The sequence below is a fragment of the Monodelphis domestica genome, chromosome 2 (assembly GCF_027887165.1).
Source record: "Monodelphis domestica isolate mMonDom1 chromosome 2, mMonDom1.pri, whole genome shotgun sequence".
Classification (NCBI taxonomy): domain Eukaryota; kingdom Metazoa; phylum Chordata; class Mammalia; order Didelphimorphia; family Didelphidae; genus Monodelphis; species Monodelphis domestica.
Window position 1 is genome coordinate 412,684,758 of NC_077228.1, and position 58,971 is coordinate 412,743,728.

The following is a 58,971-nucleotide window of genomic DNA, read 5'->3' on the forward strand; positions in this document are numbered from 1 at the left end:
TCTAAAATTGTTGCAGGGATAGTGCCTCATGAACTTCAAAGTTTTATAAAAATAAATTACTATTATTTGTAACCTTCCAATTTCATTTTTTAGTGTTCTAATTGAAGTTTTCAGCGTTAATTCATAAGACATTTACTTTGTTGGAATTTTCTTTATTGTTTTCAATCATAATTTATTAGATTCAATTATAATTTCTCCAATCCAGAACATATTTCCTTCTTTAGAGATTTTTTTTAAAAGATGTAAGGGACTGGGGAAAAAAACCCTAGAATGATGTTTTGTTGGCTATGTGACTCTAAAGTCCCTACATACCGGGGCTGTCTTAGAGCCAGTTCTGAAACATGGATTATAAAATTGTTAGTGAGAGCATTTATACCTCAGAATTGGTAACCACTGCCAATTAGGGCTTTTAAATTGATTTATTTTATTAATTGCCTAGACTTAAAAAAATGATGGAAAAATGATTAATAATGTAGATCAGACTAAAAAGTGTGTGTGCATACACATTTCAGCCCATTTGGAGAGCCTGGTTGCTAAACATTTAGTAGCACACCTCTGTTCTGCCCTATAAAACTGATCTACTTCAATAGGAGTATAGTAGAAGACTATGAAGAGTATGAAGTCATCACTACATTGAATATCTGGTAACTACAAGATTATAATTAATAATAAAATTATATGTAAAATATTTATTATTATATAATATATATATTATATGCAAACATATATGGAAATATATACATAAATAATGTAATCATAGAAATTTATGTTTAAGGTTTGCAAAGTGTTTTAAATTTTTCTCATTTGCATTTCACAAAGTTGCTACTTTTGTTGTTATTCAGTCATTTCAATCATATCTGATTCTTCATGACCCCATTTGGGGTTTTCTTGGAGTAGGAAACAGCTAGGTAACTCAGTGGTTTGAAAGCCAGGCCTGGAGATGAGAAGCCCTGGGTTCAAATGCAACCTCAGATACTTCCTAGCTATGTGACTCTGAGCATTGTTATAATGGGAGGTAAGGAATGAACAAGAGGGAAACATAAAAATTCAGATATTGGTTGGGAAGGGGAGGAAGGAACAGGGGTTAGGAGAATTACTACAAGTTATCTTAAACACCATTTTTTATAAATCTATCTAAAACTATCTTATTCTAAGCTAAGCAGGAAGTTTCCCAAATAACTAAGTCTCACAAATGGAGTCCAATCAAATGGGCCAGGATCATTTTGCTGATAACTATCCAAACAGGTCCAGTGGTGAAGTGTGTCCTCAGTCTTCTTTACTCAAGCTGCCAGCAGCCAGATCAAAAGATTCCTTTCTTCAGTTGTTATCAGGAGAAGCAGAAACCTGTTTTTCCAAACCTCCAACCTCAGGTCCTTTCAGGAGAGAAGCGCCCAGACAGTTGGGACTTTAGAACCTTCCCCAGATCTTGACCTTTATGCTCCCATGTGATTCTCAGTCACATGCCCCTGTCAATCACTCTGGCATATGCATTACACAGTTTGTTTGCAAAACACCCTTTCCCTATCAGAACATGTCATTTAATTCCCATCAACTAGCCCTTACCAGTCTTTTGCCTTAGAACCAATACATAGTGTTGATTCTAAGATATAAGGTAAGGGTTAAAAAAAAAAAGATACAGGAGTGGTTTGCCATTTCCTTTTCCAGCTAATTTTATAGATGAGGAAACTGAGGCAAACAGGGTTAAGTAACTTTCCCAGGATCACATAGTTAAAAGTGTCTGTGACCAGACTTGAACTCAGGAAGATGAACCTTCCTTACTCCAGGCCCAGCATTCTATCCACTGGGACCCCTCCTAGGTTTAACCCTCTGTACCTCTGAGGCATGTATTTATATGTAAGCTAGTAAGTTTCACCCAATAGAATACAAAGTCCTTGAAAATAGAAATTCTTTTTTTTTTGTCATATAATCAGTGCTTAACACAGCTCACATACCTGGCAGGAGTAAATGCTCAATAAATGCTTAATAAATGCTCATTTATTAATTAATAATTATTTTAATTTTAAATATAAACATAATTAACTAATTAATGCTCAATAAATGGAACCAAAATCCATTTCAATGAAGAATAAACTGAGGATCTGAGAGGTTTACTGAATTGTCCAACATCACACAGTTTGGAAGTACTTGAGCAGTGACATTAAAAAAAAAAAGTGCCAAATCTAATCCCATTTCCATTCTATTGTATTACCCTTTGACTATCCAGAAAAAAATGGGGGTCAGCATCACCTGTGAACCTAGAATTATCACTGTGTATTCCCTCCTTCTAGTTATTCATAGTTAAAGCCCATTTCACATAAATGTTTAGGAAACTCCGACATCTCCAGCCTCTTGGGGAGAGCACCCTTGTAGCTTGGTCTTTTGTTCCTTTCAGCTAACAGATTCTCATTCACAAGGAAGTAGTCCCACCCTTCCTGCTTGGGAACCACATCCAAGACTATGTGAAAGCCTGGTGGAAGCATTGCCACTGGCTCTGCATCACCCACAGCCCACAGATTCTGAGTCAGTCAGAATTCCCCAAAAGGAGACTCTTGCCTTTAGTTCACAGGGAATGTGCTCCCTTTTCACCATCCTGAAAATGAACTTGGAATTCAATATCAGTGTGGCACTTCTGCTGCTGCTGACCAAGACTTGAAAGGAAGCCAGTACAGCTGGCTAAACTACTGATTTCCTGAACCATTTCATTTCTTTTTATGTTCTTGTTGATAAGTCATTTCCCATTGTGTATGACTTCATTTGGGGTTTTCTTGGCAAAGATACTGGAGTGGTTTTCAATTTCCTTTTCCGGCTCATATTATAGGTGAAGAAACTAAGGCAAACAGAGCAAAGTGACTTGCTCAGAATCACACAGCTAAGTTCTTAGAGTGGTTTGTCATTTCCTTCTCCAGCTCATTTTACAGATGAGGAAACAGAGGTAAACAGGGTAAAGTGACTTGCCCAGGGTCACACAGCTAGTAAGTGCCTAAGGCTACATTTGAACTCAGGAAGAGAAGTTTTCCTGACTTCAAGCTCAGTACTTTGTCCATTGTCCTACCTTGATATTTATCTCGAGGAAATCCATCTCCTCTAATTGAAAAAAGTGACCATGAAAAAAATATTTCATCTTCAAGTTAAAAATAATTTTCATTCTCCTCAGTTAGGAAATAAAGTCATTAAATGGCACAGGGGGGTCCTAGAGCATTCTTTTGTTCCATATCTTATGAATTTAAATTCAAAGGACAGCATGCATAAATCTCCCCAGTGGCATGTTGTCTGAAATGCTCTCATGGCATTTTAGATCACAGGACCCTCAATCCAGAGCCATAAGAGAATTTAAGAGGTCATCTAGTTCAACTCTTCATTTTCTAGACAACTGCGAAATTTAAATGATTAATCTAAGGTCCAAAAGCTAAGGGCAGTGAAAAGATTTGAATCTATTTCATCTGACTTTTTTTCACCTTTTTGTCTACCTTCTATAAAAATTATTTATGTTATGTTTTCAAATAGGTATCTTGTGAGTAGAAGTTGTCATCTTTCCTTTTGTATTGACTAGGGTACTTTCTTCTTGGTAGCTCATGTTGTTTCTTTTTTATTGCTGTTGAGTTGGTTTTAGCCTCTTCCTTCCTTCCTTCCTTCCTTCCTTCCTTCCTTCCTTCCTTCCTTCCTTCCTTCCTTCCTTCCTTCCTTCCTTCCTTCCTTCCTTCCTTCCTTCCTTCCTTCCTTCCTTCCTTCCTTCCTTCCTTCCTTCCTTCCTTCCTTCCTCCCTCCCTTCCTTCCTTCCTTCCTTCCTCCCTTCCTCCCTTCCTCCCTTCCTTCCTCCCTTTCTTCCTCTCTCTCTCTCTCTCTCTCTCTCTCTCTCTCTCTCCTCTCTCTCTCTCTCTCTCTCTCTCTCTCTCTCTCTCTCTCTCTCTCTCTTTCTTTCTTTCTTTCTTCATTCTCAGCCCTATATTTTTGTGACCCTGTTTTGGGTTTTCTCGATAGACACACTGGAATGGTTTGCTATTTCCTTCTCTTGCTCATTTTACAGATAAGGACAATGAGACTTGCCCAGAATCACATAGCTAATAACTATCTGAAGGCAGATCCCGACTCTAGGCTGCTGCTTGCTTCCTTTCAGAGAGTTCTTTAAGGTTTACAAAGATATTTCCTCCCAATATTCTTATGAAGTAGGTAGTACAATTATTATTCTCCCTATTCTACAGATAAAGAGACTGAGGCTCATGGAGTTTAAATTATTTGAATAGGGTTATATATAATATATAATGAGTAAAAATTGGAATTTGGATTCACACACATGTTTATGGATTCCAAATCCAGATAGATGAATGGCTTTTAGAAAGAGAAAAAAATTATCTAGAATGCACAACCAAAATGCCCTTATTACAGCTGCCAAAACACTTCCAACTAAAGAGTAAGATAGTGGGCAAATAATTAGATTAGATATAAGGAGGCCCGAGTTTTATTCTTCTTTCCATCATGGGCAAATCCCTTAATCTTCTCTGAGTTTTGGTTTCCCCATCTGTAAAATTAAAAAGAGTAATACTTGTACTGCCTAAATTTATTCACAGGGATAATGATGTGCAATTCAACTCAAATAGACCAGTAATTCACAAGCTTACTACATACCAGGCTCTGGGGATATTATTATTATTTTTTACAATTACCCTGGTATTAAGAGAAATATCTCCTCTTTGAGCAGATTACTGCTACTTCAAGAAATCTCACTTAAAAAAAAAACCTATTGAACTAACAAAACAAGGAGCTAAGTTTTTGGAAAAAAAAAACAATAGTAAATTAGATAAATTACTGATTAATTTGATTAAAGAAAGAAAGGAAAATCAAATTACTAGTATAAAAAATAAAAAAGGGTATTTGTCCCACCAATGAAACTGAAGTTAAAGCAATTCGTAGAAGGCATTTTGCCTAATTATGGTCCAATAAATCACATTTAGTGAAATGGACAAATATTTACAAAAAACATAAATTGCCCAGCTTAAAGGAAATACTGTTATAAGTAAAAAAAATAATTTGGAGGGTTATCAGATTTATATGCATTTATTAGAAGGGAGAGAGAGAGAGAGAGAGAGAGAGAGAGAGAGAGAGAGAGAGAGAGAGAGAGAGAGAGAGAGAGAGAGAGAGAGAGAGAGAGAGAGAGAGAGACGGAGAGACAGAGAGAAGAGAGAGAGAGAGAGAGAGAGAGAGAGAGAGAGAGAGAGAGAGAGAGAGAGAGAGAGAGAGAGAGAGAGAGAGAGAGAGAGAGAGAAGCTTTTCTAATTTAAGGTAAAATCAAATCCCAGATTCCAATCCAGCTCCGTCCCCTCTGTGGGACAGCTTGCCAGAGATCAAGAGATAGGAGAGGAAAGCAAAACACCAGCCCAGTGAGCCAGTTAGTTCAAGAGCAGAAGTAAAAAAAAAAAAAACCCTTTCTCCTTCCCTCCACCACCTTTTAAACTCCACCAGCTCTGGCCCTGCCACATTGACACTCCGAATGCTCTCGAGACTGTGACTCCCGTATCCTACTACTAGGATGTTTGGGATCAAAGCTGGAATGGGGGTCCCCTAGATAATTTACTTCACACAATAACACCACCTAAGAAAAAAGAAATTGAACAGCCATCAATGAGCTCCCTAAGAAGAAAAAAAAAATCCCCAAGACCAAATGGATTTACAGGTGAATTCTACCAAACATTTAAAAAGTAATTCTAATACTACATAAACTATTTTGAAAAACAGGCAAAGCAAATTTCTTCTATGACACAAATATGGTACTGTTATCTAAGCCAGAAAAGGGGAAAAAGTAACAAAAAAGAGAAAAAACTATAGACCAATTTCTGTAATGAATATTGATACAAAAACTTTTAATTTAAGTTTCTTTAATTAATTACAAAGATTTTTCCAAGTTTACATGATTCATGTTCTTTCCCTCCCCTCCTCCCACCCCCCTCCTGAAGTCAATGAACAATTCCACTGGGTTTTACAAGTATCATTGATCAAGACCTATTTCCATATTATTAATATTTGCAATAGAGTGATCATTTAGATTCTCCAATCATATCCCCATTGAACTATGTAATCAAGAAAATGTTTTTCTTCTGTGTTTCTACTCCCACAGTTCTTCCTCTGAATATGGATAGCATTCTTTCTCATAAGTCCCTCAGAATTGTCCTGGATCATTGCATTGCTGCTAGTAGACAAGTTCATTATGTTCAAATGTGCCACAATGTATCAATCTCTGTATACAACGTTATCTTGATTCTGCTCCTTTCATTCTGCATCAATTCCTAGAGGTCATTCCAGTTTATGTGGAATTCCTCCAGTTCATTATTCCTTTGAGCACAATAGTATTCCATCACCAACAGATACCACAACTTGTTCATCCATTCACCAATCGAAGGGCATCCTCTCATTTTCTAAATTTTTGCTACCACAAAGAGCATGGCTACAAATATTTTTGTACACATATTTTCCCCTATTATCTCTTTGGGGTATAAACCCAGCAGTGCTATGGCTGAATCAAAGGGCAAACAGTCTTTTAAAGCCCTGTGGGAATAGTTTCAAATTGCCATCTAGCATTTCTCTAATTATAAGAGATTTACATGACTTTTTAATGTGCTTATTGATAATTTTGATTTATCTGGAAAATGCCTATTCATGTCTCTTGCCCATTTATCAATTGGAGGATGGCTTGATTTTTTGTACAATTGATTTAGCTCCTTGTAAATTGGAGTAATTAGATTTTTGTCAGAGGTTTTTGTTATAAGGATTTTTCCCCAATTTGTTGCTTCCCTTCTAATTTTGGTTGCATTGGTTTTGTTTGTACAAAACCTTTTTAATTTAATGTAATTAAAATTATTCATTTTACATTTTGTAATATTCTATATCTCTGGTTTGATCTTAAAATATTCCCTTTCCCATAGATCTGACAAGCATACTGTTCTATTTATCTAATTAACTTATAGTTCCTTCTTTATATTTAAGTCATTCACCTATTCTGGATTTATCTTGGTGAAGGGTGTGAGATGTTGATCTAAATCTAATTTCTCTTATACTATTTTCCAATTTTCTCAGCAGTTTTTGTCAAATAGTGGATTTTTGTCCCAAAAGCTGGGATCTTTGGGTTTATTGTACACTATCTTTCTGAAGTCATTTATCCCAAGTCTATTCCATTGATTCTCTCTTCTGTCTCTTAGCCAGTACCATACTGTTTTGATGACCACTCCTTTATAGTACATTTTAAGATCCAGTACTGCTAGGCCTCCATCCTTCATATTTTTTTCATTAGTTTCCTTCATATTCTTGATCTTTTATTCTTCCAAATGAACTTTGTTATGATTTTTTTCCAATCTAATAAAAAAACTTTTTGGTAGTTTTATAGGCATGGCACTGAATAAGTAAATTAATTTGGGTAGGATTGTCATTTTTATTATATTAGCTCATCCTACCCATGAGCAATTAATGTTTTTCCTATTATTTAGATCTAGTTTTAATTATGTGAAAAGTGTTTTGTAGTTGTGTTCATATAGTTCCTGTGTTTGTCTTGGCAAATAGATTGCTAAATATTTTATATTGACTAGGGTGGTTTTAAATTAAATTTCTCTTTCTACCTCTTGCTGCTGAATTGTGTTGGAAATATATAGAGATGCTGATGATTTATGAGAGTTTATTTTGTATCCTGCAACTTTGTAAAGTTGTTGATTATTTCTACTAGTTTTTTAGTTGATTCTCTAGGATTATTTACATTGACCATTATATCATCTGCAAAGAGTGATAGCTCTTTGCATGATAGCTCTTCATGGCCTAGTTTAATCCCTTCAATTTCTTTTTCTTGTCTAATTGCTACTGCTAGCATTTCTAGTACAATGGTAAATAATAGAGGTAATAATGAGCATCCTTGCTTCACTCCTGATTTTATTGGGAAGGCTTCTAACATATCCCCATTGCAGATGATGTTTGCTGATGGTTTTAGATATATACTGTTTATTATTTTTAGGAAAGGCCCATCTATTCCTATACTTTATAGTGTTTTCAATAGGAATGGTTGTTGTATTATGTCAAAGACTTTTTCTGTGTCTATTGAGATAATCATGTAATTTTTGTTGGTTTGCTTGTTGATGTGGTCATTTATGTGTATGGTTTTCCTAATATTGAACTATCCTTGCATTCCTGGTATAAATCCCACCTGATCATAATGAATAATCCTCGTGATCACTTGCTGGAGTCTTTTTGCTAGTATTCTATTTAAAATTTTTGCATCTGTGTTCATTAAGGAGATTGGTCTATAGTTTACTTTCTCTGTTTTTGATCTGCCTGGCTTTGGAATCAGTACCATATTTGTGTCATAAAAGGAATTTGGTACAACTCCTTCTTTGCTTATTTTGTCAAATAGTTTGTATTGTATTAGGATAAGTTGTTCTTTAAATGTTTGAGAGAATTCACTTGTGAATCCATCTGGCCCTGGGATTTTTTTTTTCTTAGGGAGTTCCTTGATGGCTTGTTCAATTTCTTTTTCTGAGATGGGATTGTTTAAGTATTCTATTTCCTCTTCAGTTAATCTAGGCAATTCACATTTTTGTAAATATTCATCCATTTTACCAAAATTGTCATATTTATTGCCATATAATTGGGCAGAATAATTCTTAATAATCATCTTAATTTTCTCTTCATTAAAGGTGAGCTTGCCCTTTTCATCTTCGATAATGTACTTTATCTATTTTATGTTTTTTTCAAGGTACCATTTCCTAGTCTTATTTATTAGTTCAATAGTTCTTTTGCTTTCAATTATATTAAATTCTCCTTTGATTTTTATGATTTCCAAATTAGTGTTTAGTTGGGGATTTAAAGTTTGTTCTCTTTCTACTTTTTTAAGTTGCATGCCCCATTCATTGACTTTTTCCTTCTCTAATTTGTTGATATATGCACTCAAGTACCCTGAGTACTATTTTGGCTGCATCCCATAGATTTTGATAAGTTGTTTCCTCATTGTCATTCTCTTTAATGAAATCAGTAATTGTTTCCTTGATATATTCTTTGACTAAGCAGTTTTGAAGAATTAGATTATTTAGTTTCCAATTAGTTTTAAATCTGCCTTTCCACAAGGCCTTATTGATTATGCTTTTTATTGCATTGTGGTCTAAAAATGGTCTAAACATTGCATTTATTATTTCTGCTTTCCTACACTTGCTTGCAATATTTTTATTACCTAGTAAATGGTCAATCTTTGTATATGTGCCATGTTTTGCTGAAAAGAAGGCATATTCATTTTTATCCCTATTTACTTTTCTCCAAATATCTATTAGCTCTAATTTTTCTAATATTTCATTCACTTGCTTTACTTCTTATTTATTTTTTGGTTTGATTTATCTAGTTGTGATAGTGGAAGGTTAAGGTCCCCCACTAGTGTAGTTTTACTATCTATTTCCTCCTTAAGTTCCTTTAGTTTCTGCTTTAGAAATCTAACTGCTGTACCAGTTGGTCCATATATGTTGAGCACTGATATTTCTTTGTTATTTATCCTGCCTTTCATCAAGATGTGATTACTTTCCTTATCTCTTTTAATGAGATCTATTTTTGCTTTAGCTTTTTCTGAGATCCTAATTGCTATTCCTGCATTCTTTGTCTCACTTACAGCCCAGTAAATTCTGCTCCATCCTCTTACATTTACCCTATGTATATCTACCTGCCTCAAGTGTTTCTTATAGACAACATATGGTAGAATTCTGGTTTTTTTTTTTTACCCATTCTGCTGTTCACTTCCTCTTTATTGGTGATTTCATCCCATTCACATTCACAGTTATGATTACTATCTCTGTATTTCCCTCCATTTTGTCTTCTTCCTTAGGTTCTGCCTTTTCTCTTATCCCTCTTACCCTCCCCTCCAACTTTTTGCTTTTAGTCAGTTTTCCCCTTTTCCCCTCCCTAATGTTACTCTCCTTCCCAGCACCTTCCCTCTTACTGATTCCCCTCTTACTATAGTGCCTTTTAATCTACTCTCTACCCTTTTCCTCCCTTGTATTGCTTCCCTCCCCACCATTCTGTTTATTACCCTTTTACTTCTCTATAGGGCATGATACAATTCTCTGTCCCCAACGGATCTGATTATTCTTCCCTCTTTGAGTCAATGTCAATGAGCGTAACAACTAAGTATTACCTGTCTCCAACCTCTTTCACCCTTCCATTGTATTGGTCTTCTCCCCCATTCCCCTCATGAACTTCTTTTTGAAATATAAATTTACCCCATTTTATCTCTTTTCCTATTTCTCTTAGCATTATCCTCTTTTTTACATATGTATATATATATGTATATATACATATATATGTATTTGACATTTCACCCTATACAGTTTGTCACTGTTCCCTCTAAGTACACTTCTTCTAGCTACCCTGATGATAATAGCAATTTTTTTTAAACCCTCACCTTCTGTCTTGGAATCCAATACTGTGTATTGGTTCCAAGGCAGAAGAGTGGTAAGGGCTAGGCAATGGGGGTTAAATGACTTGTCCAGGATCACACAGCTGGGAAGTGTCTGAGGCTCAATTTGAACCTAGGACCTCCTGTCACTAGGCCTGGCTCTCAATTGACTGAGCTACTCAGTTGCCCCCAATAATAACAATTTTTAAGAGCTACCAATATCATCTTTTCTTATAGGAATACAAATCATTTGAACTTTGAACATTGAACAAAAAGTTTTTTGTTTGTTTTCATCCCCCCTTTTTTAATTACCTTTTGGTGATTCTCTTGAGTTCTGTGTTTGGTCATCAAATTTTCTGTTTAAGTCTGGTCTTTTCTTTAGGAATGCTTGGAAGTCTTCTATTTTATTAAAAGACCATACTTTCCCCTGCAAAAATATAGTCAGTTTTACTGGATAATTGATTCTGGGTTGTAGACCTAGTTCCCTTGCTTTCCAGAATATCATATTCCATGCCTTCTGGTCCTTCAGTGTAAATGCAGCCAGATCCTATATTATCCTCACTGTGGTTCCATGGTATCTGAATGACTTCTTCTTAGCAGCTTATAATATTTTTTCCTTGATCTGATAGTTCCTGAATTTGACTACAACATTCCTAAGCATTGTCATTTGGGTTTTAAATGCAAGAGGTGATCTGTGGATTCTTTCAATCTCCACTTTTCCCCCTTACTCTAGAATGTTGGGGCAGTTTTCTTGGATAATTTCCTGTAGAATGATGTCCAAGCTTTTTCTTTTGTCATTGTCTTCTGGTAGTACAATAGATACAAAATTTTTAAGTGAAATACTATCAAGGAAACTGCAGCAAGATAACACAAAAATCATTCATTACCAGGTAAGATTCATACCAAGAATGCAGCACTGGTTCAATATTAGGAAAACCATCAGTATAATCAACTGTATCAATAACAAAAAACAATAAAAATCCTATGATTATCCCAATAGATGCAGAAAAAAAGATTTTGACAATTCCTATTAAAAACACTAGAAACTAAATGAACACTCTAATGCAAATACTATCAACAAAGCAATGGGTTCAAATCAAGAAAACATCTAATGCCCAGTGGACTTACGCATTGGCTATGGGGGTTGGGGGGGGAAAGAAAAGAAAATGATCTATGTCTTTAACGAATAATGCTTGGAAATGATCAAATAAAATATATTAAAAAAACACTAGAAAGCATAGGAAAAAATGGAACTTTCTTTAAAATAGTAATACCTATCTAAAATCTCTAGCAACCGTTATCTGTAATGGGGATAAACTAGAAGCCTTTTTAACAAGACCAGGGTGAAGCAAGGATGCCCTTTATCACCACTATTATTCAATACTGCCTTAGAAATGCTAGCTTGAGCAGTAAGTCAAGAAAAAGAAATTGATGGAGTGCAATAAGTAGTGAAGGAATGAAACCATCACTCTTCGCATACAATTTGCTGGTATATGTAAAGAATCCCAGAGAATCAGCTAAAATCTAGTTGAAACAATGAACAATTTTGACAAAGTTTAGGATATAAAATAAACCCACATAAATCTTTAGTATTTCTCAATATTACCAACAAAGTCCTGCAGGAAGATGTAAAAGCAAGAGAAATTTAATTTTAAATAACTGTAGACAATATAAAATACTTGGGACTTTACCTGCCAAGACAAACCCAGGAACTAAAGCATGCAATTATAAAACACTTTCCTTGCAAAAACCTAACTAATTAGATAAATATTAATTGCTCAAGGATATTCAAGGCCAATATAATAAAGCAACATGGAAATATGTTTTGCATGATAACATATATATAGCCAAGACCAAATTGTTTACCATCTCCAGGAATGGGGAGGGAAAGGAAGTAGTGAGACAATTTGGATTATATAACTTCAGAAAACTTATATAGAAAATCATTACTGTAATTGGTAAAATGAAATAGCTTTACAAAAAAAAAAGTTACAGAAGGAATGGAATAGCCCTGAGTCACAAATAGAAAATTCCCATCACATCCTCAAATAGTTTACATTCTACTCAGATCAGATAAGAGGATGTACCCAAAGTATTTTGTAAACATTCGTGTTTTATAAATTATTATTGTTATATAAATGTATGAGTGGGTCTGGGCATTGTCCTAGGCTTTATCTGCCACTCAGCTTCCACTTGCCCTGGCATTGATGAAGGTAGATACCTCCAGAAAACCAAATACATGTTTTTCATTGGCTTCTCTTTGCTTGACCTGATCAAAGGTTCATAGGTCTATAGATGTAATAATGAAAAGGACCTCAGAGACAATTTAGTCCAATCCCGTCATTTTATCATGTAAAAACTTGAGACTCAAGGAAGTTAATGGGTTTGCTCAAAGTCACATACACAGAGGTGAACCCAAGTCACCTCTCTACAGGGTCAGTGCTCTATCTATTGCACTACCTTTTATTTATTGCTTTTTCTCCTGAATCTCTACCATTTAGATTTCCTGCCTCCCTGTGTCTCTATTCTCCTATTAAAAGATTAGGTCCAAGTATGTAACATGAGTGTATAAACTGGCTATGAGTCAATCAATCATTCTCAATGTAGTTCCAATAGGATAAATCAAATTTAGGCAAGAATTCACTCCTTATGATTTAGGGAGACATCATCAATGCCAGAGTGAAATCCTGATCAGCAAATAAGGATTTCCATATTGTTTACATAAAGAAGTTATCAGTGCCAGAGCCAAGTTTCATGATTGGAGGGGCAATGAGGTTCCAGAACAATGCCAGTATGAATCAGATACATAAGTATGGTTAGAATCTTATAGGGGGAGAATATAAAGAGATCTGCATATAAAGACATTGAGGCACACACTTGATAAATTACTTTTTCAATGCTAAAAAGTAAAACCATGGAAGAACTGAGCCTAGAACCCATGTGCCATGGCTTCTAATCCACTTTTCCCTGTATTGCACTTTAGACAGAACTTTTTGTTTTTTTAAAAAATGTTATTTTAGGCTAGCTTTAAAAGTTTTGAAAGTGGTTTTGGACACGGATTGACCTGATGCTTGTATTTTAATTCTTTTGGTTTTGCCAAATACATAGATCCCTTCAAGCCCCAAATTATTAATTTTTAATCTTTTTATTAAACACATGTACATTACTTGACTTCACCTTCATTTGCAATGCAGACTGTTTATGTTAATAGGTCTAAATATTTAAAAATATTTCTAACAAGAAAGGAAGTTTGTTTTTACACAAATTAATTATGCGTGCATGTGTGTGTAGGTACATATGTATGCAATTGTGGTGTCAGTATCTAGGGGTTGCTTTATTTTGAAAAAAGTAAACTGCAAAGGGATGTGAGACTTGTGGTTTCTTTGCATATGCTAAGAAACCACTATATCATATGAAACATTTTAAGGAAAGGGCTAAATGTTTAGGAAAGGCTGGTGTGTTTTTTTGATTCCAGACTTATGTATATACCATATCACAATTCTGTATGGAAATTAAAAGTTCATTCTAAAGTTACAATAAGTGGTCTAATTCTTGGTAGATAGTTCTTTTGGAGTAACTAGAAACTGAAAGCAGTAGCATCATATATTGGACATAGGATGAGGCTTTGAATCAGAGACTTGGGTTTTAATTATCTGACCATAAGCTAGTAACTCATCACTGGTTGTTAAAATCATAGGCTGTAACAGATACGCACATACCCAAGTGAACCAAAATCATCAAACTCACAAGGATGTTTTAAAGACCAATAAAATCAATGCATTGTTAACTGAAATTCCAGGTCACTTGAACAAGATGAAGGATCATAATTCTTTTATGTTCCTGACCTCCCAAATCTCTCCAAAATAGAAATAATATAATAAAGATAAGCCATCAGTTGTCTGTTGACTTAGAAAAACACAGAACTATTAAATAGTCAGAAAAATCACTCTTTCATCAAGGAAAACTTAGATTTTCCCTCTGGGAGGAACTCTCCTGTGACAAGGTCAAACCTTTAAGCTAAGTAAACTGGGGGATCATTAAATCTTTCTAGAGTACAAGTTCGGGGATTCTAGCTTCCATGTTGACATCTCCATAGTCTAGAATAGCCAGAATCCAAAATATCATTAAAAAACAAAAAGCTCATGAACTAGCTCCCATTGACCTTGGGCTCACTCAGAACCCTTCTCCCACATTACTGACAGCCAGCAAGGCTGCCCTAGCAGTTTCCAAGTCCTGACACACAAGTTGGGGACTGCAACAAAACCCAACCCCATAATCTAGCACCCCCACCTCTTTCCTGTGTCATAGAGAGTTTAGCTACTTGCTGTAGAAACTTGCTTAGGCAGTGACAGACAGCCAGTGCAGCAGGCAGTAGCCCTTCAGGAGCAAAAAAAATGCCTGATGGGGGCCATAGCCACAAAGCATTAGCCTAAAGTTCTGCTGGTACCATGTTGGTACAGATTACCCCATAGCCCCAGGGCTGCAGCTATAAACTTCAAGTTGAAGAGTAGAAATCCCCATGGCATGAGCTGAGAGGGAGCAGGACAAGACACCAGGATATTGTGTGCATGTGTGTGTGTGTGTGTGTAAAGTGATTGATTCGGTATCACATTCCACAAAGCCCAAGGAAAGAACGCAACAACCAGATGGGTCTAACTAACCAAAAGTCAGTTGGAGCAGAGATCTAGGCTGGTGAACCACTGGATTAGCTGATATAATCCAAGTTTTTCTTGTCTTTTGTTTTCTTTGGTACCATTTCTATCTCCCTTATAAGAACATATGGGTCTGTGATATTAGAATCCAAGTGTGATGGTTCCCTTGTCCTTGGTTGTGAAAATAGTAATTTATAAAAATCATTGAAAATATTTTCCATTTTTCCTCTAAGAAAATATTCATGATCTTTGAGCATTAAGCTTCTGTGAAATCCCTAAGTGAGCGGGAAGTGTACAATAACCAGCAGGGAAAGAAATGTCTTCCACTGAATCAATGGCATTCAAATGGTATAAGTGTATCACTACTTGAGCATAATCCTGGTGAAAATAGGTTTCTAAAAGAGGCTTCATTAGCAAGTATCTTACTGACTATACCTACATATTTTTGGTATTTTTCTCCTTTCTCTCCTTGCATAAACTACCCACTCTAATTCAAGCCTTCATCTCTTCTTACGTGGTCTATCATAATCCTCTATTATTTGATCTTCTTACATTCAATCCTTTCCAATCCATTCACCCATATAGATGTTCATAAAACACATATGTGATCATGTCAACTCCAGGAATTTCCATGGCTCTCTAATGTCTCCTGGATTGCTTGGGGTAATAAGCTTCTCTGGTACCTAAAAGACCTTCACAATCTTGTTTTAGCACATGAATTCTCTCCAATTCTCTAGATTTCAATCAAAATGGCCAAATTGTTTTTCCTTGTACACAATGTTCTTTCTCTCTCATATTTTTGTTTATTTTCATAGACTGTCTTCTAAGACCACAATGTACTTCTTACTTCTGCTTAACTTAACTATAGGGTCAGCTCAAATGGTACCTTCCATTCTGCTATCCTTCTTCTCTCCCCCAGAAATGACTGCATTCATTTCACATATATTTTATGTTTTCTTCCCTATTTACATGTTCTTTTACTTCTACACAATGTAAGGTCATCAATGGCAAGGACTATTTTATTCTTAATTTTATGATGCCTCCACCACCAACTACTTATCAGAATGTATGATACATAGAAGATGCTTAATAAAAGCTTATTGAATCAATGAGACATTGTGACCTAGTGGATGGAGGATTGTCTTTGGAGTCTGTTTCTGGTTTCAAATCATGCTTCTAACTTTTTATGCAAGCTCAGGAAAATCTCTTTTAATTTCCTCATCTGTAAAAGGAATGGGTTGGGCTAAATATCTTTTAAGGTTGTCTCTCACTCTACATCATGATCCCCATGAATGACTTAAGTAAGCATTGTAGGGACAGATTTCCTCACTCTAGATAGAGTCCCAATTTTGAATACCTTCTCAGAACAGTTGAGAAGAATTCAGATTCTCCCTCAACTCCAACCCTGCCTCACCTCAGTTTTACTTTACATAGCATGAGCTCTGATCTTTCTAAGTGATGACAGCAACTGATAACAGATATGATAAATGAGAATTTGCTAATAATGAAAATTTTTGAACTGGTAACTTCTTCCCTCCATGGGCAAAAATAATCATTCATTAAGGATGTTCTATTTTTATCAGCAATGATAGACTCCTTTATTTTTCTCCAGTTTCTCTGGATAGTTGGATTCACTGTCAATTGTAGGTAGTGAAATGAATATTTTCACTGCCCTTATAAATCACTTCTGATTCAATTCTTCTCAGATCTTCTGATTTTTCTTTTTGTAACTGCTGCTGGTGCTCTTTTATATTAATTAAAAGAAATGGTACTGGAGTCATTTGTTTATTTCCTAAATGCCCAGGAAGAAGTGTCAGGCACTAAATTCTGGGAAAACAAAGAAGAGCAAAAAAACAGTCTTTGTCTCTAAGAGTTCACAATCTAATGGGGGAGACAATATGCTGACAAATAGGTGCAAATCAGCTATATAAAAGATAAGTAGGAAATAATCCCTAGAGATTTATTCTCACTAGAATAAAGAGAGATAAGGAAAGGCTTGTATTGAGATGAGTATAAAAGTATTATGTTTTAGATACTAGTAGTTAAGGTACATCATTAGGTAATATTACTTCCCTTTCCAAGGATCCTTCCACCCCAAAACATTCAGGAGAATCATTAATTGTTAGACATTTCACACCACAACTGCTAATTATCATCAAAGGTAAATGCAATGGCCATGAAAATTGGTGAACATGTGTCTTTCTGGGGTGACGCAAAGAACTACTGATTAAAGTGACTTTTAGTCACTCCTCAGTAACTTCTTATTGTTCAGTCATATCTTAACCTTTGTGACCCCATTTGGGGATTTTTTGGGCAAAGATACTGGTTTGCCATTTCCTTCTTCAGCTCACTTTACAGATGAGGAAATGGAAGCAAAGAGGATTAGATGACTTGCCCAGCTTTATATAGCGAGTAAATATCTGAGGCTAGATTTGAATGTGACTATATTGTCTTATTCTGGGAGAAGGGAAAAGAGTAATCTAAAGGTAGGGCCTCTAGAGAAATCTTCCTGATTCTAGGACTAGTACTCTATCAACTATGCCACCTTGCTGCCCAGGACTATGTCAAAGATAATTAGCTACTAAAAGTCAATAGAATGGATTCTTGATTCAAGCAGTTGTGCCTTCAGTGCTATATAAGAGGAGTGTGGCTAAATGTTTTCATCCTCTTGAGGAGATTACATATTTTCTAAATCTTTCTTTCTTCTAGGCTCCCAAGAGCAATTATGGCATTAGAACCATAGAGTTGACTAGAAAGGACTGAAACTGGTACCTTGCTTCCAATTGTTTCCTTCACTGAGGAAAAGTCAGGGCTTAGTAATCCTGAAAAATAGATATTTAGAACCTTGGTATTTACCTTGTGAGTTGAATTATTGAGTTTGGGATTTGGTTTTCAACCAGCTTGAAGGGGGAGTTTTTTGGGTAACAACACATTTGTTGAAGGAAAAGATGGCTACTAACAGGACCATTATTCACCTAGAGGACAGAGTGACTAGAATATCTGGTCCTTGTTTGTTGCTTGTTTGAATATTGCAAGTCTGAGGTAAATGTAAAATAACTATTCAATAGTCCCCCAAAGGATTGTTGCCTCCTATGGGGAGTATATTGAGGTATTTGGGATGTCTGGGTTAGTGTTATTTGTGGGTGTCTAAGAGTCCTTTGCATCTTATATGGTTTCTATGGTGGAGGAAATAAAGAACTGTTTTATATCTGACACTTGTATTATATATTAAGCATTTTTTTTCCTACAGGAGACTCTATTATGCATATTTTGGGCATATCCAAGACATAATTGATACTAAAGCTATGTTTCCCTGTAGTAAAACTGGGACAGAGGTAGATAGATATAATAACATATTTGGGGTCAGCTACTCTACCTGCTCCAGGATTGAGCATAGGCCAATTTTATGTGATTCTAATACCCTTTGGGATCTTCTGCCATATGAATTTATCATCAGAGTTCCTTGGAAGTGCCAGGGATTGTTTTCCAATCAAACTCACTCTTTTGGATCCTCATACAACTTTGGGGATCATTTGAGTTTGATATAGTTTTTGAGCTAGTCTACTTATCTTAGGAGAGGCTGAGTCCAGACCTACATTTGGACAATTCTATGTACTTAGAGGTATCCTTGGGGAAATTTGTGGTTTGCTCCAGTTTATTTTTAATTTTTTCTTTCTTTTTCTTTCTTTTCTGTTTTTCTTTGGGTTTAGGCAGGCTTTTGCTAAGCATCAAAGATGATGAGAGAGGAACTTGTAGCATTTTGGTTGCATGTTGAATTTATATAGTTATGAATTTGGGGATAAGTGGAAGCATTTGGGTACTAAGAAAGACTGTTAAATTTGGAAGTATACAAGAACCTCAAGGACATTCTTGAGATTCAGTACATGTGTCTGGGGAAGAAGTCAGAATGATAACTAAAAGACAATTGCTAGACTGAGTCACCAGAGAGTTATCCAAGATTGATGATGGGGACCAATGTTCCTCAAAGCACCCCAGTTGGATATACTGGGCAATCTCTTTCTTTTTCATCATCATCATCACTATCATCACTAGCATTTGTACTTTGAGGCTTATAAAACAGTTTTAAAATGTTTTTATTAGTATTATTTTTATACCATCATAATTTCCCCTGGCATACTTTCCTTCCCCTTCCCAGAGAATCTCATATAGTAAATAACATTTTAAAGACAAAAAAGGGGGAATTTAGCACAATCAAAAAAAATTAGTATGACCAGACATACGATGTTCAAGGGCTATGGAACTCCTCCCTTCCACATTGGGTGATTTGGGAATTCGCAAAACATTTTACAAAAACATTATCAATTTGATCCTCACAACAACTCTGAGAAGTAGGTGCAATTATTCTAATTTTATACTTGAGGAAATGGAGTCAGGTAAGGTGCAGAGACTTCCCTGAAGTCATATGACTGGTAAGCATCTGAGGCAGGATCTGAGCTTAGTTCTTGAGTCCAAATCTATCATTTGAAATTAGGGTTAGAGATGCCTAGGTCCAGTCACAAAACAAAAATGAAACTATAAGGTTCTTTTAAAAAAGTTTTTATTTATTTAAAAATATTTTTCATGTTTACATGATTGACTTTCTTTCCCTCCCCTGTTCCCTCCCCATTCCCAGAGCTGCCAAACAATTCCACTGGGTTATACAAACTATAAGGTTCTAAGTGGATTTTAGACCACATGACAACATTTTAAAGATAAGAGTTACAAAGAGATTTATTTTTAAAAAGAGATCTTATACTTTTAAAAAATGACTTCTTAGGGAAATGATGTGCTTAACTTTTTTTTTTCATATTTTCAGCATTTAGAGTAAATGTCTATAAGGACAGATACTATTCTTGAATTCTGCTTAATCGTTTCTATCAGGCTTCTGTAATCATCAGCTTCAAATCTGAGCGACCTTCAGGAATACCAAATCCCATCAATTTTCATGCTGTTGGTATTCCTGAGATGGCTGTCTTCTCTATCTATCTAAACTGGAAAGAAAAAAAAAGAAGTTTTTATGAATTCTGAATATCTGGATTCTTTGTACTATTCCCAAATGATACAAGAAAATTACTCCCATTTTCTTATCTTCTGCTCTTGGAGATGCTGGGTTAGAAGGCCAAATTTCTATTTATTTAAAAGAAACATCTTTTGTTAGGGAAGAGAATATTTTTAAATGTAGTGCCTAGTGTAGAAGTAGTTTTATTCCCCTATCTATCTTTTCCAATGCTACAGGCTTAATGAAAAGTCTAGGTGGATGGCTGTTTAATCTCTAGTGCTATGTACATTCATTCATTCGCTCATCCATTTATCCATCAGTTCTTTCATTCACTCATCTATTATTAAATCTCTACTCTTTCTTGGCACATCAAAACTAATGCTACCTTTTCAGAAGAATACTCTTAGTGGTGGCAAGGTTTGCAAATTTTATAAAGAATGGTTTGCAAGGAGCCCTGCTTCTCTGCTCCCTTTTCAATCCCAAAATTATTTTTCCCTGGCACGAAGACCTCAAATTAAGCTTTGCACATGAAAGATATGTAAAATAAAGGTGAAGGTTTGAATGCTGAATATTTTTTAAAAAATATGAGACACTGTACTTAGAACTCAAATCCTCCAATTCTTATCAGATATACATACCATTTCTCTGAATCTTGAAGGTACAGATTTCGGTGCTCTCACTGCTTCGGTTTAGTTCAAACAAATACATTTCTGCGGCTACACAGTAGTTGGCACCAGGTTTTATATCCATTTCAATTTTTTCATTGGTGCCTTCATATAACTTCCGCTTCTTCATGCAAAGGGGAGAGAAAGCAGACAGTAATGTAATCTTTACAAAGATGTTACTTTCTATAATTCCAATAAAATCAGAACAATTTTATTTGTATTTTTTTAAATCCTTACCTTCTATTTTAGAATTATTACAGCTAAATTATCTCAAGAGTCTGATTATTGGGTAAGAATATAAGTTTATTGATTATATCAGTTTTATTAGTTAGGCCAAGAGCAAAACCAAAATGTTTTAATGCCTAATATAGAGAAAACAGCTTCATAATTCACAATTCAGCAGTTCTATTAAATAAATTCCTTATTACCCATTCTCTGATACTTACTCTCCCTCTAATAAAGGAGTAGATATAATGGAAAAATAGAATAAAAATTTCAATTGCTGTTATGGATTTTAAGCAAACAGAGGTTTAAGCAGATCTCTTAGATTTCTTCCTTTAAAAAAAAAGATCCAATTGATACCATAACTTTAACAAATTAACATATAATTTCCATCAATAGCCATGAATAGCCAAATAAATCCAGAATAAAACTTAATACTCCAAAATTAGAATTTAGAATCAGGATTAGAATTCAAATTCAGAACAATACAGTAGATTATATCACAACTTTTCCAAATTATTTATATATATAATTTATTTTAAGAATTTAGTTCATAATTTAACAATGTCCAAATTAAAGAGAAATAATTTTTAATATTATGTTTTTTTGATAGTTTACCACATTGCATTTTATCATAAGCAGTATGTAAGAATTTAAAATATGAAACAAAATTTTTACCAAATTTTAAAATGCTCTTACATAGAATTTCTTTATCACATTTAAAACCCTGTATAAAATTAACTAACTTTAAGTAATTATATTGCATTAGAGAAATATTCTTTAGATTTCATTAAAGAAATAATAAGAAATAGTATTTTATTATCTTTATTATTTATATTAAATCCTGATTCAATAAAATTATAGTCGAATAAGAGAACTTACTTTCAATCCTTAATTTGAAATTTCCATCTCATTTTCCTTTCAAAAAGTTAGGATCACAGCCATACCACTACTGGGTTTATACCCCAAAGAGATAATAAGGAAAAAGACTTGCACAAAAATATTCATAGCTGCGATTTGTGGTGGTAAAAAAATTGGAAAATGAGGGGATGCCCTTTGATTGGGAAATGGCTGAACAAATTGTGGTATCTGTTGGTTATGGAATACTATTATGCTCAAAGGAATAATGAACTGGAGAAATTCCATGTGAATTTGAACGACCTCCAGGATTTGATGCAGAGTGAAAGGAGCAGAACAAAGAGAACATTATACATAGAGATACATTGTGGCACAATCAAATGCAATGGATGTTTTTACTAGCAACAATGTAGTGATCCAGGATAGTTCTGTGGGACTTAAGAGAAAGAATGCTATCCACATCCAGAGAAAGGACTGTAGGAGTAGAAACACAGAAGAAAAAAAAACTGCTTGATCACATGGTTCCATGGGGATATGATTGGGGATGTAGACTAAATGATCACCCTCATGCAAATATGAATAATATGGAAATAGGTCTTGATCAATGACACATGTAAAACCCAGTGGAATTGTTCGTCGGCTATGGGGTGGAGGGGAGAGGGGGGAGAGGAGGGAAAGAACCTGAATCAGGTAACCATGGAAAATTATTCTAAATTAATTAATTTAATAAAAATTTTCAAATAAAAAAGTTAGAATCAATTTCTTGTTCATTGCATGAAAGCCAATCAATTCTTTAATCCTTTTAATTAACCCAGAAAAGCTCTTTAACTTGCAGCAGTCTTCTTCTCCTTCCCTAAACTGGCAGACTGACTGAGTATGGCCCACCTGAAGGACTTAGGGTTCTAGGTACCTAGGGATTACTAGAAATTAAATCTAGATCCAACCTAAACCATTACAATATTTCCTAAAACCATGAATTATCACATTCATGTTAAGCTAACAAGGCTGCAAACCAAGGCAATTTGACACACCACCTTACTTTTAAATAAAAATAACAAGTTTGACTTATCTTAAGCACATAGGTATTAACCAAATAAAATTGAATTTTTACAACTACTAACGTTTCACTTCTATTTAAGTTGGAATCTCTTGCCCCAAATCCTCATGTTATACAGAGATTTTTTCTTTTTTTCTATATTATTTGTAATCCCAAAATATTGGCCACTATCTGGAAATACCCCCCCAAAAAGAAAAGTAATTTGCTAGTTACAGAACAAACCAAAATACAAAACAAAGATATTTCTACATTTTGCAAAGAATCCCACTCCAGAAAAAAAAAAAACACTTAAAATTAGACACAGATGGTACAACAAAATTAACTACTTTATAATTTTGCAATGATGATAAAAGCAAAATTAACAATATTAAACATAGCTAGCTTAAATATCTATTTCAAAAATAAATAACAAAGTTAGAATAAATTTTCAGCTGAAATTACTACAGATTGTATGTCAGAAGTCAAAATACAATACCACCACTCAGAGAAAATAAAAAAAAAAAGTTCACACTTACTACAGGATAAGGGTTTTTTTTTTTTAAATGACTAACCATGAACTTAAGCCTCAGCAATCCACATATCAAAGCTTACAAGACTGAGCTGCAGTGTTTTATAAGCTTAAAGAATTTCCTGGATCTTGGCAATAATTCAGGTTTTTCAAAATCTAGCTCTCCTGAATAATGGAAAAATGCTTTCCTAAACTCAGAGCCAGATTTAAAAAAAAAAATTCCAATGGAAATGTCGAATTGTTGCCATTCCCGGAAGCTGACTCAAGCAGGCAGAAGAGGGACTTTTGTTAGTTTTAAAACCAACTCTCCCCATTGCCTTTTTTGCAAATAAACCAGCCACAAGTTGTACACTCTGGGTAAAATGGTGACTAACCTAATTAATTAAAAAGGCCTCCTCTGCTCCTCAAAAACACATTTTTCTCAAGAAGCTAAATCTTGGACAGATTTCAAATGGAACTCCAGTTTATCGTTTATCCGTCACTAAATCTGACTCCTCATTCCAGTAAACTCCATTCATCTCTCTCACTCTCACAGTCAACCCTGAGGCTCCCAACACTAAATTCAAGGCAAAGACATATAAAATTATATATTTAACATACATATACAAAAGACATAAGTCTTACCCAAAAGAGATCTGATCATTAGGGATAGGGAGGAACTTCTCACTACCTTTTACTCAGCAGAAAACGAATCACTCTGTGGGAGAAAATCACATGTGGGCCCACTGTTGGAGTGAAACTTTTTCTGGTAAGCAAAAGAAGGATTTAGTGATCTCTTTATATGTTGCCATACTTGTTATGATTAAAGTTATCTTGAGAAAATGATTTTTAGGTAAAAATATAAATTGGTTGATTATATACGTTTTATTGGCTAGGCTAGCATTATAACCTATAACATAATATATATATATATATAGGTCTCCATGGCTGTTTCTCATGACCAGGGACATCTTGAGCTGGGTCTAGTAGCTTAATAAATAAGTTTTTAAACTCATTATTCAGCCCCTCCCTTGAATACCAAAGACATTTTTAATTGGTGAATAGCTAATTAAGAGGTAGTCTATCAATTAATCTACCCCTCTCCATACCTACACCAGGGGGTAACACATACACATGAAAAGAACCCTCTTCCCCTTCATTTATTAACCAAATTTTATTAAAATGGAAGACCTTCCTGAGGATTTCTAAGGACAAAGAAAATGCAAAAAGTAGCAGACTAGATGGTATCTCTAACCCAGATCCCAAACATAGGAATATACAGTAATTCTCCCTAATATACAGGAATTAATACTACTATGAAAAATAGATTCCCACAGAATAAATACTAAATATTGGTTCCAAGGCAGAAGAATGGTAAGGGGTAAGTGATTGGGGTTGTGATTTGCCCAGGGTCACATAACTGGGAAGGGTCTGATATCAGATTTAGAATCAGGACCTCCTATCCCCAGATCTGACTCCCTCTCCAAAAAATCACCAGCTGCCCCTTCAAATAAGGATTTTGAACAAAACAGGAAAAAGGAAATAATTAAATGAAGTCACTGATGGAAGATTTGGAAAATCCATAAACTGCAGTAGTTCTTTTTCCTGGTAATTTTTAATGAGGATGAATTGGAGTAAGAGGAGAAGGAAGTTATTTGAATGCTTTTCGTTTCTTTGTTTGAGGAGAAAGATGAAAGCTTACACACAAATTCAACTTACCATGTCTTGAGAATTATTAATTATAAATACCCGGTATATTAGATCATAGTAATCTTTCAATGATTTGTTTCTTCCCTTTCTGTCTTTATAGGGTGAATTTGGAGCCTGGAGTATCAGTTGTATAGATCTGCCACTTTGTATCACACTGATGGATGGAGGTCCTATTTTTGCTGGAGAAAGAAAAGGAAAATTTGACAGGATATTCACTACACATTTTTTATTTCACTTGGCCAAATTATTAACAGTGGTCAATTGCTGTCCAACTTTTGAATATGGGATTCCTAGTTTGCAGCCATTGGCATCACTAAAAGTCATAGGAATGACTAATGAGCCTGCTCTGGAGAAGGCTCTGATAGTTCTTGTTTCAAAATTGCCTCCATGTCTTAGCTCACCATGAACTTGTTTTTAGAAAATGTGACTTTCAAAACAAAATAAATGAAACCTCTGCCTAAACAACTTTGGCTAAAAGTCAAGATGAGAGAAATCTGGCCAAGTCCAGCATGCCCTTTCTTCCTCACTCTCTTCCCTAAAGACTCCAGAATATCCTTCAAATTATATTTCATAAAGATAATTCCAAGTTCTTTATAACACTGTTGGGAGAAAGAGAAAATTAAGATCTTTGGTTTTAGCACTCAAAAATAATATATTTTTTTTAATTTAAGGACTGGTTAATAAGTTCCAGGCACTGTACTAGAAACTAATGAAAAAGAGACAATGATGAAAATATTTTCTGCCCTCAAGGAGGCTATAATCTTGTGAAGGAAAGAATACATACACATATAAATGAAAACAAAAGATATTTGAAGTATATACAACCTAATGAGATTTGGTACCAAACATTGGGAGAAAAAGAAGGCTTTATGTATGTATGTAGAGGACAGTAGTTGAGTACTGAGCTTTAAAGAGACTCTAAAAGATAGTAGTGAAGTGCTGAGTGTATTCTTGTCATGGGGGAATCCTTGTGCAAAATAATGGAGATAAGAGATGGAGAGTTATGTATAAGGAATTTATAAAGGAACAATTTGGCTGGACTATAGAGTTCATGGAGAGAAATCATGTCTACTAAGCCTCTAAGAGGGGTTGGATCCATGTGGGAAAGACTTTAAATACCTTACCTTCTGTCTTAGAATGTCTAGTAAGTTTGGTTCCAAGGCAGAAGAGTGGTAAGAGCTAGACAATTGGGATCAAGTGATTTGCCCTGAGTGATTTGCCCTGGGTCACATAGCTAATATGTGTCTGAGGTTGGATTTGAACCCAAGACCTCCTGTCTCTAGACTGGCTTTCTCTCCACTGAGCCACCTAGCTGGCCCCAAATAGTTGATATTTGATCCTAAAAACAATAGAGAGGCATTGGAGCTAGCTAAGCTCTACATTGACACAGAACTGAATTTTAGGGATATCTCTTCAATAGCTATATGGATGAATTGGAGAGGGCAGAGAAAGGAAAACAAATATGGAGGTCATTGTAGAATTCTGGCAATGTCAATCTGTAGAGACAGAAACTAATACGATGTGGCAACAGATGATATATGTGAGGGGAGAATAAATGAGGGAGTTGATGATGATTTTATGGTTTTATACTTGACTTGTGATATCACCAAGGCCAAAAAGTTCATAATAATCATTAAACTAGAAGGGATTCAATATGATTAACATCTCATGCATCCACAAAAAAAAAAAAAAGGGTTTTTGATCCCTTCTTCTTGTTATTCAGTCACTTCATGATCCCATTTAGGGTTTTCTTGGCAAAGATAATGGAGTAGTTTGGAGTAGTTTTGCTTTCTCCAATTCATTTTACAGATGAGGAAACTGAGGCAAACAGGAATAAGTGAGATGTCCAGGGTCACACAGCTAGTAAGTGTCTGAAACCAAATTTGAACTCAGGAAAATGAGTCTTCCTAATGCCAGATCTGGCACTCCATCCTTGTGCCATCTAGCTGCCCCTAATAACAACTACATGATTAACATCTTGTCCATCCACAAGAATGGGCTCTTGATCCTAGAATAAACCTTTTTTACCTATGTAGGATTATAAATTTAGAGCTAAATTCTAGCCTCAAACACTGGAAAAGTCACTTAACTCTGTCTATTTCAGTTTCCTCATCTGGAAAATGAGCTTGAAAAGGAAATTGCAAACCACTCCAGTGTCTTTGCCAAGAAAGTTCCAAAGGGGGTCAGAAAGAGTCAGACACACTTGAGATAATTCAACAACAACATTTATCATTATTAATTGTTATTGTAGTTGCAGTAAATATGCATCTATAGTGCTGATTGAATTCTGCTTTCTTCCCATTGTATGACTTCATAGGAAAATTGAATCACAGAATTAGAACTAGGGCAGTCTCCTTATTTTATACATGAGGTCCTCATTAGTTAATTGAGCTTCCTAAAGTAAAAGTACAGGTAATAATGGACAGAGCTAAGATATGAACATTTCCTTTTTCTCTTTGAAAAGCAGCATTCATTGTCTCATCACTTGACATGTCCTTCTAGAGTTCTTTGTAGTTTTCCCAGTTGCCATTCCTTATGGCAACACATGCACAAGATGCTTTGATTTGGATGGGCTGCAATCTGCATCATTAGAGGGTGTACCCATGGTGATGAGGTCAGAGATCCTTTGTAATATTGAAATCTGGCCTAATAATATTCCAGGTATTTACGACAATTTGTTTAACCATTCCTCAATCACTGGACATAGGGTTTTTTTCTCATGTTGCTAAGAATATTTTTTACAGATTGTCTTTTTTCCCCTATCAATTACATCCTTAGGGAATGGTCCTATTGCTGGCTCAAAAATATGAACATCTTTATAGCATTCTTGTATAAAGGTTGGTTCTTTTCCAAAAGACTGCATCAATTCACAGTTCCATCAGCAGTTTATTTATTAGTCAATAGGAATTCATTAAACACCTACTGTGTGCCAAGCACCAGAGATACAAAAAAGGTAAAAGACAGTTCCTGCCCTTGAGGAGCTGACAGTTTAATGGGAGAGAAAACATGCAAACAACAAGCTATAGACAGGTAAATTGGAAATAATCAGTAGAGGGAAGTCACTGACATTAAGAGGTGGGGAGGAAGAAATGGTTCTTGCAGAAAGTGGGATTTTAGATGAGATCTGAAGGAAGCCAGGGAAGCTGTGACAGCTACATAATGCAGTAGAGAGAAAATGAGCTTGGAATGAAGAAGTCTTGTCCTCATTTGTTCAACTCTGGCTTCAGCTATGTGACTCTTGGCAAGTCACTTAACCCTTTTTGTTTCAGTTCCCTCATCTCCAAAATGAACTGGAGAAGGAAATGGTAAACCATTCCAATATCTTTGCCAAGAAAACCCCAAGTGGGGGTCATAAAGGGACAGACACGAATGAAGTAACTCAACAAAGAAAGGGAACCTGGAAGGTATAGATAAGGAAGGAGAGATTTCCAGCCATGAAGAACAGTCAGTAAAAATGCCCACAGTAGGAGATCTCCTCTTATTGGAAGAATAGCAAGAACACCAGTATTAATGAATTTCAGAATAAATGGGAATGAGTAAAAAATAAGAAGACTAGAAAGAAGGGGGCCAGTGTGAAGGGCTTTTAATGCCAGATAGATGATTTTGGTTTTGATCCTGGGGGCAATTGGAAACCATTGAAATTTATTAAATAGTGGGGTGATATGATGAGACCTGTGCTTTCATAAGAACAGTTTGACAGTTGAGCAATGTATGGACTAAAATGGGAAGAGACTATTTTTTTAAACCCTTATCTTCCATCTTAGAATCAATACTGTGTATTGGTTCTAAGGCAGAAGAACAGTAAGGGCAAGGCAATAGGGGTTAAGGGACTTGCCCAGGGTCACACAGCTAGGAAATGTCTGAAGCCTGATTTGAACCCCAAACCTCCCATCTCTGGGCCTGGCTCTCAGTCCTTTGAGCTACTCCCCCTGAGAAAAAAATTTAAGAGGAAAATCAACCATCAGCCTGTTGCCATAGTCAAGATGTAATGTGATAAGAGCTTATACCAAGGTACTGGCAATGTCAGAAGAGAAACAAGAGATGTTATAGGGATAAAAATTGATAGGACGTGGCAAAAGATTGAAAATTGGGTGGGAAAGCTGAGAGAAAGTGAGAATTCTAGGATGACAAATAGTTTGTGAGCCTATGTGACTGGTAGGATGGTAGTGCCCTCAATAGTAATATGGGAAATAGAATGAGTTCAGTGAGGGTTTTTTTTTCCCAGCCACTCTTAAATATGATCATTCTTTTTTTGCTATCTTTGCCAGTTAAGTAAGTATAAAGTAGTATCTCAGAGTTATTTTAATTTCAGCTTTCTGATTATTAGAGAACTTGAATAATCTCTGAGAGGTCATTAATCATTCCTTTCTTCCTTCACACATTTGTACCATTCATTGGAGAATGGATCATAGTATCATAAATCTGGGTCTATTTCTTATTTTGTATTTTATATTTTCATTAGAACTATTTATAACAAAAATATTCTTCAATCTCTTTCTTTTTCCTTTTTTTGTCCTAAAACTCATAATTCTACCTCCTATATTGCTGCCTTTCCTGTCTTTTTTTTTGTCCTCTGTATGAAACTTTCCTCGACTCTTCCCCATCTCCTCACCTTGCTAGACTATTTTATTTTCTCAAATTGTCTTGCATTGGATTCATTTATACAGAGGGGCAGCAAGGAACCATGGCTAGATTATTGGATTTCATGTCAGGCAGAAGTCAGGGTCAAAACATGCCTTGCACACTTGCTTTATAGACATCAGCAAGTCATTTTCGGAACCTCTGGCTATTCTCTGAACCTTCTCTGTTAAATTCTAGAGGCTGCATTCTGTATTACTGAAGAAAGTTCTCACACATACAAAATCCCATATCTTTGAGAAAATAAAAAATTCTTCACATATAGTTCTCAATGTATGTGCAGTATACCCACAGTAATAAATACTATTCCCCATCCATTTTGACAAGATTCTTGTATCCCAAAGAGAAAGATGAACTACATATTGGCCACTCTGTTCTATTGCTATCTTCCAATGAAATGATTCTTTTTTCTAGTGACCTATCATTTTGTTTGTATTTTCCTTTTGCATTTCCAAACTGTTGAGTTTTGTAATTTTATGTAAGATGTTTTAGCCTTAATTCGGTTTCTAATTTCATTCAGTGGTGGTTTCTTCCTTTAATTCTTTCAGTGTGCTTATGGTCCATTTTAGTGTTTTTTAAATGTCAGGTTTTTTTTTCCTTGGTGCATCTACTGATTTTTTTTTAGTCCATTTTTCTTCTGGTATTTTTGCAACTAGGTGGGCAAGTGAGTAGAGTACTGAGCCTGGAGTCAAAACGATCTGAATTCAAAACAAGTCTCAGACACTTGCTAGTTGGGCATGTTAGTCACTTAACTTCTCCCTTACTCAGTTTCCTCAACTGTAAAATGGAAATATTAATAGTATCCACATTTCTGGGTTATTGTGATAACATGTATAAGAAAAGATAATACTTATAAAGCTCCCAGCACAGTTCATAGCACATAGATGTTTAACAGATGCTTGTTTCTTTTTTGCATAGCTACAGAAAAATAGCAACAGTATCCAGAATACTTACTTTCCAACCAGGGGGAAAATCTCTTTGTCATACTCCACGGGGTATGGATATGAGCAGAGGTAGCTTTCACTCTTCCATAGTAAGGTTCTTCTACATCTGAGGTTTCATTTGTCAGGTCACAAAAGATTTCATAAATGCCCCAGCATTCTTCTTTGTTGGTCCACTCTTTCTGCCCATACCTATAGAAGAAAGAGGGGAAAGGAAAAATAGTAACAGAAGCCTTGCAGATGCAGATGTTTTCTTTCTTTTTTTTTCCCCTTCTAGATGATTGTGTTTTCATATAAATTATTCTTCTGGTTCTTCTCACATAATAAGGCCATATAGTTCTTTCTATGCTTCTTTGACATACTTGATTTCTTCATTTGTTATAACACAGTAGTATTCCATCACATCCATATTCTATGATTTATTTAGCCATCCCCTAATTGATGGGCATCTTCTCAGTTTCCAGGGTTTTGCTACCATAAAAAGAGCCATTCAATATCACTAGGAAAAAATACTGTTCTTAAAAAAATTACAGAGAAATGAAATGAAAGTAAAGAGAAATTATTACCTGGGAAGAAAAAAAAATCTTTGCAGGAAATGTCTCTGATAGGATCTCATTTCCATGGTATAAAAGGAACTGATTCAAATTTATAAGAATAAGAGTTATTCTCCTATTGACAAATGACCAAAGGATATAAATGAACAAGCAGTTTTCAAGAAAAGAATTTTAGCTATTGAGAGCTAATTTTTTAAAAAAAGGTTCAAATAACTAATAATTAGATATGCAAATAAAATGCAAATTTATCATATTAGCAAAGTTGACAAAAAAGTGAAATATCATATTGGGGTGGATATGAAAAACAGACATATTGGTATATTGTTGGTGGAGTTCTAAATTGGCATGACCATTCTGAAAAAAGATTTGCCCCACTGAATAGCTAAACGGTGCATACCCCTTTTACCTACTGATGCCATGTTTAGTTCCATATTCCAAAAAAGATAAAAAAGAGGAATATGACCCACATGTACAAAAATTAATTTAGCATCTCTTTTTCTATTAATAATAATCTGGGGACAGTTAGGTGACTCAGTGGATTGAAAGCCAGACCTAGAGATAGAAGGTCCTGAGTTTGAATTTGACCTCAGACACTACCTAGCTGTGTGACCCTGAGCAAGACGCTTAACCCTCATTGCCTAGCCCTTACCACTCTTCTGCCTTAGAACCAGTACATAGTACTAAGTACTGATTCTAAGAAAGAAGATAAGGGTTTAGGAAATAAACAAACAATAAGGTGGAATCTAAGGAAATGCACATCAGCTGGAGAATGCTGAACAAACTATGGCATATGAATATAATAGAATACTATTGTAACATAAAATATAAAGGTATGGTCTTCCCTTGGATGTGGGCAACTAGATGGCACAATAGATAGAATACCAGACCTTGAGTCAGGATGGCCTGAGCTCAAATTTGGCTTTAGACACTTACTAACTATGTGAACCTGGGCAAGTCACTTAGCACCGTTGCCTCAGTTTCCTCATCTGTAAAATGATTAGGAAAAGGAAATGGCAAGCCATTCCAGTATCTTTGCCAAGGAAATCCCCTTTTCCACCCAAAAAAGGAGTCATGAAGAGTCAGGCATGGTTTTAAACAACTAAATAACAGCTTCCCTTCAACAACTTGAAAGAGTTCTATGAAATGATAAAGAATGAAGCAAGCAGAATACCCTCTACAACAGGAACACTAAAAACAAACAAATTTGAAAGACTTATGAGTTCTAATCAACACAACGAATAATTATGATTCCAGAGGACCCATAAAGAAATATGCTACCCACTTAGTAATAGAGAAGCAATGGACTCTGGATGCAGAATGAAACCTATTATTTGAATATGGACATTGTAGAATTAGTTTTGCTTAACCATACAGGGTTTTGCTTTTGTTTTCAATGCTGGGGTGGGGAGAAAATTGATGTTGGTTAATTAAAAAAAAAATTTGCATTGCTGGTGGAGTTGTGAATTGATCCAACCATTCTGGAGGGCAATTTGGAACTATGCCCAAAGGGCGATAAAATACTGTCTGCCCTTTGATCCAGCCATAGCACTGCTGGGCTTGTACCCCAAAGAGATAATAAGGAAAAGACTTGTACAAGAATATTCATAGATGTGTTCTTTGTGGTGGCAAAAAATTGGAAAATGAGGGGATGCCCTTCAATTGGGGAATGGCTGAACAAATTGTGGTATATGTTGGTGATGGAATACTATTGTGCTCAAAGGAATAATAAAGTGGAGGAATTCCATGGGAACTGGAATGACCTCCACGAAGTGATGCAGAGTGAGAGGAGCAGAACCAGGAGAACATTGTACACAGAGACTGACACACTGTGGTACAATCGAACATAATGGACTTCTCCATTAATGGCAATACAGTGATCCTGAACAACTTGGAGGGATCTATGAGAAAGAACACTATCCACATTCAGAGGAAAAATTGTGGGATTAAAAACATAGAAGAAAAACGACTGTTTGACTACATGGGTCAAGGGGATATGATTGGGGATGAAGACTAAATGAGCATCCTAGTGCAAACAACAACAACATGGAAATAGGTTTTGATCAAGGACACATGTAATACCCAATGAAATTGAGCGTCGGCTATGGGAAAGGTGGGGGGAGGGGAGGGAGGGAAATAATGTGATTCTTGTAACCAAGGAATAATGTTCTAAATTGAGTAAATAAATTAATTTTAAAAATAAAAGCAAACATAAATTTTTATTTTAAAAAGATATCTTTTACATGAGCCACTCTCTAATAGCCAAAGGATGTGAACTATTCATTCTCAAAAAAAGGTGTAAATTATAAATACCCAAATAATAGAATATTCTAAATCACCAATAATAAGAGTAAATAAAAAAAAAAAACCATGAGGTGTCACTTCACACCTAACAGATTTGCCATGATACCGAAAATGAGATAATGTCAAAAAGGTCATTGAAAGCTCCACTGATACACTGTCGGAGAAGTATTGAATTAGTGTGCACAATCTTGAACTTTTTAAAGGAAATGACCAAACAGTCCCTGTCTTTTGAACCTGAAATCCCACTGCTAGTCAGATACTGAAAGGAGGTCAGATATATAGAAAGAAAGGTCACCAAGATATCCTTAGCAGCCTATTTTGTAGTAGCAAGGAATTGAGAACAAATGGATACTTACCTACTGGGGGATGAACTGAACAAATTGTGGCACATGAATGCAATGAAACATTAATATGTCATAAGGAATGATGAAGAAGAAGAATATGGAAAAGCCTGGGGAAACATGGATGGACTGATGTAGACTGAAGTAAGCAAAACTAAGAAAATTATATGCAGAGTGACTATAAAAGCATGAATGAGAAGAAGAATACTAACAAAATGAAATAGAGTGCTGTGTAATAATGAAGTGGAAGAATCGATAAGAAAACAGGCCTCTCTCCCTCCTTGAAGAGGTGGGGATTGCAGTTGTAAAACATGGCATGTACTCTCAGATTTGGGTGTTGTTTAGTTCGCCTAAACTGCTTTTTAACTTTCTCTGTTTTACTTTTTGTCCCAAAGGATAGCTTTCTGGGGAGGGGAAAGGAAAAAAAGGAGAGAAGGATATATTTGGAAATGGAAATGATACAAAAAATTAAAATGGTCAATAATTTTTTAAAAGTCACATGGGTTTCTGTTTCATTACAAGGTACACAAGAGAACCAATTGGCCATTCACAGTTCCTCCTTACTTTGGTTTATTTAAATTTAAATACATTTTGGTATCATTCTCCCTCTTATTCTTTATCCCTTCAAAGAGATAAATATCCACTTAGCTTTCAGACAAGGAGTATAACAGAAGAGGTACAAGAGGTGTAAAGAAAAATAGAAGAGATCAAAATAGCTATAAAGCTGGACCTCTAACAAGTCATGAACTATGTCAAAAGTGAAAGACCACACAGAGAAAAACACTAGGAAAGTGTCTAGAGCCACCAGAAGCTTCCAAGTCCATTACTTTCTACTTCTGGCTTGGATCAGTGTGTATCGGGAAAGCAAGGTGTGGGGGGAAAAACTCAGTTTTTGGTAGTCTCAAGTTGACAAAGACAAATGCTCCAGTTAAATCAATTGAACCAAAAAAAACCACCCCAAAACCCCCAAACCCAAAGCTAGAGAGAACCACACACCAGTTTGTTCTGCTGCCTGTAGACGCCTTTAATTCATATCCAGATGTCTCTATAGTCAGTGAATAAAAATATGGCTACTTACACACATATTCTTCTTTACTTTAACTGTCACTTGTTTGGCTCCCAAAGTCCCCCAAACACTAACTTAGTGCATTTAGAAAACAGAATTTGGGAGAGTATAAAAGACTTTTATATCCCAAGAAATGAAAACTTGGATGTAGCTGAGTATATACAGAAACTATGTCTGACTGAATGTAGAATCTTTTGGAGCTACTCAAGTATTCTTAACCTGGGGCTTATGACTTTATTTTATTAATATTTCAATCACCATATTTCAACAAGTTGGCTTTCCTTATAATCCTATATTTTTAAATTCAATTAAACTAATGTAAATTTTAAAATAAAATATTTTCATATTAATCTTAAAAATTAAGATTAATATTTTAAAATAAAATTTTATTTTATATTAAAAATATTTTCCGTGGTTACGTGATTCACATTCTCTCCCTCCCTTTTTCCCTCTCCCCTCCCAGAGCTGACAAACAATTCCACTGCAATCCCTATATATTTTATTTTATGCATTTAAAAATATTATTCTGGGAAGAGATTCTGTCACCAAATAGCCAAAGGTATTTATGACACAGAAAAAGGTTATGGGCTACAGGAAGTGATGATAAACAATGAAGTTTTTTATATCGGTTTTTGCCTTCTCTGAGGCCAGATTTCTCTCTATTCATAGGGGTGAGGGAGAGAAGTAGCAGTTAAGAGGATTTCTAAGTTTAAACTACCACCACAAGACAGGCTGGAAAATGTCCATGTTTCTATAATCTCTAGAGTAATTGCCAAGTCACTGCTATTCTTCCTACATAATTCCTCCATTCCCTTCTCTAGTGCAAAAAGGGAAAGTTAGCCAAGAGAATGTTGGTAAATATTTAACAACCAGTTCTCAAAAACAAAACAAAACACCACTCTGAACACACTTTTAAGTTTAATCTGCACCATTAACATTTTCTCCCCCCACTTACTTAAGCCTAGGCAATTAGCAAAATGCTAAATCAAGCCTTGCTTTTTAATGATTGGTGATTTCTGAGGTGTAAGTGCTCACAATGAAAATTTAACAGTCAGATCTTGAGGACTCTCACATACCCCTGGAAATGGCCACCAAACCCAGCCCATTACCCTGTGAGGTAATAGTAATTGCTCACATTTGTGTGAGATTTCCACATTGCTCATCTCCTTTGCTTCTGATAACAACCCTGGGATGTTAGGCATTACTAGCAATAAGAGTGCACATTTGTTTAAGACCTTTAGGTTTTATAAAGTGCTTTTCATCCCTTTCTTAGTGATGTTAGGACTATAGTCCTAACAATAACTCTGTGAGGCAGATAGTAGAAATATTATTACTTCTGTTTTATAGAGGGGGAAACTGAGTCTCAGAGATTCTCTTATCCAAGGTATTGACTAGAATATCACATGGATGGAATTTGAACCCAGGTCTTTCATGTTCAGTGGTCTTTAAGTAGACCATGGTAAGATGTGATTAATATAACTTATTGACTGATTGACAGCAAGAACTATGCCCTCTCTCCTTCTGTCTTTAGCATCATTCTACTTGAATTGAAGAATTGTCTTAGGAACCTTGTGATGATAGATTCATTCTGAATGAAGGGCCTGCTCAGGCCCCTTCACCCACCTCATCCCCCTGACTTTGGACTAATAGCCGGACTAATAGCTGTCTTTTCTCCTTCCTTTGCAAATGGGGCCTTTTTGTACATTGAAAAAAGAAAAGGAAGGACCCCCAAATTCTTCTCATTTTGTAATTGAGTAAATTAAGGTCTTGAGAGATTAAATGATTTGCCCACAATCATGTAGGTAATAAATAGTAAAGCTGAGACTTGTATCCAAACCCTCTCACTCCAATCCAGCATTATTTCTTTGGCACCACAGGAAAAGGAGTTTCATAGGCAGGCAAAAACTAGAAGGAGTCCCATTAACTTACATTTTGTATTGCACGAAATAGACTGTGTTGTTGTGGGTGAAAGCACTTCCAGGAAGCCAGTGTAAGATACTTTGGAGATTAAATGACTGAAATTCAACCCTCTGGACCTTCAGAGATTCCCGTACTGGTTGGCTTCCTGGAATAAGAAGAGAAGGGGGGAAAAAACCATAAAAACAAAATATTGCATTTCTAAGAGATGAGCCAGAAGTGGTTTGCCAGTATTTGCTTAAGGACAAGACCAGGTTGTATATCACATAAATATGGTCCAAGACAAATTTCCTTCTCAAAGAGTATTGTCTTTAATTTCTTTCCAGATAATACAGTGTGTGATATTACTGAGGCATGCTACAGTAAACTGAATTTGACTTCTGGGCTTGTCCTTGATCTCTGTCTTGTCAAACTTCTTATTCAGAGCCTTTCCCCAATTTATGTCCTTATTCATCTGGAGCATCCCTTCCTTGAAACCACTCTGACTATTTCTGCCTACAGTCATATATCAAAAATATACATATACTTCTTTTCCTTGTTTAGTCCTTTCTCACTGGATTACTGAAAAAGATCTAAAAAAATCTATAAACACAAGCACTTCCTAGCAGGAAGTAGGGGTAGAATGAGAGGTGAGGTAGTGATAATTCATCACAATTATGATTTTAACTGATCATCAAAGACTGGGTTAACTGGGTGGGTTGTGGTGACTCCTGGCAAGATAAGTATTTCTGACATTTTTGGCATGACTAATAGTCAATCAGTGTCAACAAGCATTTATTATAAGGACCTATAATGTGCCCATGACCTCAGATCCTTACCAGCTATGTGACACTGGACACATCACTTGAACTTGTTTGCCTCAGTTTCCCTATGTGTAAATTGAGTTGAAGAAGGAGATGGCAAACTACTCCAGTGTCTTTGCAAAGAAAACCTCAAATGGGAGCATGAAGAGTTGGACAGAATAGAATTGAAACAACTGAACAACAATAATCTAGGTACCAGGTACTGTGCTATGTGCTGAGGATATAAAGCAAGGCAAAAGACAGTCCCAGCCCTCAAGGAGCTCACAGTCTAATAGAGGAGACAACATGTAAACAACTCTGCATAAACAAGATTTATATTGTTATTGTTCAGACATTTCGGTTGCGTCTGACTCTTCTTGATGCCATTTGGGGGTGGGGGGGCAAAGATACCAGAATGGTTTGTCATTTCCTTTTCCAGCTCACTTTATAGATAAGGAAATTGAAGCAAACTGGGTTAAGTGACTTGCCCAGGATCACACAGCTAAAAAGTGAATGAGGCTAGATTTGAACCCACAAAGATGGGTTTTCCTGACCCAGGCCTGGTGCTCTATCCACTGTTCCACCTTTGTACATGAGATAATAGACATAATGAAGTGATTAGCATTAAGCAGTAGAAATAATGCCAATTTGTTATTTTAGTTACAACCCTTTGACAGATGGTTTTGTGGACTAGCCTTACTTCTTGGCAGGAACCTGAATAATCCTTCTACTCAGGACTAGGCATGTAGGACTTGAAGTCAAGAAGACTAGAATTCCAGTCCTGTGTCAAACACTCTGAAGAAGTGTGACCCCAACAAGTCATTTAACTTTTCTGTGCCTTAGTTTGTTTCCTCGTCTAAAACTTGGGCTCATTAATAACACCTACACTCATAGGGTTGTCATGAGAATCCAATGAGTTAACAAAGGGAAAGTACTTTGTAAACCTTAAAGAGCTATATAATACTGTAAGGATAATTTTAGGGTTGTGACCTAATCTAAATTAATTTTGGTCACCAGGGAATATCCCAAATAAAATACCCAAATCACCTTGGAAATTTATGGTGGTTTAATTAATATAGAAGGAAAGAATTAAGGAGAAGAGAGAGGAAAAGGTATAGGATTTCTCCTGCCTGGCCTGTGCCAGGGGGAGTTCAAAGTCCTCCACCACAAGGTCTTTGGAGATTAGAGGCTTTTTTTAAGAGGATGGTATTTGGAAGGTAAAGGAGGAAAGAATCAGCCTTAACTCTGAGAGAGCTCAGAGAAGAGGCCTCACCTGAACTAGATTACTAGGCTTATTCCAGTATGGTATCAAGGAAAACTCACCGCTAACCCGGACAATAGCTTCCACCATGCCAAGATGCCAAAAGGCTCAGCATGCTGCCACCAGCCACCTCTCTGCCGCCAAAGAGGCCTGAGAGAAGAAGTGACATGAAATATATAGATGGTTTTTACATCACTTTCTTGTGTCTTACATGTACCAATGGTAGCTTAAGCTTGATTTAGGACAGCCCAGGGGTCTGTCAGCTATTTCTGATTTGTCATTTGCTAGCACATGTCTGTCATAGGCCATCCTCCTAAATACTTAATCCTTAAGTATGGATGTAGACATTCCTGTTTTTGTTAGACTAAGTAGGTGGAGTAATCTAAAGTTCACACTACCACAGTATGGCTGTTTGTGAATTAGCTCTGGCAAGTGGAAAAGTATGATATAAACAGCAAATTCAGTAACAGGCTTGAAGGTATAACAAATAGAGTGCTAGATATAGCATTGGAAAGATCTGGGTTCAAATTCTGATTCAAATCCTTCCTAGTATTGGTAAATTGCTTACCATTCTAATCCCAGTTCCTCTTCCTATTCCCAGCAAAATGGGAGAGCAAGGAGTCCATGATGATGCCTAAGTTATGAATCTGGGTGAATGGGAGGATAGTGTGGTGTTTTAGACAGTCAATAGGGGAGTTAAGATAAAGGGAGAATGGAAGAGTGAGGGGAAGATAATGAACTATTTCTAAAGGTGAGTGAGCATGATTGGGAAGAAGCAGAAAGTAGCCTCTCACATGGTCATTGTCCTTGCTTTTTCCTCTAAGACTTCTCAAAGTCTTTCATGATAGAAACTTGAACTGATGAAATCCCCATCCAGAAAGAGCAGATTTACTATCCCCTTCTCCTGCATTTCTACTCTTCGGTATCTTTTCTCCTTTAGGACTATAAACTCCTTAAAGAAATGAGTTATTTTTCACAATTTATCTTTGCATAACAGCAAACACTGGTCATAATTGATGCTTGATGTGCTTTTTTAAAACTAATTAATTAAATCCCAATAACTATCAACAAAACTTATCCCCAGTGGCTACTAAGTAGAACAATGGATAGAGCACCAGGTCTGAGGTTCAGAGGATGCTTCCTGACTGTGTGACCCCGGGCAAGCCACTTAACCCCAATTGCCTAGTCATTGCCCTCTTGTGATGTAGGTGCACTAGAGCTTTGGGGTTTCTTATTTGTATGTGTGTGTAGTGAGGAGAACTTCAAGTCATGAAAGAAAAGAATTGAATGACCTTAAGGGATAGGTTAACCAGATCTCAGTGGGTCCATGATAATTGACTTCTGTTATTCCCTGAGAATCCTTTGGCTTATTAAATATTTTTCATCCTTTGTTGAACAAAAGTGAGAAAATAATTTTGGTTTTAGTCACAGATTCTTTCTCAAGAGCAGTGTTACCTTTTACTAAGCAGGAAGGAATAATGAAAAAAACAAATTATTTTTATCAATTAGCTTTCCTATATGTAAAATGGGGACATTAGCATGAAAGGTTTAAATTGCTGAAGATATCAGCTTCTTTAAACTGGACCAAAATTTTAAACTGTAGAAGATATCGGGGATCTAGAGGTAAGAAGTGATATTGTTTTGAGAGAAGCAAAAGTTCAGTTTAAAATACAAAATTATAAGACATCTAGATATAATTTACTAATTTCATAATTTACATAATAAACTCCTAGATGTGATTTTTAAAACATTTTGATGCTTTTCAATTTGGTGTCTACTCTGAAACACATTAAGAAAGTAACAGACCATATTTAGACACAAAGAAAAAAACTTTCCAGAGTTCTTGATCACGGTTTATGAAAAGGAAAAAGGACTCTTTACAATACATTTTTAAAAAATTAGAACACTTACCTCCTCCATAAGTCCAGAGGAATTTGATAAGGAAGATTAGAAAGTACTGTTTAAGCATCATGGTCAGACTATAAGAGAAGCAATATTTTATTCTCTTCCTGAAAAGACACCTCGAACCCACCAAATGCAGTTCCTTATATCTTATAAATAGATTGAAAAGAGGAAGTCATGCTAATGATTATTTTTTTTTGGTTACCACTATAAGACTTAAGAGGATCAAACAAAAAAAATTATAAACACCAGATAACTGGAAACTAAGGGATTATGAAATAAATGCTCTTGTTTACTTAGGGGAATTTTGGTGAGTGGTGACCTCATAAGTGAAAGGTGCTACTGACTACCAGGAAATTCTGATTTAAGCCAATGAAATAGGCTGGAGGCTTAGGCTGTGTTGGCATGGCAAAGATCCTGAAGAATGACAGAAGAGGGGTGAAAAGTAGCTCTTTTTGAGATATTTGAAGCAACAAACAGTATGAGCAGACATGATAAGAAGGCTTCCACTGACAATTCCTGATTGACTAAATAAAGCCTGGAGTTCCGACAATTCCCTTTAGCATCCACAGAGATTGAGAGGTGAAGACTCTCAAAGGTGCCTTTTGTTCTTGGTGAGAAATATAAGCTGCAAGGAAAAAGCCAGGTTTTGTAGTTACTTTGCTCTACAGGAAGAGATGCTAAGATCTAATTGGATGGTGCAGAATTCTGGTGAGTGAAGAACTGGTTAGGTTGGTTGTCTTGTCCAGAGAGTCAATAGGAGATGTTTTGCCACTACAAAGCTGTTTGGACTGGATAACAGTGCATCATGATGAGTGACGAGCTGGCTGATTTGGTCCATATAGCCAATGTGAAAGGTTATTGGAGTGAATTAACCAACCAGGAGAGTGAGGAGGTGTCCACATTAGCAATATGAGAGGTGAGAAGGTCTCCAGTGAGTATGAACACTTGCACTGACTTTCCACCATGTTGGCCATACTTCCATTATATCACCTCCATTGGATCTCATGTATTTCCCCTTCAACAAGGGCATGTTGTTCCTTTCCTCAGTGAATCATTTTTGTTACATTCTCACTATAACCTCTTTCACCCCTCTGACCTACCAATGCTTATTCTTTTTCAGTCAAAACTCGGATACAAAATTTTACCCCAAAGGATGTGATACTAATTTATTTATTCACTCATTCATTCATGGAAATTGAATGTTTATGATGTACGTAGCACCATACAAGGTTATATACATATTATCCCAACCTTTCTAACTATACATACCTTGAGCTCCAGTCAAACTGTCCAGAATACACACTAGACTTAAAATAAGAACACAAATTCTATAATCCCTGTCACCTTAGGTAAAAAGTCATTTAAATTCCCAGGTCTTGTTTCTTCATCTGTAAAATAATAGACTGGGATACTAACTGGATTTGGCATCAAAGGATCTCTGTTCACACAACTCTGCTAGTCATCTATCCTACCTGTGCTTCATTTTCTTGGTCTATAAAATGAGACAGATGGATTAGGTAGATAGTCTTTGAAATTCTTTCTAGCCCTATGACCTAGGATCATTAATGATCACTCAAGTCCCTCCTAGTTTGAAATCTTATGATTTCTGCTGAAATCTTATGAAATCTGTTAAATGAACAGGAAATACAACTCTGTTTGTTGACCCAAGAACACCCACCTGGCCCTAGATGTGAATTTAACCTAAATTTTTCTAGAAAGTAGTTGCTATTTTACTCGTTGACTGTAGGCAAATGGATATGATTCTTTTGCTCCTAAAGACACTGGTTGATCTCTGGTAGTTTTGACCAAAGGCTCTAGATTCACTAATTTTATGTCTTTATCCTATTTATATTATGGGCACTTTTATACTATGGGCAAATTTCATACTCACCATATTCACTGTACCCTTCTATGCTATTGTTGTTCAGTAGTGCCCACTACTTTATGACCCCCATTTGGTGTTTTCTTGTCAAGATACTGGAAGGGTTTGCCATTTCCTTCTCTAGCTCATTTTACAGATGAGGTAATTAAGACAAATATGGTTAAGTGACTTGCATAGGATTACACAGCTAGTAAGTGCTGAGACTGGATTTGAACTCAGGTATTCCTGACTCTTTGCCAGGTACTCTATCCACTTCACCACCTAGCTGCTCCATCCATCTACATAGAACTCACCATACAGACCAGAGAAATTATGGCCTCAAAGGTTTCCCCATTTGGCTCCTAGAGCAGATCCATGTTGAAAAAGAACAGTTCCTGAGCAAAGAAATGTTTCAGAATTCCCAGACTCACAAAGGACACATGAACAGGGCTCTTTTTTTTTTGGTCTTTTTTCCCTTTTAACTTTGGACAACGCTACTGAAAAATGATGACCTTTAAGCAGTTTCTCTTCCTGAAAATAATTGGCAATCATTTCACAAGAGTTTATAGGACTGAGTTCAAGAATAAGGAACTTCTTTAGACTCTAGACACAAATAATTATTGTAATGACAAGCCTCACCACAAGTTCTTACATAGTGCATGCAAACAGCCCATTATTTCTGTTTAGGGCTTGACTTAGATCACTATTGCTTTTTCCTCACCAATCATTTTTGGTTGAATGTTTTATTAGAAACTAGATTTCGAATATCAATTTAAACTATATTAACCTAATTAATGCTTCCGCTTAAATTAGCTTCTTTCAGCTCAGAAAGGATAACATTATCCTCCCCCCCCAAACCATTGATGAGAAGAAAGTCTTTGTATGCCAAATGTTTATTGCAGCACTTTATTTGTGAGAGCTTACAATTAAACAACAAAGTGGATGCCCTTCAATCAGCTACGCAAATTGTGGGGCATTAACGTAATGGAAAATTATAGTGCAGTAAGAATCGATGTGTGTGATGAATACAGAGCATCATGGAAAGATCTATATGAACTGATACAGAGGGAAGTAAGCAGAGCTAAGAAATCTGTATGCATAGTACTGCAACAAAATGACAACAATGTAGATGGAAAGAGCCACAAACACACAAAATCAAAGTCAAAGTAGCAAAATTATAAAGCATGACTCAAATGAAGAGATAAAAAAAGACATTCCCAACTTAGTCCTTTGTGGAGGAGGGAGGTCCATAGGTGTCATATATTGTATTTTTTGAGAATTTTTCTATGTACTCATTAATTGATGGGTAGCTAGGTGGCACAGCGTATAGGGTACCAACCCTGGATTAAAGGGGACCTGGGTTCAAATGTGTGAAGTAAAATACCTCCATCCCTTAGCACCCCAATGATGAGACATAGGTGTCACAGAGTAACATGTCATATGCTGGCATCTCCTGGCATCAGCATCAGCATGAGTGGCAACATGGCACAGCCAGCATCAGTGTGGGAGTCCCTAGAGTCAAAATGGAAGAGTCAGCAGAATGTTGCCACAGGAGGGCAGACAGCATCATTTGAAAGCCAATGGGCAAGAACAGGGTTCTTAAACCCAAGTGTTCTGAATAGAGGAATGACAAAATCAGATTTGTGCACGAGGAACCATTCCAACTGACTGAGCAGCAAGTATTTGTTTAAAATATGTGTATATACCAAGCCCCGGACTAGGCTCTAGTGACAGAAGAAGTAAAACCAGCTGATACTTCTCAGAGTTTACATGCTAATGGAGGGAGGGAGATAGCATACTCTATGCAAATGAAAGTACATTTATTTTGGAAGTTAAATAAAAATAAATAGCTAAATGCTAACTATTATTTGAAGAGAAGGCATTAATAGTTGAACCACCAGCAACCTCCTCTTGTTTTCTGAGTACCTGAGCTTGCATCCCTGAGGATACTAATGGAATCTACAGGTAGAGATCCTGGAAACAGCTGGATCTGTTGTGGCCTCAGCTCCAGAGCCCTGGCTAATCCACAGCTAGAAACTCAAGGAGTGGATGCCACAGAGTCTGTGGATGCTATGCCCTCAGGACAGGAACTTCAGCCTCACTGCTAACAAACAAGGGCTTTAGGAGCCTGAGAAATGTGGATTAGACATCTGCTTTATCCTGGGTTTAGGAGAGGAGGAGTCAGGAAGGAGAATACACTGGTGAGTCTGGTTGTTGAGGGATGGGGTCCTCATTAGCTGTGTTCACTCCCAGGAGAGTGGAAACTCTTGTTGCTGTCACAGGGGGATGCCTACTGGCCGCTTGCAATTGTAGCGGTAGAATTGTTTGCAGGTTGGAGCACTTGAGATCAATCACAGGCTGGGGCTTTAGTGGGGGCAGATGTATACCTGATCTTTTCCACTAGGTATGACCAAGCCTGAAAGACTTAGTTTTGGAAAGAGTACAGTCCTGGAAACAGATTGTGTCAGCTGCCTAAGGTCTGATCTAGCTAAATATGGTCCTGGTAATGTATGTTAAGTGAGAACCAGATGGGTTAAGTTGATCAAATTAAATGCTTATGAGAACACAGAGAAACCGTTTTAGTATTACATTGCTAGAACATCTGTGAATTGTTTTTTTTTTAGAAAACAAGACATTGTAAAGTCATTTATGCCTATTGACCCAGGGATCCCAGGACTAGGATTAGGCCCTAATGGGCATTATTGAGGGTAAAACACTGTGTTTCTTTGGGAGTATTCATGGAAACTTTGTAATGACAAAATAGTGAAATAACACAAATGTAATGATTTGGAGAAATGGCTTGTGATATTTGAAATGACAAATTTTGGAAATATAAAGAAAATAAAGGAAATATGTGAAGAGATGAAAAGAACAGAGAATAAGAATAATACATAGTCTGATTACATTAAAAATAAACAAAATCAAGAGAAAAAGGTATCAAAGTAAAGTAAATCTAAAGGGAACTCAAAAGCAAGAGTATGTTTATATTAGCATACAATATATACATGTATATATATTTTTTAAACAAATTCTAAACAATTTGGAGTTGGAAGTTTTGCAAATAATTTTTTATGCAGTTGTTTATTTAAGTATTATTTGGTAGTGGTGGTGGTTACTAAGTATAAAAAAAAACCCTCACTAAAGCAAGGCCAAAAAAATATTGAAATCCTCAGGCAGAAAAATAATCTTAAGCTAAGGAAAACACCTTTTTTGGCCTTCTATGGACTACTCAAGGCTTTTCTGACCTATTTTATCATGATTTTATGAGGTGTCCCACAAGTTCCTCATTTTATATGTATACATATAGGTATTTTCCAGTTTTACTTAATGTCATTACTGGATATGAGTGGCTCTCCTGCAAATGCTTAATGATTAATAGGATGATGTACATTCAAGGGCAATTGACAATAAAAACTGAAAAAAAGTTAATGAGTCAGTCTAGTCCCTTAAAAGAAGGGTTTTTAATTATTACTATATCATCTCTCTTTGAATCCATTGGAAGGTTCTGCCCATTTCTCTCTATGGGAACCTCACCATAGTGTTTTTGGTGTTTCCTAACTGGTGGGCCTTCTCAGTTGATAATAGTGCTCTCTCCTTAGATAATCATATAGATACTAAGCTCTATGCATGCTGTAATGCTTCCCCCCAGTTTTTTTATTCCCAGTGGCAAGCACAATTTATTTTATATAGTGAGGGATTAATTAAAAGGATATCCTTTTTTGATTAGTCCTTTGTTTCAAAGAGGACTTGACTTGTCAATTGGATTTCAGTGAAACAGAGTTGCATAAAGTTGTTGGCCTCACTCTCTCTTTCAGTCATCCAACTCTGATGGCAAGACAAAAGTCAGGATGACTGGTGATAGCCTTGGAATGCAGTGGATGACCTTGGTTTCTTTGATGTCTAACCAAGCTCTAAGAGCTCCACATCTCCAGAGGGCAGAAATAAGAGCTTTATTTTTCTGGAGCACATCTCTAGTCCTACTTGATATTAGCTAAAGTGGCCAGGGAAAGATAAAATCTAAGGAATTGGGGTAGATTTCCAAGATCAAAATAGATCTATTGAAGAAAAGCTTTAGATTGTGATGTGGTAAGAACCATTGAGGCTATTTTGCACCAGATCTAACTTCTGGTTCTAGTTTAATGGATGGCTGGATCAAAGGGCAGACAGGCTTTTGGCACCTTTTGGGCATAGTTCCAAATTGCCCTCCAAAATGGTTGGATCAGTTCACAACTCCACCAGCAATGCATTAATGTCCCAATTTTGCCACATCCCCTCCAGCATTCATTACTTTCCTTTGCTGTCATGTTATCCAATCTTCTAGGTGTGAGATGATACCTCAGAGCTGTTTTTATTTGCATTTCTCTGATTATAAGAGATTTAGAACACTTTTTCATGTGCTTATTAATAGTTTTGATTTCATTAACTGAAAATTGCCTATTCATGTCCCTTGCCCATTTATCAACTGGGGAATGGCTTGATTTTTTGTACAATTGATTTAGTTCCTTATAAATTTGAGTGATTAGACCTTTGTCAGAGGTTTTTATTATAAAGATTGTTTTCCAATTTGTTGCTTCTCTTCTAATTTTGACTGCATTGGTTTGGTTTGTACAAAAACTTTTTAATTTAATGTAATCAAAATTATTTATTTTACATTTTGTAATTTTTTCTAACTCTTGCTTGGTCTTAAAATCTTTCCTTTCCCAAAGATCTGACATAACTATTTTGTGTTCACCTAATTTATAGTTTCCTTCTTTATAATTCAAGTCATTGACCCATTCTGAGTTTATCTTGGTATAGGGTGTAAGATGTTGATCCAAACCCAATCTTTCCCATACTGTCTTCCAATTTTCCCAGCAGTTTTTATCAAATAGAGGATTTTTTGTCCCCAAACCTGGGATCTTTGGGTTTATCATATACTGTCTTGTTGGGTCACTTACCCCAAGTCTATTCCACTGATCCTCCTTTCTATCTCTTAGTCAGTACCATATTGTTTTGATGACCACTGCTTTATAGTATAGTTTGAGATCTGGTACTGCTAGGCCACTTTCCTTCACATTTTTTTTTCATTATTTCCCTGAATATCCTTGATCTTTTGTTCTTCCAAACGAACTTTGTCAAGGGTTATTCTAATTCAGTTAAAATTTTTTTAGTAGTTCAATGGGCATGGCACTAAAGTAAATTAGTTTAGGTAGAATGGTCATTTTTATTGTTAGCTCTTCCTACCCATGAGCCCAATGTTTTTAAGATCATTTTGTGTGGAAAGTGTTTTGTAGTTGTGTTCATATAGTTCCTATGTTTGTCTTGGCAGATTCCCAAGTATTTTATATTGTCTAGGGTCATTTTAAATGAAATTTCTCTTTCTAATTCTTGCTGCTGAGATAGGTTGGCGATATATAGAAATGCTGATGACTTATGTGGGTTTATTTTGTATCCTGCGACTTTGCTAAAGTTGTTGATTATTTCTACTAGCTTTTTAGTTGATTCTCTAGGATTGCAATTTGCCATCTTAAAGAGCTGGTAAGGATCCAAGGTCATATCGTTATCCATCGGAGGGAGGTAGGGTTTAACCAAGGTCTCCCTTACTTCCAGACAGGCTTACTCCCCACTCTAATACACTCTAGCACTGCCTCTCACTATATTCAAAGAAAGTTACGATATTGGTTGCTAAAGTAGAAATGGTGGATACTTTAGGGGCAGAGAATCACTCAATTTCAAAATTCATGTTAGAAGAGACAAAAGCTGGACAGTCTGTGTACATCTTAGACATAGGTGATCTCTATCACTATAGATATGTATTATACATATGTAGGACATTAAAGAAACATGTATTTTTGTCACATCTTAGAGGGACATATCTGAGATGTTAATGATTTATTTCAATGCTAGAAGGATCTGGGACTTCTCCCTCTTTGGACCCATATCACAATCTGTCTCTGGCTTACCAGATTGTTCTCGAGTTGATATGGTCCTCAAACTCATCAATTCATAGCCAACTTTCTCATGTAGTGGGAACAATTGCTTGCTATATAGCATTAGAAGGTATGGGCTTGAATCCCTAGCCATTCTGCTACTTAAGATCTAGGTAATTTTGGGCAAGTCACTGTACTTCTTAAAGGAGTTAGACCAGTTTCATTCTAGCCTTAAATTAATTTATAATGCTGGGCATGTTGCAGTATTGTATTACTAAGATAATAGATCTTTGTTATATTTTTCATATCTAGTTAAAATAATGAAATAAAAATATTAGGGCAGCTAAGTGACAGTATAGTGTAAAAAATAGACTCGAATACAGGACTACAATCCCCATGAGCCTTTGCTCCACTTCCCCAGAATGCCTTGTAATCTCACCTGGGCCGAGATCGAGAAGGTATTTAAGCTGATTCAAAGGCTTTTGAGAGGACTCTCTCTTGGCTCTTTTTGGACTTCCATTTTGGAGCAGGCGCGTCTCTTGCGTGATGTGAGGTTATTTTGTCTAGGCCTCTGGCCTAGGCACATGTTTCTTACTTGTATATTCTTTAATCTTTAACCTTTAATAAACCTCTAAAAATATAATACTTCTTGCAGAGAGAAACTAATTTCTACCTGCCTCAGATGCCTCAGTCTCCCCGTCTCCCCTAAATTTTAACTGTTACAATAGAATGTAGGAAGTGACATGGGGATGGGTATTCTGCACCTGCTTCTGTCCAAGGAGGAGATGTTGGTTGCTGAAATTCCAATGATGGAACCCTTAAGAGAAAATAATCACTTCAGCTTAGAATTCATGGCAGAGAATGAGGGAAGTTAGCTTTGGGGAGAATGGATTTCAAAAATTAGAACTTGAGTTATATTTTAGCTTTAGACACTTGCTGTGTGACCCTGGGCCAAGTAATTTAACCCTGATTTCCTTGATTTCCTCATTTGTAAAATAAGCTGGAGAGGGAAATGGCAAACCACTCAATATTTGCTGAGAAAACCCCAAATGAGATCGTGAAGTTAGAGGTAACTGAACAATAACAAAAAATATTAGAGTAGTGAGGTTGGAAGTAAGGTTTAATAAGAGTTTCATTTTCTTACCTTGTTCCTAAGATAGGTCTTAGAAAAAAAGAAACATTATATTGTCTATCTGTATAGTTATTTTCTGTTTACTTTCCAGAGACCATCACCCCAGATAACCTAAATTCAAATACATAAATTTATGGGTAATTAACAATAAGCATAATAGATCCTACTGAATAGAGATTAAATTAAAAATCAAAGGTATCACTGAAATTTGGCAAGAATAGGCTTAGCCTGGGATATTATTCAGAAAGGGTAAATTTATTCAGAAGGAAGACAGAGGTAGCTGGGTAGCAAAATTCAGAGGGCTGGATTTACAGTTAGGAAGTCCTAACACTCTAGGCAAGTCAGTTAACTTTTCAGTTTTGGTTTTCTCATATGTGAAATGGGGATAATAATAGCATCTACCTTACAGAGCAGAGGACAAAATGAAGTAATTTGTAAAGGGCTTTGCAAACCTTAAAGCAAAGGAGATAATTGTTATTATTATTGAGCAAGTATGAATGTATGTAGAATAGCATTGTATGTTGAGGCAAAAAAAGGAATCTGAATGGGAAAGCAAAATAGAGTACCTGGATGAGGATCAACAGAAGTGATATTACCATGGGAGTATACACAAATTGACAAATGTGGCCTTAAAACCTTCTTGGACTTTGAGCCAAGAAGACCTAGGTTCAAGTCCTATCTTTGATATCTACTCACTATGCGATTTTGGACAAGCCATTAAGCTTCTCAATGGCCCAAACAACACATGCACATGGAAATGTATATATACATATATACATATATAACAAGAGAAAAGTAGGAAGATGAAACTTCAAGAAAGAAATAAAATCTGGCATGGAGTTATGATATGGAAACATTGAAAGACTTTGGTTATCCAGACATCTGCTAGTTCTTCCTGTGCAAAAAAAAAAAAAGAAGTTAATAAATCCTTGACTTATCCTAATGCTAATTTTATTCATAAAAAACTAGAGGAAGTGACATGGGGAAAGGGCATTTTGGACCTGATTCTCTCCAAGACGGAGATGCTGAAATTCCAATGATGGAACCCTCAAGAGAAAATAATCACTTCATCTTAGAATTCATGACACAGAATTAATGAGGGAAGTTAAGACAAAATCCAATGAGTATACCTTAGCTTTGGGAAGAATGGATTTCAGAAAGCTTATGGAAAATAAAATAGGATTCAGTGTTCTAAAACTTACCACAGAAAAGTAAGCTTGATGGATAGGAAACTCAAGAATATAATTCTGAAGACGAAGAAATGATTTAATCAAGGAAACAGATTTAAAATAATTTTATTAATATCTTTTAACACTGAAGTTTCCCCTATCTATGCTGACAATACATGCAATGTTTTACACTCCTGGATCCCTCAAATTTGCAAAGGATGGTGGGAGGGGAGGAACATTTTTTCATCTCTTCTTTGGGACCATATTTGGGTTATTTTGCAATATTTACTTTTTTGTGTGATTTTTCTTCCTCTTTGCATTATTGTAGTCGTTATTTATGCTTTCTTCATTTTGCTTATTTCAGAATTCTATCTGTTCATCTGTGTCTTTCTGTGCTTCTCTGTAATCATCATTTTTTTCTTTCTTTCTTTTTTTTTTTTTGGTAAGTCAAAGTTTATTGAAATTCCTAGAATAAAGTTTTACATAGGCAAACTCAAGTATTTTTTTTCAAATTCATATTCTTTTTTTTAACATTACTTTATTTGGTCATTTCCAAACATTATTCATTGGAAACAAAGATCATTTTCTTTTCCTCCCCCCCCCCCCCCACCTCTCCCCTAGCCGATGCAAGATTCCACTGGGTATCACATGTGTCCTTGATTCGAACCCATTTCCATGTTGTTAGTATTTGCATTAGAGTGTTCATTTAGAGTCTCTCCTCAGACATGTCCCCTCAACCCCTGTAGTCAAGCAGTTGCTTTTCTTTGGTGTTTTTACTCCCACAGTTTGTCCTCTTCTTGTGGATAGTATTTTTTCTCCTAGATCCATGCAGATTGTTCAGGGACATTGCATTGACACTAATGGAGAATTCCATTGCGTTCGATTGTGTATCGAACTTTTATCTGAAAAGTGCCTATTCATGTCCCTTGCCCATTTATCAATTGGAGAATGGCTTGATTTTTTGTATAATTGATTTAGCTCTTTGGAAATTTGAGTAATTAAACCTTTGTCAGAGGTTTTTATGAAGATTGCTTCCCAATTTGTTGCTTCCCTTCTGATTTTAGTTACATTGGTTTTGTTTGTACAAAAGCTTTTTAATTTGATGTAGTCAAAATTATTTATTTTACATTTTGTGATTCTTTCTATGTCTTGCTTGGTTTTAAAGTCTTTCCCCTCCCAAAGGTCTGACATTTTTACTATTCTGTTTGCCTAATTTACTTATAGTTTCCTTCTTTATGTTCAAGTCATTCACCCATTTTGAATTTATCTTGGTGTAGGGTGTGAGGGGTTCATCCAAACCTAATCTCTCCCACACTGTCTTCCAATTTTCCCAGCAGTTTTTATTGAATAGTGGATTTTTGTCCCAAAAGCTTGGATCCTTGGGTTTATCATATACTGTCTTGCTGAGGTCAGTTGCCCCAAGTCTATTCCACTTATTACCACTGCTTTGTAATATAGTTTGAGATCTGGGACTGCAAGGCCCCTTTCCATTGTATTTTTTTCCCATTATTTCCCTGGATATCCTTGATCCTTTGTTCTTACAAATGAACTTTGTTATGTTTTTTTTTTTCTAAATCAGTAAAGAAGTATTTTGGTAGTTCAATGGGTATGGCACTAAATAGATAAATAAGTTTGGGTAGGATGGTCATTTTTATTATATTGGCTCGTCCTATCCATGAGCAGTTAATGTTTTTCCAATTGCTCAAGTATAGTTTTAGTTGTGTGGAGAGTGTTTTGTAGTTGTGTTCATATAGTTCCTGTGTTTGTCTAGGGAGGTAGATTCCTAGGTATTTTATTTTGTCTAAGGTGATTTTGAATGAGATTTCTCTTTCTAGTTCTTGCTGCTGAGCTGTGTTGGAGATATATAGAAAAGCTGATGGTTTATGTGGGTTTATTTTGTATCCTGCAACTTTGCTAAAGTTGTTGATTATTTCAATTCGATTTTTGGTTGAGTTTCTAGGATTCTTTAAGTAGACCATCATGTCATCTGCAAAGAGTGATAACTTGGTCTCCTCCTTGCCTATTTTGATGCCTTCAATTTCTTTTTCTTCTCTAATTGCTACTGCTAGTGTTTCTAGTACAATGTTAAATAATAGAGGTGATAATAGGCATCCTTGTTTCACTCCTGATCTTATTGCGAAGGCTTCTAGTTTGTCCCCATTGAAGATGATATTTGCTGATGTTTTAGATATATACTGTTTATTATTTTTAGGAATGACCCTTCTATTCCTATGCTTTCTAGTGTTTTTAATAGGAATGGGTGTTGTATTTTATCAAATGCTTTTTCTGCGTCTATTGAGATAATCATGTGGTTCTTGCTGGTTTGCTTGTTGATGTGGTCAATTATGTGGATGGTTTTCCTTATATTGAACCAGCCCTGCATCCCTGGTATAAATCCTACTTGATCATGGTGAATGATCCTTCTGATCACTTGCTGGAGTCTTTTTGCTAGTATCCTATTTAAGATTTTTGCATCTATATTCATTAGGGAGATTGGTCTATAGTTTTCTTTCTTTGTTTTTGACCTGCCTGGTTTTGGAATCAGTACCATGTTTGTGTCATAAAAGGAGTTTGGTAGAACTCCCTCTTTGCTTATTATGTCAAATAGTTTGTATAGTATTGGGATTAACTGTTCTCTGAATGTTTGATAGAATTCACTGGTGAATCCATCAGGCCCTGGGGATTTTTTCTTAGGAAGTTCTTTGATGGCTTGTTGGATTTCATTTTCTGATATGGGATTATTTAAGAATTCTATTTCCTCTTCTGTTAGTCTAGGCAGTTTGTGTTTTTGTATATATTCATCCATTTCTCCTAAATTGGTGTATTTATTGCCATATAATTGGGCAAAGTAATTTCTAATGATTGCCTTAATTTCCTCTTCATCGGAGGTGCTGTCCCCCTTTTCATCTTTAATGCTGTTAATTTGCTTTTCTTCCTTCCTTTTTTTAATTAGATTGACCAGTACTTTGTCTATTTTGTTTGTTTTTTCAAAGTACCAGCTTCTTGTCTTATTTATTAAATCAATAGTTCGATCACTTTCGATTTTATTGATTTCTCCCTTAATTTTTAGGATTTCTAGTTTGGTTTTCTGCTGGGGGGTTTTAATTTGATCGCTTTCGAGTTTTTTCATTTGCATTTCCAATTGATTGATCTCTGCTCTCCCTAGTTTGTTAATATAAACATTCAGGGATATGAATTTACCTCTGATTACCTCTTTGGCTGCATCCCAAAAGTTTTGAAAGGATGTCTCGCCATTGTCATTTTCCTCGATGAAATTATTGCTTCTATGATTTCTTCTCTAACTAAACGATTTTGGAGTATCATATTGTTTAATTTCCAATTGGTTTTAGATTTGGTTTTCCATGTACCATTACTAATCATTATTTTTATTGCCTTGTGATCTGAGAAGGCTGCATTCATTATTTCTGCTTTTCTGCATTTGTGTGCTATGATTCTGTGACCTAATGTATGGTCAATTTTTGTGAATGTGCCATGTGGTGCTGAGAAGAAGGTGTATTCCTTTTTATCCCTATTTATTTTTCTCCATATGTCTATTAATTCTAATTTTTCTAAGATTTCATTCACTTTTTTTTACCTCTTTCTTATTTATTTTTTGATTTGATTTATCTAAATTTGATAATGGTTGGTTTAAGTCTCCCACTAGTATGGTTTTACTGTCTATTTCTTCCTTCAATTCTCCTAGTTTCTCCATTAGAAATTTGGGTGCTATATTATTTGGTGCATACATGTTGATTAATGATATTTCCTCATTGTCTAAAGTCCCTTTTAACAAAATATAATTACTTTCCCCATCCCTTTTGATCAGGTCTATTTTTGCTTTGGCTTTATCAGATATCATGATTACCACTCCTGCCTTCTTTCTGTCAGTTGAGGCCCAGAAGGGCTTACTCCATCCTTTAATTCTGACCTTGTGGGTGTCAACCCGCCTCATGTGTGTTTCTTGAAGACAACAGCTGGTATGGTTTTGGATTCTAATCCATTCTGCTATTCGTCTACGTTTTGTGGGTGAGTTCATCCCATTCACGTTCAAAGTTATGATTGTCGTTTGTGGACTCCCTGGCATTTTGATAGCCTTCCCTAATTCTAACCTTTTCTTCTTCGGCTCTACCTTTTAGTCCAGTGATTTACTTTGAATCAGTCCCCCTTGTCCCCTCCCTTGATGTTTCCCTTTTTAGTCCCTCCCTTTTTGTTCCCTCCCCCTCCCCCCTCTCTTTTTGATTTCCCTCTCCCCCTCCCCCCCTTGGTTTTCCCTTCTCCCTACCCTTGTTGGGTAAGATAGAATTCAAGATCCCAATGGATCTGAATATTTTTCCCTCTCAGAGTTGATTTCCCTGAGATTAAGGTTTAAGTAAAAAACCCTCTCTTCCTCTCCTTCTTATAGGAGTTTTCTTCCCCTCCCCTTCCCATGTGAATCTTTGTGTGAGAAAGATTATTCTATTTGGTCTTTCTTTACCCCCTATTTATACATTACATTTTCCCCACATGTTAGTATACATAGATTGATATAAATGTAGTCCTTATAGAAGAGAGTTTGAGTAAAAGAAGAAGATAACATTTTTCTCCTTTCCCCTTTCCTTAATATTTACCTTTTCAGGTATTCCTTGCTCTTTGTTTTTCGGTATCAAACTTTCCACAGAGCTCTGGTCTTTTCTTTGCAAAAAGTTGGAAGTCTTCTATTTTGTTGAATGCCCATACTTTCCCTTGGAAGTATATAGTCAGTTTTGCTGGGTAGCTGATTCTTGGTTGAAGACCCAGCTCTCTTGCCTTTCGGGAGATCATGTCCCATGCCTTATGATCATTCAGAGTAGAACTTGCAAGGTCTTGTGTGACCCTGATTGGCATTCCTTTATATCTAAATTGTCTTTTTCTGGCTTCCTGTAGGACTTTTTCTTTTGTTTGAGAGCTTTGGAATTTGGCAATTACATTCCTGGGAGTTGTCTTTTGGGGGTTTAGTGTAGAAGGTGTTCTGTGAGCTCTGTCAGTGGCTGTATTACCCCCTTGTTCTAGAATCTCTGGGCAATTTTCTTTGATTATATCTTGTATCACGATGTCGAGTTTGGTGTTTATTTCTGGCTTTTCTGGAAGTCCAATTATTCTTAAATTATCTCTTCTCCCTCCATTTTCCAGATCTGTCACCTTGTCGGTGAGATATTTTATGTTCTCTTCTAATTTCTTGGTATTTTGGCTTTGCTTTATTAATTCTTGCTCTTTTACACGATCGTTGTCTTCCAGTTGCCTGATTCTGACCTTTAAAACCTGGTTTTCCTTTTCAGTTTGGTCATACCGGTTTTGTAGATGCATGAATTTCTTTTGCATTATTTCCCACTTTTCCTCCCAGAATGCTTCCATCTTTTTGGTCATTTCTGATTCAAATTCTTCATGGGTTTGTGGAGAGTTTCCATTTCCTTTGGAAGGTTTCGGAGCATTTTCTTGTGTATCGTCTTCTATCTCCTCTGTATTTTGTATTTTGGCTCCATAGAATGTGTCCAAAGTCGCCCCTTTCTTATTTTTTCTTGGGATTTTGGGGCTTCTGTGCTTCTGTGGAGTTTGCCATCTATGAATGGGGAGGATTAACTTTCTTATCTCTGTCTGGTGTTCAGAGGCTTTAGTCCTGGGCAGATTGTCGGTTCTATGAGCTTTCCCTGGGTTAAACCGAGTATGCCTTAAGGCAATGACTTTTACTGGAACTGGAATGGAAGGGTCGGATCAGGGGGCCACACTCTCCCCTTGCTCTCTCTGTTTCCCTGCTACTAAGGTTCCCCCTCAATTGGACTGGGTCAGGTTGCTTTCTGGAAGTTGCCTTCAGAATAGCTGGCCATGAGGCTGTTTTGTCAGCCCTGAGGGTTGCTGTTGTTTCAGACGACCCTGCTTTCTGAGGGGGGAGGGGCTGCGGCTTCCCGTAGCCTTGGACTCTGAGTTCCTACCCCTTAGGTCCTAGTGATCTTGGGTTCTGGCTTTTGAGGGGGGCTGTACCTTTTGTTCCAGGTCCAGGTCCAGGAGGAGGATTCCCAGGGTCTATGCTGTTGATCATTTTGAATTTCTGCGCCCTAGGAGCTTATAGTTTGAGATCGGTCGGGAAGGGTTTCCGGAGATCTGAACTTTAGCTTTCTCTAAGCCGCCATCTTGACCAGAAGTTCCTCATGTGTGTTTCTTGAAGACAACATATGGTAGGATTTTGGATTCTAATCCATTCTGCTATTTGTCTACGTTTTATGGTTGAGTTCAAAGTTATGATTGTCACTTGTGGACTCCCTGGCATTTTGATATCCTTCTCTAATTCTAACCTTTCTTCTTCAGCTCTATCTTTTAAGCCAGTGATTTACTTTAAATCAGTCCCCCTTGTCATGTTTCCCTTTCTAGCCCCTCCCTTTGTAATTCCTTCCCCCTCCCCCCTCTCCTTCCCTCCCTTTTTGTGTTCCCTCCCCCCTAGGTTTTCCCTTACCCTGTTGGATAAGATAAAATTCAAGATCCCAATACATCTGGATGATCTTCCCTCTCAGAGTTTATTTCCCTGAGAGTTAAGGTTTCAGTAAAAACTCTTTTCCTCTCCTTCTTATAGAATTCTTCCCCTCCCCTTTCCATGTGTATCTTTGTGTGAGAAAGATTATTCTATTTAGTTTTTTTTTCTATTTCTTGGAGTATATCTTAATAGCATCAATGATTTCCCCCTCCCTTTTTCATTCTATCCCCTTTTCCGTATCATCTTGATGCCCCAAACTTTCCCTAAGCGTGATTCTTCTTACTACTCTAATGATGCATACAATTTTTGAGAGTTACACATTACATTTCCCCCACATATTAATATATATAAATTGATATAAATGTAGTTCTTATAGAAGAGTTTGAATAAAAGAAAAAGATAACATTTTTCTCCTTTCCCTTTCCTTCATATTTACCTTTTCATGTTTCTCTTGCTCTTTGTGTTTGGATATCAAACTTTCCACAGAGCTCTTGTCTTTTCTTTACAAATGCTTGGAAATATTGTATTTTGTTGAATGCCCATACTTTCCCCTGGAAGTATATAGTCAGTTTTGATGGATAGCTGATTCTTGGTTGAAGACTCTTGCTTTTCTGAATATCATGTTCCATGCCTTACGGTTGTTTAGAGTGGAAATTGCTAGTGTGACCTGTGTGACCCCGATTGGTGTTCCTTTATATTTAAATTGTCTTTTTCTGGCTTCTTGTAAGATTTTCTTTTGCTTGGAATCTTTGGAATTTGGCAATTGCATTCCTGGGAGTTTTGGGGGGATTTAGTGTAGAGGGTATTCTGTGAACTCTTTCAATTCATATTTTGTCCCCTTTTTCTAGAATCTCTGGGCAGTTTTCTTTGATGATATCATGTATTATGACATCAAGATTACTGTTTATTTCTGGCTTTTCTAGTAGACCAATGATTCTCAGATTGTCTCTCCTTCCTCTGTTTTCCAGGTCTGTCACCTTGTCAATGAGATATTTTATGTTGTCTTCTAATTCTTTAGTCTTTTGACTTTGCTTCATTAATTCTTGCTCGTTTGCTCATTTGCAAGATTATTGTCTTCCACTTGCCTGATTCTGACCTTTAAAGACTGGTTTTCCTTTTCAGTTTGGTCTGACCTGTTTTTTGAGGCTTCGAGCTGTTTCCGCATTTGCATATTTTAGTCTCATATTGCCGAGTTCCTTTTGCATTGTTTCCCATTTTTCCTGCCAGAAGGCTTCCATCTTTTTGATAATTTCCTATTTAAATTCTTCAAGAGTTTGTGGAGAATTTCCATTTCCTTTGGAAGGTTTTGGAGCATTTGTTTGTCTTTCCTCTTCTATCTCCTCTGTATTTTATATTTTGGGGGGTCCTGGTCTCCCTCAGCTCTGACAGCTCCTGATGGGATTATGTTCAGCTGGGTTGGACTGGATGTGCCCAGAAGCAAAAACCTCTGCTGCTTCCCTGCCCCCTGAGACTGGCCCAGGTTACTTTTAAGGCACCCTTTGGAGCAACCCCTTTGCAGGACCCGAGGTTTCTGTCCTTTCAGAAGACTCTGCACTCTAAGGGGGGAGAGGTCCTGGCCTCCCTGAGCTCTGAGGGCTCCTGATGGGATTATGTTCAGCTAGGTTGGCCTGGATGTGCCCCGAAGCAAAAACCTCGGT

General features: G+C 36.2%; 1 protein-coding gene across 1 annotated transcript; it reads right to left on the reverse strand.

Moving 5' to 3' along the window:
* Positions 1-20,613: 20,613 nt before the first annotated feature.
* Positions 20,614-40,828, reverse strand: IL22RA2 (interleukin 22 receptor subunit alpha 2). The gene is made up of 5 exons (XM_001380756.5): positions 40,768-40,828; positions 36,826-36,961; positions 30,648-30,826; positions 25,065-25,234; positions 20,614-20,845 (listed from the first exon to the last, which is right to left on the reverse strand). Exons 1-5 carry the CDS (start codon positions 40,826-40,828, stop codon positions 20,681-20,683), a joined length of 711 nt encoding a protein of 236 aa, XP_001380793.4. The 3' UTR covers positions 20,614-20,680.
* Positions 40,829-58,971: the final 18,143 nt, after the last annotated feature.

Excerpts from the sequence above, each read along its gene's own strand:
- IL22RA2 (XM_001380756.5), bottom strand. The coding sequence starts at position 40,828 with ATGATGCTTAAACAGTACTTTCTAATCTTCCTTATCAAATTCCTCTGG. Across the intron at positions 30,827-36,825 it reads TATTTCGTGCAATACAAAAT|GTATGGGCAGAAAGAGTGGA; the intron begins GTAAGTTAATGG and ends TTTCTTCTATAG. Across the intron at positions 25,235-30,647 it reads ATTTTCCCCCTGGTTGGAAA|CAAAAATAGGACCTCCATCC; the intron begins GTAAGTATTCTG and ends TTCTTTCTCCAG.